General features: G+C 39.0%; 1 non-coding gene across 1 annotated transcript; it reads left to right on the top strand.

Annotated features, from left to right (window-relative positions):
- The first annotated feature begins 47,657 nt into the window (after positions 1 to 47,657).
- Positions 47,658 to 47,764, top strand: LOC118009065. The gene has a single exon (XR_004678800.1). It is a non-coding gene; the product is annotated as a U6 spliceosomal RNA (small nuclear RNA).
- Positions 47,765 to 72,089: the final 24,325 nt, after the last annotated feature.

Raw genomic sequence — 72,089 nt, 5'->3', positions numbered from 1 at the left:
CTTTGATCATAAGGGTTTTATAGGTGAACTTAAAAGAATAATTAAGGGACAGATAATTCCTTTGTTCCTCTCACTATTCCAAATCATAGGGGGGGAAAAAACCCATAAAATTTGTCTACCTATTTTTAAGGCAGCATAACTAATATAAAAACTGAAAAATCATAGCACAAAAAGAAAACAATGAATATACATGAATATAGATGCCTACATCCTGAATAAAGTCCAGAAGACATCTGTCTCCTTGTCTCCACAGGATGACTCCATTTGGTCCTGCATCATTGAGTACAGAATTCACCCCCTTCTCTGGTTTACTCAGAAAACCCAATCACATTATATGTGTCAGGATACACAGGTTTTGCTGTGGTAACAAATAACTCAAATTCATAGTGGTTTAAAAAAATGAAAGCTTGGGGCGCCTGGGTGGCTCAGTCGTTAAGCGTCTGCCTTCAGCTCAGGTCATGATCCCAGGGTCCTGGGATTGAGCCCCGCATCGGGCTCCCTGCTTGGCAAGAAGCCTGCTTCTCCCTCTCCCACTCCCCTCTGCTTGTGTTCCCTCTTTTGCTATGTCTCTCTCTGTTGAATAAATAAATAAAATCTTTATAAATAAATAAATAAATAAATAAATAAATAAATAATAAAATGAAAGCTTATTTCTTTTCTTTTCTTTTTTTTTTATTCATGAGAGACAGAGCGAGAGAGAAAGGCAGAGGGAGAAGCAGGCTCCCAAGGAGCAGGGAGCCTGATGTGGGACTCGATCCCAGGACCCTGAGATCATGACCTGAGCCGAAGGCAGACGCTTAACCATCTGAGCCACCCAGGCGCCCTGAAAGCTTATTTCTTGCTTCCTCTACTGAGGGTTAGCTGGGGACTTCTTCACACAAGCATACAGGCTTTCAGAGTGTCGACCATTTGGAAATTATTTAGTGACTGCTAGCAGAGGGAGGAAACATGGGGAATCATATTCTGGCTCTTAATGCATTGTAAGAGATTTTTTATATATATTTTTATTTTAAAAAATATATTTTATATATAAGAGATTGTATATATATAATTTCTACTTAGATATCATTGACTAAGGCAAGTCACATGTCTGCATCTAACTTTTACAAGCCGAGTAAGAACAATCCTACCTTCGTCTTGGAAGTAGAAGGAGATGCAATATTTGCAAATAGTCCTAACGATTACTAGAGAACTCCTTTCTGGTCACCAATTATTTGGTTTACTCTCCTTTCTACATTCAAAGTCCATTTTTTTCCTATCCAAAGGAGACTACTCAAAATTTCAGTAGTCTGAAAAACCGGTGTCAAAGTTCAGGATCTCTGGGTAATGTATGATAATCTCTTCATCAAGAAGAGATAGTGCCTAATAAGACTGTCAAGCCTGGATGTAGCTTCCGGAGACTTCTGAACCAAAATGTTACCTGCCCCTCATACATTCAATATATACAGGGATTGGGTAACAGGAAAGTGGATGTAGGGGTTTTTCCTTGGGCTAGCCCTGAGTTGGCTCGCTCGACCATCCATTCTTTGTCATTGTTCCTAGCTTCCACCTCTAAGGGATTCTTCTTCTCTTATTCCCTTTCGTTATATCTGAAGTGTACATCAAGGACTATGTCCTTGATTGGGGCAAGCAGCTTTATTGGCCCACTTTCTGTTCCATAGAAGACTGAGATCTATGGTTGTCTTAAGTTTAGAACAGTCGTAACTGCTTTTAGTCTAGGTTGGTGGTACTTTTGCAGTACAAATCCCTCAGAAACATTGATGACTTCTTACGTATTTGATTTCAGCCAGCTTCATGTACCAGTATAACCACAATTCTTTTCTGGACATAATTCTCATATTTGCTATATGTCTTTGTTTTCTTTACTTTGCATCAAGTGATTTCTCACTGTATAAAATAGATTTTCATGTTTTCATGCTATAACAGTGTTTTCTTCACCATCTATCTCCCATTCCTTAATCGAGTGCCAAATATTTTAGTGTTGTTGTTGGTTTTTTAAAAATATTTTATTTATTTATTTGACAGAGAGACAGCGAGAGAGGGAACACAAGCAGGGGGAGCGGGAGAGGGAGAAGCCAGCTCCCCGCTGAGCAGGGAGCCTGACGCGGGGCTCGATCCCAGCACCGTGGGATCATGACCTGAGCCGAAGGCAGACGCTTAACAACTGAGCCACCTAGGTGCCCCAGTTGTTGTTGTTTTTAATACAGCAACACTCCACTCCATACTATCAGTTTCCATTGGTTAGGATAGACTGGGTTATGTTGCAGTAACAATGTAAAAATTTTAGTGGTCTAAGACAACAGAGATCTGTTTCCCATTCACACCATGTCTACCACAGGTAGACTGTGGGTTATGCTGAATATAGTCCTCATTCAAGGTCATACATGCCAGACATTCCATTTTCTGGAACATGACCAATAGCCATGGCAGAGAAAAGGGAATGTGGAAAACCATGTATAGGCACTAAAAGCTTCTGTCTAGAAATGACCCATGTTACTTCCACTCACATTTATTGGTCAATGCAAGTCACAAGTAATTTTAAGAGGTCGAGGAAATTAAATCCTACCACATGTCTGGAAGGGCAGAGAAATAGAGTATCTGTGAAGTCATCCAATAATAAAACACACATACACCTCACAACATTAATGATCTTTATGGCCTTTACTGAAAATTTGTGGAGACCAAAGCAGGAATTATATCGCATGGTATATAGAATCTTACAGAAAAATTTCTACCTGAAATTTCTCTTCTTCCCAGTTCCTTTTCTATAGTGTCACTAGTTTTATTTTTCTTTCCTTCTTCCCTCATGCAGTATTCAGCCTGCAGGCTCCACTCTGTCCCTCTCAGTTTTTCTGTTTGGGAATCAAAATTCCATACCCTTTCATTATGGAGAGCAAATTCTATTATCCTTGTTATTTGCACATTCCCTCAAGGTCTTATGTGCCACCCCAAGAGACTTATGAAGCATTTCTTCTGAACAAATATAGTGCTTTCCCTAGGAATCCTGGTGAATGCAGTTTTCTCCATATTATTACATTAATAATATATTAGCAAGTCAAATCTAGCATTACCAAGTAGATTTTGTTCCAGAAATAAGGGATGGTTTAGTATTACTATACCTATTATTTCAGTATCTTAATTAAAAGAGAATATCTATATGATCATCTGGCTTTGCTCTGTCCAACATGGTGTGCATTAGCCACATATAACTACTCCAATTGAAATTTGAATAACTGAAATTATATTATTTTAAATATTTGGTTCCTCATTCCCACTAGCCACATTTTAAGTGCTCAGTAGCCACATATGGCTAGGGGCTGTGGAATTATCACAGAAGGGAACATTTCCATCATTGTGGAAAGCTCTGTTGAACAGTACTGATCCAAATAAATGCTGAAGAGTCATTTGATAAAAATAATAGTCATTTCTGATTTTAAAATCTTCATAAATTAGAGTTAGAAGGAAACTTTGTAAAATTGAGAAACAATATACGTAAGAACCCAATGGTAAGTACCATACTAAGTAGTGAAACACAAATAGTATTTCTATTATTTTTTAAAAGATTTTATTTATTTAAGAGAGAGACAGAGAGACAGAAGGAGAGAGAGAGTGTGTCCGAGCAGGGGAGGGGGCAGTTAAGGATGGCAAAGTGGGTCTACTCCATGGCCTCTTCGGGTCCCCGGATTTATTCTATCTAGGGTATGGTCTTCATTCTCATATTTTAAGAATACAACTCAAGTTCCAGATAGCATATTTGTATTTAAGGCAGAGGATGGAGAAAAGGACAATGAGTAAAGAAGAAAGGAGACAAATGTGGTATTTGCTGTTTTTAAAGAATACTCATGGGTGTTGCCACATGATAATTCTGCTGACATTGACACTTTGTTGCAAGGAATGCTGGAAACCGTAGCCTTTATTCTGAGTAGTCATGTGTTCATGTAAAAATTAGGGTTTCCTGTGGATGACGAAGAGAATAGATACTGGGGGCAACTAATACTTTCTGCCTTACCGTACACCTTATTTAATATTGTTCTGGAGGTCGTAATCAAAGTAATGCAACAGGAAAACGAAAGAAGTGGAAAGAAATGGGCACAATTATTTTTCTCTTCAGAAGATAACTGTCTCAAAATCCAACTGAGTTAACTGAAAATCTTTTAGAAACGAGTAAGAGAGTTCAGTAAGATGGGAGAAATATGCATGAATCAGGAACTTTCTGACTGATGTTTTACTTGAAAGAGACAGGGAATATCATGAAAAACTATGGAAAAAATATAATGCCTGTGAATAAATTTAGCAATAAGTATATGAAACTTATATGAAGAAAACCATAACATTTTATTGCAGGGCATAAAAAGAAGATCCAGGTAAATGAGGAGTCTTGGCATGTTCCTGGATGGAATCATACAGTTCTAAAGCTATCAGTTCTCCCTCAAATTTGTAAATTTCTTACAGTTCCGTTCAAAGTATATTTTTTAACTTCTCAAGGTAATGATGAAATTTATGTTAAAGATTGACTGAGAACAGCAAGAAAACAGAAAAGGAATAATGAAGGGTATATTCCCTAGAAGATGTCACAATGTACTGTAAAGCTACAGTAAATATAAGTGTGTTACCAGCTGAGGGATTGATAATGGGACAGAACAGAGTTCAGGACAAGGTGTATGCAGCAGAAGAGAGCACTATAGTGTGTGACCTTGGGCAAATTCTTAAACCTTCCATATTTCATATTTCATATCCACCAAACGGGGATAAACTAGTCCATACTACATAGAGTTGCTATAAGGGCAATATGTGTAAAGTACTTAGAATAATGCCTGGCCTGTCATAAGCACTGTGAAAGTGTAAACGATTATTAATGCCAGCATTTAGTATATGGTAAAGTTGCCATTAAAATCAATGGGGAAAGAGTGTATTATTATTTTTAAAGATTTATTTATTTATTTTAGAGAGGTGGGAGGAGAGGCCGAGGGAGAGAAACTTAAGCAGACTCTGTGCTGAGCACAGAGCCTCAGGCCGGGCTCCATCTCACAACTGTGAGATCATGACCTGAGCTGAAACCAAGAGCTGGCTGCTTAACCAACTGTTGCCACCCAGGCTCCCTGAGAATGTATTATTTAATACAAAGTGTTAGAGTAATTGGCTTATATTTGGAAAGAAAGAAGAAAGGAAAGAAGGAAAGGATGTAAGGAGGGAAAGAAGGAAGGAAATTAGAACTCTAGTTCACATTCATTCTAAGTTAAATGGTATGGATTAAAAAAATTCCCATGAGGGTGCCTGGGTGGCTCAGTCGGTTAAGCGACTGCCTTCGGCTCAGGTCATGATCCTGGAGTCCCGGGATCGAGTCCCACATCGGGCTCCTTGCTCGGCGGGGAGTCTGCTTCTCCCTCTGCCCTTACCCCCCTCATGCTCTCTCTCTCTCTAATAAATAAATAAATAAATCTTAAAAAAAAATTCCCATGAAAGTATTAGAAAAATGAGGAAGAATTGTAAAAGCATTCTTGGAGTGTGGATTCTTATTTTTAGCACCATAGTGACGCAATAAGCCATTTTACTGCCAATCTAAAAGGAAGTTGAGATAAGGTGCTGGGTGGGGTGATGGTGGGATGAGTCACTGGCTGGTCAGGGGAGAGATGGTGGATCTGAAAAAGCTTATTTAAATACAATAAAAACTTTTATGTCCAATTTCTTCTGTAAACTGTGCTATTTCTATGGTTTGGTTTTCTGTTTTGAAGTGCTGCACTTTGGTAGCAGAAAATGTCAATGAACATAATAGCTTTCACTTTTTAACTTTCAGGAATATCTACCTGAAGCAAGTTCATTTTAAATGGTTGCTTCTACTTTGAACCGGGTATTCAATAGATGCTTATAGTTTCAAAAATCAGATGATAATGATGGCTAAAACGTAACTATTTTATTTTATTTATTTTATTTTATTTTTTTAAAGATTTTTTTTTTATTTATTTGACACAGAGAGAGCGACAGTGAGAGAGGGAACACAAGCAGGGGGAGGGGGAGAGGGAGAAGCAGGCTTCCCGCTGAGCAGGGAGCCCGATGCGGGGCTGGATCCCAGGACCCTGGGATCATGACCTGAGCCGAAGGCAGACGCTTAACGACTGAGCCACCCAGGCATCCCAGCATAACTATTTTAAATCAAATGTGTAAGATAGGAATATTAGAACAGTTTGGCTGCTCCAGATTCTAAATTGGATGTGGGTTGTTTTGGTGAAAGGAAGACAGCAATATTTTTAATATTATAATTATTTTTATAATGCACATTTAACCTGATGGAAATAACCACTGCAACAGTCCTTTTTTAGCTTTATAGAAAATGATATACTTAGAAAACTACATAAATGTAAAAAATTGAAGCAAAAAGGGCAGAGCTTGACACTGTATCAAACATACATTATTCATTATGAGGAAGAGAGCTATAAAAACGGAGAAGTCCAGAGGGTATAGTTTTTATGCAAGAATTGATGTAGCAGATTGAAAATTTAGTGGCAAATAGCTACTGACTTTTTAACTTAGAAACATTAAGATTTATCGTGTCACTCTGGCCGCTCCCTGGATTGTGCAGTGTTCAAAGCTCTAAGTCAAAACTCTGTAAGATTTAAGTGTGATAACATGCAATACAAAATGAACTTTACAGAAAAAATCTGATTACTTGGATCCCCCCTTCCCAAGCCCAAGAGTTTGAACTCCATGTGAAACATTAATGGACTTCTAATTTCACTTAAAAATTCTCACTGAGAATTATTAGAACATCAAAGTGACTGTAGCTACTAATAGGTATTTTCTTTAGCTGTACACATGAAAGAAACTAATTTTTTAAAATAAAAGTTATAACCAAGACAGTCAAGTATATATGATATCCTTTGGTTTATGAAAGGATACAAACAAGTTCAGGGTTTCTTCCCCCAGGATGATAGCAGAGCTCAAGAACAATTCATTCCCTGTGAGTTCTAAAGGGAAAGGATTGGGTGCCCTGTGTCTCTGATTAGAACTGTTAATTTATTAATGCCTTAAAAGCATTGTTTTCCCCACTGCCCCCCACTCCCCAACAAATTAGACACTCACTGGTGATGTGGTAATCTTATTTACTCTTCTCCCTCCTTCCTCTTCCACATAAATAGAAGTTTCATGGAATGAGTCACATCATGGTAAACATTATGGCCACTGCTACCTACTGTTTTGTGTTAAGAGAAGCTTCAATTTCTTCAACATTTCAGATCTGCTTTCCACACTGGACATCCTTAAACAGGCATGTAGGTAATCATTTGGAGACATGTGTGTGTTATAGTCATCTCCACTTCTTCAAGGAAATGGGGAAGGGGTGGATGTGATTTTCTTCTAACCTTCATCTTTAGTCTTTCTCAAACAATAAACAGAGTGGCAGTTCATCTCCTACCTTCTTGCCCTACCAGAAGTCCCTTCTCTGGATCTCTCTTCCAATGCCTTGCCTACAGAGGTCTCACAGGAGACTGCTTAAAACTGCCTCCCATTGTCCAGAGCCCATGGGTTCCAAGGCAGCATTGGACTATTCCCAGTATTGCCTTTACCCCTGGCACACCCTGTCTTTTTTACCTTTAAGCAAAACCCTTCCATTTTGGACACTGCCTTCTGTCCATGCTACCATCTAGCTTGTTCTGGCTGTCATCCAGTTGAGGTCATTCCAAATTTGTTGAGGGTTTGGCAACTGGATCACAGTCTTTCCAGTCATGCCATGATCCTGGGTGATTTTAGTATCTACATGGATGATAAATTCAATACTTAGACTTAAATCTTCCTGAATGTCCTATATTCCAGTTACCTTCATGGCTACCTGCTGGACCCTGAAATCTTTAACATCATCTTTGCCCATAAACTTCAGTCACCCAAACCTGGCCCACTGCTTTGTATTGCTCTTTCCCATACTTTCCTATTCCCTTAATTCAGTTCTTCCTTGCAGTCTTAATATGCCCAAATATTTTCTATATAGAAAACAACTTCATCCCTGGTCACAAGTCAACCTCTAGCTGTCTCTTAATATCTCCTATTCCCTTCTGAGTCAAATGCCTCATGAGAATTATCTTTAAAATTTTTTTTTTAATTTGAGTATGTATAGTTGACACGCAATGTCACATCAGTTTCAGGTGTACAACATAGTGATTCAACATCTCTATACATTGTGCTATGGTCACGGCAAGTGTAGCTACCATCTGTCACTACACAATGCAGTTACAGTATCATCATCTGTATTCCTTATAGCTGTGCCCTTTATTTCTGTGTCTTATTCATTCCATAACTGGAGGATTGTCCTTATTTTCTGCTTTGACTCATCCTTTGGGAGTCAGGCAACTGATTCCACCAAGTCAGTGAAATTGCCATTTCTGGCCATCATCTAATTATCCAATCCAATGGACTGTTTTCAGACTTCATTATAGTTCATCTTTCTGCAGCTTTTGACTCTCTGCAGTTGGTTTTCCTTCTCTGAATTTTCTGGCACAGTTCTCTCAGAGTCATCTCATGATTTCTTTCCAGTCTCCTTTGCCAATTTCTCCTTTTGTTTCCACCCTAAAATGTGACTAATCCATTTTTCTCTTCTTTTTGTGTGCTCTCTGGACGTCTCATTCTCTTCTGTGACTTCCATCTATGAGAATTCGTGAACTCTAAAGGGAAATGAATGAATAAATACTTTCTAAAAAATATATCTTGTCTCAGGAATGATTTAAAACTGCTAATAAAGATATAAGAAAATCCAACTGAGTCGCACAAAAATCAGTATAAGACAGAAGGAACAAATAAAAATAAGGGAGAAAAAATATCACCCAGGAGGAAGGAGGTTAAATATGCTTTACGTCCCAAATTTAGTCGTAAGCTTTTGAGAAACCAATGAGAAGAGGCTGAAATCTCATCATGGTTATGCAATCCAAAATGCCTAGAAGGTACCAATTGTTTAGAAATCCTGCCATTGCTGCATATCATGGTAAACACTGTGGAGTTTCTCTTGGTGGAACTGGGTGGAACAAGAGTTTGTCTCAGAGGTGGGTGAGGAGGCCTGCAAAAGACATGAATCAGATCCTCAATGTCATCATTCCAGAAGATAAACTCATGAGTTCCCAAGGTCTGTCTTATAAACACCTTCCATTTAGACAATGGCATCAGATTAAGATTCAATTTAGTGAAAGCAGTTCTGTGACAGGCCAATATAATATGGTTTATGTTCCTAAGGAAATGTTTTAGTATATCTTGAAATGAAGATAATTTTGTCTTGCAAGCCTTTCTTCCTAATATTCTCATTAAATAGCTTTTGATACCCACTGAGGACATTGAGCATGAAATTCTACTTTGTGGCAAGTATTTAATCCAACAAACTTATATTTCTAGCTTTAGTCTAAATACTTAGTTATCTGCACCTTGATATGCCACAGGTATCTTAGTGTCCAAAACTGCACCCATTATTTCCCTCCAAATTGATTTTTCCTAGCTCTCTCACAGGGAATGAGAACATCATGCACCCAATCTCATCCAGAAATCTTGAAGGCATCCTAGACTTTTCTTTCTTTTCCCCCTCGTTCTTCACACACATACAAAATACCCACATCCTCTCAGGAAACAAACTGAGGGTTGCTGGAGTGGAGGGGGGTGGGAGGGATGGGGTGGCTGGGTGATGGACACTGGGGAGGGTATGTGCTATGGTGAGCGCTGCGAATTGTGTAAGACTGATGAATCACAGACCTGTACCTCTGAAACAAATAATACATTATATGTTAATAAAAAAAAGAAAAGAAAAAAAAGTGCCCGCAATCCTTCTGATACACCCTCCTTGTATCTTGTGTCTCTCTCCTGCTTCCTAACTCCACTGCCACTGTTCGGGTTCTTTCGGGAACTTACCATTATTTGCCTGAACTCCTACCCCATCGCGCTATTGTCTTAACTGGCTTCCTTGGTCCTAGTCTGGCCCTCCCTCCTCTGATCCAGTTTCCATCTGATTCCCTTTTGTCTCTCTGGCCTTACCACAGTGATTAGCACATGGCAGGCAAGTAAGGTATTTGTATTAGATGGATTCACATATGGACGAACGATTGTACACACATGTGGGTCTTTATGAGAGGCACTATTGTAATGCTCCTTTCTAATAACAGAAGAATTATATCTATATTCATTTATGTGCTGTCAGGATTAAGGCAAGCATTTGTGTAGAGTAGTAACTAATGAAATGTTGTTTCTCAGATTCTGAGACTTTTTTTTTTTTTCAATCTTTCCTATGGGCAGACACTTGAGGAGGAGACCAAAGAACTCACTTCTCACATTATTGTTAGAAGAAACTCCAAGAGAGGTCTAAAGAGGTGAGAAGGAGAAGGAGGTGGAGATGAGCAGCTTTACAGCCGCTGTGAATCTACCAACAGCCTGGAGGTGGGGGGTAAGGGATTGACTCAGAAAAGCAGTCAAGATTTAATTAAACACCCAGGCTCATGTGAGGAGAACAAAGACAACTCACCTGTAACTGGCTGGTGTTTGTTGGGAGAGGATGAAGGGAAGAGATTTATATGAATGTTAGGAATATGTAGCAACATGGGAGGGAGCCCTTAGGGAAAAGTGTGAGAAGTGCATGAAGCGTGATTGGTTGAGGGTTGAGGCAAAGTTAGGAGAGGCTCTTGATGGGAGTAATTGCACTAAGGCAGTCGATAGCTACAGCTTCTAGAAGTAGGGCGGCTGTTTTATCCAAGTAGAACAGTGCTATAAGTTAGCTAATCGAAGGGTGTTAGAAATCCACGCAAACTTCATCTTGGGCTTGCCACTACTCTCCGTGGGTGAGAGAAGGGAATGAGCAATAAGCAACACTTTATTTATGACGGTGGCCCTGGAACTCATAGGAAGCAGTATGACTCCTTCAATAGCGGTCTGACCGAAGGACTAAACTAGACAGGATGATAGGTTTTGTACTGGATACTAACTCTGGTTAAAGAGCCAGATTATGACTTTCAGAACAGGCTCTGTCCTACAGGACCTGTGTACAGATCAACAGAGAAGACCTCCTGGAGGAAGAGCATTGACTTAAGTCTATTTAAGTCATGGAGCCACCTACTTCTTTCTACTTAAAGGCATATTGCATTTCTTACTTCCTTTTGGCCAAGGGGCAAGAGGAAAGAAAAAGAAAAGGAAGGTAATGTTACTATCTTATTAAATCTTTAATGACATTAATAATTGCATTAAGAGCTAACATGTATTAAACACTGTGTTTAGGGCACTGGTCTCAGAGCTTTAGTCATATTGTTATTTTTTATTTATTTAATCCTTGCAACAACTTTGGGATAGGTATAATTTTGTGACCAGGGCACACCTTACAGTGGAAGATCATAAATATGGGAAGATGGGATTCCAGCTGATCACACTGCTTCTGTGGCCCGTCAGGTGCTCTAGGGAAGACTGTGTTGCTTAAAGCCTTGGTGTGATCAACCTGTAATTTGCAGATATAATAGCTATTATAAAGAATTATATTGATGATGAGAGATAATATTATATAACATGGTGGTTAGCATGGATAAAGTGGGCAATAAAAGGGAATTATTGTCAGGTCCTCTTTGATTAAACTCTTTTTGTTCTTGTATTTTAAAGTCAGGATAAAATTAATTAACACTATTTTCTTTTTCAAGCCCTACTTTAAATTTTTTTTTTAATTTTTTAAATTCTCAAAGGGAGTCCTAAAGCAGGAGATCAACAGACCAGCTCATAATGAGAAGGAGGACATGTTCTTGACTCTGGCTAATGATTTTTAGCCAGTTCTGTTCAGTAGTGGACATACTTAGAGCCCAAAGAGTTAATGTTATAACCAGGTACTCCCAGTTTTTCCCAAGTTTATGACCGAATGTCCAGTAGAGGCCAAATCAGAAAGAAAAGTTCCAGGAATGCAGGACTGAGCCAGGACAGACTATTTTAATTTATTATTTGGCCTTCCAAAGGGCAGAGCAAAGCAGCAGTAACAGAGAGATTAAACCATAGGCGGTTCTGATAATATATTTCCCCAAACTAGGCTCAGGCAATCTTAGTAAAATAAAGTGGTGTAAATTAGTTTTTGATCATTTCAGATGGTCAAAGCATATTTGAGTGTTTTCAGGACAACAAAAGATAGAAGTGGGGATAGTGACCTATTGTGGGAATGGTTCATGAGAAAACTAATAACTACCAATTTCTATCATTAATGTCCTGGGGAAGCTACAGAAATTCAGGGGCTTGGTCTTAATTATCTTCTAATGAAGATTTGATTTCATTTGCTCTTTGTAATCTCTCATTCTTATTTCTCTTTCCATACTCTTCCCTTGTTTTTAATTTCATAGTGTTAAAATGTTCCATGCTTAATATTCTCAGTACAGCAGCAGAGCTCTTTAGAGAAAAGACTATGTCAATCTCACAAATAATATAACAAGTTATGTGAGGGCCTACCTTTACTACTGCTAGTCATATTTTTATGTGATGCGTCCACTCAGCCAGAGGAATGAGGAAGGATTCAGGGAGAATCAATGTGATTTCCACTTCTGTAAATCTTTTCACCTACCGCTCTCCCAGTTTGCTTTAACTTTATTAAAAAATACTTTTAGGCTTTTCCATGTTTTTTAAAATAAAAATTTCCTTATATCGAAGTACTACATTGAGATTGTGTGGAGAGTCAAATAGTTCTATAAGGCTCATTATGAAAAGCACCAATAACTTTAATGGATTGCTACTTCTTAATTTTTCAGTTTTAGATGTTATCCATCCCTTTTCCGACTATGGAAGGTGAAGATTTAGCTCTCTTTCCCTCCCCTCCTTGCCCACCCCAGTCACTCACACACACACACACACACACACACACAGACACACACACATCCCATCCATCCATTCTCCCATCCTCTCAGTAAAGTTTTATAATATTAAAAATTTTCATTGGATCTATATTATGCATTTAAATAACTCTATGCAAATGCTGGTTACACTTGAGTAACGTAGTATACTGTAATTATTTTTCATAGACAGCATTGGGTTTTTCCTGGAATTGATAATTATCTTCTTTGTTGATGATCAGTCTTTTAATGTGTTCATCACAAATTTAAGCCCAAATTCTCACCCAATTGTCTAAATCTCCTATTAACACATCAGATATTCTGTCAGTTTCATCTTTTGGAAATAACTTCCCCAGGAACTTCTAACCCACTTAAAATTAGGAAGTGGCTTTCAAGACTTGCTTTCAAGCCCTGCTGCCTGGCTGTCCTAGGATCTTATCCTGTGATTTCCTTCATCTCTCTCTTCCTGTGTGGGAGCCTCTGGTTCTTCAGTTCTGAGTTGTTTTCTTCATCTGCTCCCCCATTTTATTGGATAACATCCTTCAATAGCTTCCTGAGAAAGAAAGGATGGGCGGCAAAGTTTTTGAGACTTGCGTATTCTAAAATGTATTTATTCCACCTTCAGACTTAATTATATAGTTTGGAGTGATAGTTTGTTGGATACAAAATGTTAGGAGGCAAGCCATTTTCCTGCGCAATTTTAAAGGCATTGCTCTGTTGTTTAGTAACTTCTGCTGTTGTTAATGAGAAGCCGAAATGCCATCATTATTTTTGATGGTTTGTGTGTAAGACCTGTTGTCTCTGAAAGATTTTTTATATTTGCTCTTCTTCCTAGTGGCCTGAAATTTTACAAGAATGCACCTTAATGTGGGTCTATTTTCATCCATTGTGTTGGGCATTCAGTCTGGAAACTCACGTCCTTCAGTTCGGTTAACATTTTTTGAAGTTGATTTTTATTTCCTCTTTCTGCATTTTCTTCTGGAACACACCTATTAAAATAAAGTTGGATCTCGTGAATTGATTCTCCGATTTTCCTATCATTTTTCTACTATAGACCACTTCTGTTATTTTTCTACTTTCTGAGGGATTTCCTTATTATTTATTCAGGATTTCTGTTGTGTTTTTAGTTTCTACAATCATTTTTAAATTTTTAAACATCAACTTTATGGTGATATAATTTATAGACAACAAAGCACACCCATTCAAATATACAGTTTAGTCAATTTTGACAATGTATATTTAATCAATATATCAACCATTTCAAGTATACCAAAGTATTTTCTTGTGTTCTTGGCAGGGTTTCATCATCCATCTTTTTCATCCTTTTACTTATAACCTGTTTTTACATTTAAAGTGGCTTCTTGTACATAGCAGATGTTTGGGTCTTTTTTCCCCCAATACAGGTTGATAATCTTTGCCTTTTAATTGGAGAGTTTAGACCATTTTCATTGAATGTACTTATCTTTCTGGTTGGATTTAATTGACCATTATACCACTTGCTTTCTGTTTATCCCATTTAATCATTGGTTATTTTTCATATTTTTCTGCCTTCTTTTGAATTAATTGAATTTTTTTTTAGTATTTCATTTTATTTCCACTGTTGGCTTATTCACTCTAACTCTACTATCATCTTGAAATTTTTTTTCAAGGACTCTGTTATTTCCAAATAGCCTTTTTAAAAAATCACCCTATTGGTTCATGGATGTATTTTTTTTTTTTTTTAATCTCTGTGACTATAGTGATACGTTTGAGGTTTTCTTCTCCCTGTATACTTTTTTCCAATTTGCTTTCCTCCATCTGTTTGTTTTATCTCTTTCACATCAGAGGCTTTCCTCAAGTGTTTTGTAACATACCATAAGGGGGTTCCATTTTGGATCATGACCTACCAACCAGATTGGATCCTCCCTTTTTTGGGAATTTTTAAAATGAGACACAGCAAGAACAGTAGCACTGGTGGAGGGAGAACACAATTGAACAGGTGCTGAAACAAAGGGAAGCTGAGTCACAAGAATGAGTAACAGCTTATGACTGCATTTCAGGGGATGCCTGTTGTCTGAGTGGGGATGAATGACTTACCAGGTTCATGAGGGCAAACCAAATGGCTACTGAAAAGACCTTTCTGGGTCTTTCAGTCCCTTGTGCATCTTTACAATGAACTCCCACTCCCAGGTTCAACTGGGAGTGCTTATATATTGTAGCTTTAAAGGGCCTTAGCAGATACACACAATAGAAGGTTTAATTAGCAGAAGCAATTAATATAAAGTGTAAAATCTGCAGGTTATACATGTGAAGCTTTTAGCCTAACAAATGGGGCTATTGGCCCGATTGTATAGGCCAGCAAGGCATATAGAGACCAGGAGTGTGTGCTCTGTGGTCAGAGCACCTGGATTTGAACCCTGGTTATGTGACCTTGGGCATATCACTGAACTTCTCCATCTTAATTTCTCATCTGTGGGGATAATAATTAGAGATAGTTTCGGAATTTCTTTTTAGAAGTGGCTTGTGCTGGCAAGCTGATTGAAAAGGGACTATACAGTGAGTTTGCCTAGTACATTTCAAAAAAGTGAACTTTCCTATCAAACATGGAGATTGGCTGATAGAGAGAGAGAATGAGTTAAAGATACCCGTTGGCACCATCATTCCTAATGACACTAGTTGGTTTATTACGAGGGTTAAATGAAATGATTTCTTTTAGAAGCTTAACATAATGTCTGGTAATAAATATTCTATACATTATTAATGATAGTATTATTATAATATTTTTATTGTCAGGCATACGAATGAAGGAGATATGACAGAGAGGAACAAGAGTTTCTTGAAGTGACAGGCAGGTCCTGGTGTCTCTACATTGAATCTTACCAACAGGCTTAATAAACCTCTACTCTAAACCTGGAATTAAATGAGTGTTGGTCTATCTGTTGTGTCCAGTTCTATCTCTTTAGTACTCTCGAGAACTTCTCTCCTATGGTTACTGCCTGTGGTTGAAACTGTCTGCCCGCTCCATCTTTGCTTTATCAATGCGTTATGCCCTCTTACAGTTGCACTGCCAGGGAACTCTCTTTATATTGTATGCAATGACTTGCTCCCCAAAGATGCTGCTTCTGATTTTTAAATTTGTGTCTTATCAGCAAAGTTCAGTTTCAACTCCCAGTGGCCAGGCATCCTTTTTTTCCCCCCTTGGTTGTTCCCTGCTTCAAGTCTTTATTTACTTTGCATATTTCATCATGCCTAGAAGATGGGCTGAGATAGTACATGGGAAAACACAACCAGTAAATATTTTGTGATTTTCACAGACGGTTGTGGCGGAGGGTACAGTGAAATCAGACTGTCAATCAAATCTTATAAAATGTATTTCTCTCTTATTCATGCTTATTCAAAGCTTTCCATGAATTCTTATGTAAGTTGAGGCAAATTTTTTTTTTTTTTTAAGATTTTATTTATTTATTTGACAGAGAGAGAGCACAAGCAGGGGGAGCAGCAGAGGGGAGAGGGAGAATGTGATGTGATGCTCTTGCTCTGGTTTGGCTTTTCTGGATAGGTTTTAGCCTTGTTTGACTCATTATCACTATGAAACCTTTACATGAACCTCCTTTGTATAAGGGTGTCCACAGGTCTGACTTGTGGCCCTTAGAAAGGACCCCACTCTCTGAGCCTTCAGTGAGCCATCTGTTCTCCCCTTGTTCTGGATTGAGAGTGGGTGAATTGAACATTCTACAAGTATTAAGGACTTTGGCTATCACGGAGATCACCAGTTGTCAACACGTATTTCCATCAACACTTACAAAAGATAACTTTCATATCAATAACACATTCCCATGAGCGTAGCTGGATTTTGTGGAATTCCTACCACACTAGTAATATCATTATTTTTTTCTCTCGCTCAAGAACGCAGGTGGAAGTGTTCGTGAGAGTGACATTATTAATGGGATACTTTAAAATCCACTGTAATTTATGGAGAATTTATAAACCACATTACTTTATGATACATAACAAATTACTTAAGTTACACTTCATTATTGATTGAGACACTTAAGTGAATTCTAAGTCTTTTTCCTTTTTTTAAAAAAAATTTTTCTTAACAGTGAAATTCTTTTTAGTAGGGCCCTGTTTTTGAGAGGCCCAACATGTAAAAGAAATTCAGAGGGAATCTCACTGATTGGATTAAGGTTGGGACTCAGAACTCAATCCCTTCAGTGTTCTTTGGACCCTATAGCACCTCCACGAAGTCCTTAGGGCTTTGCAGCACAATTTGGTGAAAACCCAATGCCTTTGATTATACCCTAAGCTCCAAGCAGTGATTCCATGAAATTGAACCACAGTGAGAATTCATCCAGGAGAAAGCATCTAGGAAAGTGTTTTTAGGAGGACGCTACTGCACTGTGACATCAGAGTACCATTTGGAGTGTTGCAACCAGACTCTTTGGCATTGCATTGTCCTATTCCATCATTACTATGTCCCTCCAGGCCATGTGGTAACTTTCTGACTCTTCTCCTTGTGAGTCAGGATTATTAGCCAGAAGGCAAGGATGCCTGGCCTGCCATCTCTCCCAGACTCTCACCGCCATATCATCTCTATCGAGGCCAGCCTCACCCTGCCTGGCTCTTATCTTACTGATTGCCCATCTATCCACTGTGGCGTCTGGAACACCGCTTCTCCTGTCAACATACTCCATCCCGTGCCATGTTTTTCTCTTTCCTCTCTGTTCCTTTATCTTGGTTAATGACTCCACTGTTCTCCTCCTCCTGCTTTCTGAGTCATCATCTCTGACTACTCCCTCTCACATACCCTCCACTTCATATTCAGTCACTAATTCCTATTGATTCTAGGTTTAAAAATATCTCTCAGGGGGCACCTGGGTGGCTCAGTCAGTTAAGCGCCAGACTCTTGATTTTGGCTCAGGTCATGATCTCAGGGCATGAGATGGAGCCCTACACTGGGCTCTATGCTGGGTGTGGAGCCTGCTTAAAATTCTTTCTCTCCCTCTGCCCCTCCCTCCCGCCCCCTGTCACGCTCTCACTCTCTCTCTCTCAAAAAAAAAAAAAAAAAACAAAACACCCAAAACAAAAACAACAAAAACAAAACAAAACAAAACAAAACAAAAAACCCCACAAAAATTGTCTCTCTGGTGTGAGGGCAGTCTGGCTGTGATGTCTGTCACTCCATCGATCACCAGGGTTGATTTGGCCCATCTGACTGGCTAAGTGGTTGTCCCCTTCCTCCGTCATTGCTCTGTGTGCATCCTTCCCAAAGCTGCACAATTGGTCAAAGAAGACAACCTTCCCCGAAAGAGGACTGTTCTCCAGTGGAGGGTATAGGAGTAGCTGTGCCTCCTTGCTAGAACCTCTGAAAAAGCTCTCAAGGTCCATTTGTAGGGGAACGTACGGTAGTAAAGCTTCCAAGACTCCAGACACATCCAGATGAGGTGCTGAATGTGGCAGTCTGCCTTTATTTAAAAAAAAAAAAGTCTCTCAAATCTGACATCATCATAATCTCTAGGCTCTTAAAATAACTTTTTGCACAGAGCTTTGAATATAGTCTATACTCAAAAAAGTTTGCTGAGTGCAGTATGTATTAGCTTTAATCTTTTCCAAATGTGTATGGCCTCTTTCTTGCCTTCTGCCCTGCTTGTCTATATTCTTCCTAGCCTCAATCTCCTATTTCGATGAAGATACTTAAGATTTTTTTCTATTCAATATTTATGATGGGCAGTCTTTTGAAAAACTAATAGTTGTAACCTGAAGGTAGGATTTTCATAGGGCATATAGCAAACATGAGTAATTTTAGTCTATTTTCCTATCTAGAGCAGCAGTTTCCAACCTTGATGTTATTTTGATCAGGGATTTCAGAGGGACCTAGAGTCTGAGGGGGGAAACATGAATAAGTAAGACCAGCAGTGTGATAGAGAGAGACCCTGGGGGGAATATGTGTCAGGTAATCAGTTCTACCTGAGGTTAGGGAGGTGGGGAGGTTGTAGAGGGCTTCAAAGAGGGAATAGTTCCCACATTTGGAAGTTGAATGGTGAGAAGGTGTTTAGATAAGGGAGAAGGGATGAGAGAGTTTAAGATAGGTTAAACTAAAGAAGGTAAGCTATGTTCATTGTATTTTACAGAAAGGATAACATTTTAATAGTTATAAGTGGAAAGTGGGCATATCAGGTGGAAAGAACAGTAATAATTAAGGCATGTGGTTTAGGATGTGTTCGGGACTTACCAACAACTCCTTGATCTCATGACAAGATGTATTGAGAGAAAAGAGTAGATAGGCAGGTGGGTTTTAATTATGGAAGGCCATGAGAACCATAGTAAGTAGTTCAACTTTAGGAAATGGGGAGTGCCAGAATGTTCTTCAGCATGGAAAGACAGCACCAAAGCTAAACTGTAAGGTAAGAGTTCTGGTGACCTGTGTGAGGACTGGACTGTACTGGGGAGAGACTGGTGGGCTGTGTTGACCAGATTTGTGACTGAGAAGTCTCTAATAGTTATTGAAGATTTTGGTGGGCAGTTCTCAGATGTCATAACCTTATTTTCCATTTGAGAATGAAAGTATTATGGGGAAAGAGGAAAACGAGGCAGATAAATGTTGTGCAGGGCACTCTACAGTTTGATTTTTTGAGGATACTGCTGTTGCTAATGAACCTTGCTTGTAGTGAGGAGGTGGAGTGGCGGGAGAGGAGAAATTGGTGTGGGGAGGATTGCTACCTGTTGCAGTGACTATCTGATCATCTAAAAGATTTACATATTTCTTCATCTCACCAGCTCCCTTGCCAGCACCCATTATCTGCAACAAAAGGGGAGATCTTATGGAAGAACATTTAAGAAAAACATGAGGTAGGCATTTGCTCATGCTAGCAGCACTTGACATTGTACAGGTTCTAACTCATTTAATCCTCGTAAGAATGCTCCATGGTAGATTTTTTTTATTCCTATTTTGCAGTTGAGGTAGTCAGGTCTCTGAGGGTAAGTGACCTATACAAGGTCACATAATGAGTAAGTGGCAGATCCAAGATCTGAACCCAGGAATATCCAGATTCAAACCCCATTCGTCTTCATACAAATGCTGTTTTGCATTTTTGTATTATTTGAGGAAATGTTTTTCTCCTCTTATGGAGCATGGTTATTAATATATGTCTCCCAAGTTGACATCAAATATTCCAAATCTGGGTAATAAGTTAAGGAGCAAATTAAAGAAACCCACACCAACAGACACATCCTTTTCCACTTTCATTCATGCAGTTTAATTTTTACATACTGAAAGCCTGTTATCACGAAATTAGCCAGCCACAAATATAAGTGACATTTTTCCCCCTTATCTTGTCTGATTGCCAAGAGGATCTCACCTAAGATTAGAAAATATTTTGGTACATCACCTCTCACAGGAACATAAAAATTAAATTGATAAATTTATGCACTGCTGTGAATTCTTTATGACTGAGTTGTCAATTGCTTCCTTCAGGCAATGAGCCAATGTTTATTAAGTAGCTTCAGTGGGCATAGTGTTTGGTGAGGCTTTGTGAAAAGTGTCAAAAGAAATAGCTGTAGATGTGATTTCCATCACAAGAGGGTTATGATCTAATGAAGAAGATGAATCAAATATATAAGAATAGAGGAGAACAAGAGTATATATATATAACTATCACTAGAGATCACGTATGCATCACTGTAAAACAATGATTATAACAATGATAGATACACATCTAGAGACTAAAAATAGCCAGCATTAAGTGGAAGTGTTCTCCATAGACAATATGATAAAGTAGAACAGTTTTCAAGAAATTTTATAAAATTGTAAATCAAATAAGTCTGTCATATTCAAATGCTCATTAGACATTTTTATGACTTGCAAACATTATGGCTTTTAGTTTTTCCAAGTTGCATAGTCTGTGATTAATAGGTGATATAAAATTGAAAAACTTCAATTCAAACCAATTTAGCACAGAATCTTTGACATTTTTTTGAAGCATATAAAATTCATTCCTTTTCAGAGTTGCTCAAATTTAAATACAAAGATAACTAGAAGCCTACTAAGTACAAATGAAACAGTACACAGAATGATCAGAAAAAATATTTATGATATTATGATAAAAGTTGCTCATATTAACTCCTCATTTAGAACATTCATTATTTTGAATTTAACAGTAAAATAAGGCATCATATTGACGTTACACAACAGTGAAAAGTACATTGAAGCGGCAACTATTCTCTGGGTCTTTTGCAATTTGAAAATAACTGTGAGCAATTACTGATTAAGAATTAATAGTTACATTCAAAAGAGCTGAATCAGTAGTAGTGATGGTATATGGTTCATATTAGTTATGGAATGCAGCAGCTTTGGAGTTTGGGTTTTGAATTCTGAATGTCTTTAGTTTTTATACTTCCATATCATGAAAAACCCCAATACTTTATACTCCTTTAAGAAAAGTATGATAGAGGTGCCTTGGTGGCTCAGTCAGTTAAGTGTCAGGCTCTTGATTTCGGCTCTGGTCATGATCTCAGGGTCATGAGATCGAGTCCCATGTTGGATTCTTGCTGGGCATGGGGCCCGCTTAAGATTCTCTCTCTCCTCCTTCTGCCCCTCCCCCCCTAAAAAAAAAAAAGAAAGAAAGAAAAGTATAATACAGTGGCTCAAGTGCTGGGTGAAAACAGAGGGAATTATGGTTCTATTTCTGGCTTAGAGGGTTATTAACTCCTACTTTGAGCAAATATTGTATATGTTTGAGCCTCAATTTCTTCATTTGTACTTTGATTCATTCAACAATTTTTATGAAGGCCTACAGTGTGATAGGCATGGTTATAAAGTGATCAAATCAGAAACATTCTTTGCCTTATTATAATGTATATAATAGGAGAGAAAATAGTAAACACAAGTAAGAATATAGTTTCAGATTGTGAAAGGTTTTAAGGAAAAATAATAGGATGCTGTGAGGGAGAACCGAGGGGCTGATGGCAAACCATTTTTAAGTTTGCTGGTGACAAAAGACACTCTGGGAAAGTGACATTTGAGCAGAGACTTGAAGGACCAAAACTCAAAGACCAGTTTTGAGAGAAGAAAGGGGAAAGGCTGTGCCAGGACAAGGAAACAACACTGGTAAGAGCCTGGTGAGGAAGAACGCGGTTTGTTTGAGGAACCTAGAGGAAGCTGATGTGGTTGTAGCTGAAGAAATAAGAGGAGAGTGGTCGGTCATACATTGGGCTGAGTTTGAGAAGCTGAGATCAGCCTCAAACCTCAGTCATGTTCAGGGCATTGGATTTTATTGTAAGTGACGTGGGAAGCCTTTGAGCAGTTTTGGATGAGTGACATGAGCTTTCAGGCCTCATGTGGAGAATGGACTGAAAGGAGATAAGAGGAAGGAAGATCAGTTAAGAGACCTTGTCCCCTTGACAATGATGGCGTTAGACTTTCCTTTGGGTTTGATGATGCAAATGGGCAGAAGGGGAAAGAACCAGCATGTATTACAGACAGAATGGACAAATGTCATTATTAAATGGACTGTGGGGATGAAGGAAAAAGAAGTGTCCAGAATGACTCCCAGGTTTCTGGTTTGAGTAACTGGTAGACCGAGGGAACCTTATTGAGGTGGGGAAGGCTGGGAATAATGATAATGCTTGTACCTCTGTGCTGCTTTGAAACTGGCTCTGGAAAGGTCTATATATTTCCTGGGGTTGACTGATATATAAACAAAAGCTAATTATAGAAATTATATTCTGGTTCAGCAAAATAAAATATATTTCAAGGGCAACCTTGAAAAAAATTCAGATAATGGATTCCTTTCTTTTTTTTACTAGGAAGCAATATCTTGGGAAAATATGAATATTAAACAATACATGCTGCTGCATTGTGAGAAAAATGGCAAATTTAAGGAAAAAAAACTTGAAGTGGTATGTAGCAAACATTGAAAGAATATGATACATAAGTTGCAATTTTAGACCCAGGAAATCAGATCCAGACTTGAGATATAAATAGATTGGCCTATAAAGCTCCCTGAGGGACCATCTTCCTCTTTCCTTGAAGAAAACTATTATTGTTTTCCTATCTTCAGCAGCTCAGTAGCTGGGGTGGGCAAAGAGGATTTAGTGGTTGAGTCAGATTTGGTATTTTTATGGAATGAGTGTAGGGAAAGAACCAGGATGCTCTTTGTAGATGTGGATGGGGGAGTGATCAGGTTTTTCTTGTGGCTGAGGACAAAAGAAAAATAAAGTAAAATTTAGGGATTAGCATAGGAAACAAACTGAGGGTTGCTGGAAGGGAGATGGGGTAACTGGGTGATGGACATTAAGGAAGGACGTGATGTAATGAGCACTGAGTGTTATATAAGACTGATGAATCACTGAACTCTACCTTTGAAACTAATAATACACTATATGTTAATTAAATTTAAGTAAATTAAAAAAATTTAGGGATTGTAGCAACAAGAGGTCAGTTACTTCTTTCTTGTGAAAAAACCCTAAAGACAAAATGCACCATGCAAATTGCTAAATTCATTCTAAATAGCTGTTGTTTTGTAGTGTTAGGACATTCCTGTATGACAGAGGCTGATCTGATATAGTGCTAGGAAAAGCCCTGGGCTGGGCGCAAGTGCCAGACCTGCTGTATACTCAATGTGGGGCTTTGGGCAAGTTCTTTAACATTACTCTGTCTGTTTCTTCATTGTAAAATAGGAACTGTAGTACCTACCACAAGAGTATCCCTGGAAGTCAAATAATATTTTCTTTTCTGAAATGCCTGCTATTGTGCCTAGAACTCAGTAGGCTGTCAATAAATATTTATTGAAGCAGAATCATGTAATTGCTCCTTTAAAAATAACAGATATTATAAATTTCTGGTAATGAAATCATATTACTTTTAGATTTAGATTTTTCATTTTTAAATTGGTATTTTAAGGGCACCTGCATGGCTCAGTAGTTTAAGTGTCCAACTCTGGGTTTTGACTCAGGTCATGATCTCAGGGTCCTGGGATCAAGTCCTGCATCAGGCTCTCCACTCAGGGGGAGTCTGCTTGTCCCCCCCTCTCTCTGTCCCTTCCCCCACTCATGTGGGAGCATGCTCGCACTCTCCCTCTCTCTAAAATAAATAGATAGGGACACCTGGGTGGCTCAGTCGGTTACGTTCATCTGCCTTTGGCTCAGGTCATGATCCCCGGGTCCTGGGATCAAGTTCCACATCGGGCTCCTTGCTCAGTGGGGAGCCTGCTTCTCCCTCTGCCTGCCACTCCCCTTGCTTGTTCTCTCTCTCTATCTGACGAATAAATGAATAAAATCTTAAAAAAAAATAAATCTTTTAAAAAATTGGTATTTATAATACCTTATGAAAGTTCTTAAATGTTCCTTCTTTTTTTGTAAAACTTTTATTCTGAAATAATTATAGATTCACATGTAATTGTAAGAAGTAATAGAGATCCAAAAAAAAAAAAAAGAAGTAATAGAGATCCTATATGCCTTTGACCCTGTTGCTCCTAATGGTAACACCTTATGTAACTAAAATGCAGTATTGCAAGCGGGAGATTGCTACTGATAATATACATCAATCTTATTCATATTTTGCTGTCAGCTTTACATGCACTCCTTTGTGTATGTGTGTACTTAGTTTTATGCAATTTTATCCTTGTGTAGATTCATCTGAAACCAGCACAGCCAAGAGACAAAGCAGTTTCATCTCAGAGATTCCTTGTGCTACCATTTTATAGCTACATCCACTTAAATTCCTTCCTAAACTACTAATCCATTCTCCATCTCTAGAATTTTCTCATTTCAAGAGATTTATATAATTATTGGAATCATATCATATATAATCTTTTTTGAGATTGACTTTTCACTCAGCACAGTTCTCTTGAGAGTCATCCAAGTTGTTGCATGTATCAATAGTTCATTCCTTTTTATTGCTGAGTCGTGTTTAATGATTTGGATGTACCATAGTGTGTTTACTTTTTCAGTCACTGAAAGAGAATTTGGTTGTTTTCAGTTTTTGGCTATTAGAAATAAAGCTTCTGTGAATATTTGTGTACATACCTGTGTGTGCGTGTGTGCGCGTGCGCGAATCCAAGTTTTCATTTATACGTTTTTTGTTTTGTTTTGTTAATTCATTAAATTCATTAACTCAGTATTTTTAACTAATAGATAAGGAAAATACACAAATTAGCAGTGAATAGAGATTGTCTTTGTTGGAGGTATTCCTCTTGGTCAAAATAGGGATCATTCTGACATTTATGTCAATGGACTATAATTAAGTAATATAGCCTGACACATAGGAGCTCACAAGTTGGCTACATATATTTCTAATGTATTAGCATCATATGACTATGCCAGCTGCTGGTGAAAATGCATGTCTATACTTACAGAGTAAAGATGTTTATACGCCAGTAAAACACATTTGCTTGTAAACTGTCTCCCAAGCAAAACACTCTTTTAATTGTGACATGTACTAGAGTTTAATGCCTTACTACAAATAAGTACAAACATTTGCACAATTTCCTCTATGTGTCTCACTTCCCTTTGTGCAGAATGCACAGAAGTGTTAAAATAAGTAAAATCCTTGGCACATTCCCAGACCACATCAATTCTTACTCATCTAATGTCACTAAATGAGAAGCCTTTTGCCTGGGTGATTGGTAAAGTTACAGCAGCTAAGCAATTGCTTAATAATATTAACAGGGGTAATTGGGCAGTGGACATTAAGGAGGACACTTGAAGTAATGAGCAGTTGGTGTTGTATGCAACTGATGAATCACTAAATTCTACCTCAGAAACTAATACTACAGTCTGTGTTAATTAAATTGAATTTATTTATTTATTTTAAAGATTTTATTTATTTATTTGACACAGAGAGAGACAGCGAAGAGGGAACACAAGCAGGGGGAGGGGGAGAGGGAGAAGCAGGCCTCCCGTGGAGCAGGAGCCCGATGCGGGGCTTGATCCCAGAACCCTGGGATCATGACCTGAGCCGAAGGCAGACGCTTAACGACTGAGCCACCCAGGCACCCCTTAAATTGAATTTAAATAAATAAAAGATAATATTAACAAATCTATATATAGTGCTTACTATATGCCAATCATCATTTTTGCCAGTGCTGGTTATTAATGTGAACTAATTTCCACTAAAATCCTGTGGAGTATGCACTATCAATATCTTCATCTTATAGCTAGGAACACTTAGGCACGGACAGTGATTAAGTAACTTTTCCAAGGTCTCACTGCCAGTAATTGACAGAGTGGGGATGAACTCAGAGAGTCTTGTTCCAAAGCCCATCCCTTAACTACTATACTCTTCACAAGATTAGAATCAGTAAATTCAAATAAGCCAACACACCCAAATAAGATGTTTTAATTAAAATTGGGGTTCTGGGTTTTTCACTTGTCAAAATGAAAAAAGAACTCATGTAACTTTCCTTCAACTAAACTAAATTCTTAAAGAAATGTGATATCACAGGCATTTCCAGCTAAAACCTGAGTGCTATTTACCTTAGAATTAAACACATTAGGGCAGGTTCACTCAGGGTCTGTTTGAAAGAAGTTCTAAAAAAAAAAATTTTTTTTAGAATGAGCTTATTCTGGGGCACCTGGGTGGCTCAGTTGTTAAGTGTCTGCCTTCGGCTCAGGTCATGATCCCAGGGTCCTGGGATCGAGCCCCGCATCTGGCTTCCTGCTCGGCAGGAAACCTGCTTCTCCCACTCCCCCCGCTGGTGTTCCCTCTCTCACTGTGTCTCTCTCTGTCAAATAAATAAATAAAATCTTAAAAAAAAAAAAAAAGAATGGGCTTATTCTAAGAGGAAAGAGAATTAACAAGCAAGCTTGGTAATCAGAAATGAGGATCAATTTTGAGTACACCATGCTCTCTGCTTTTGAAATTTGCTTTTCAGTGTGATGCTTATCAATTTATCTCTAGGAAACTGAGGGCCAAAGATAAAAATGGAAAAATCCATTTTCACAAAAAAACTTGGTGATTTCTATGTCAAGAGAGTAAGCAGCGTTGCATTGGTGCCCGTTAAAAAAGAGCATGGTACAAAAAATGGGGGGATGAATAAGGTGGGTACAGAGAATATGAAACTTTAATACATTTAGGGCACTGATACATTGGTAACACTTGAAGTTTCAGCCACACCCTGCCCCTAACACCATGGGAACACTCACAGCCTTTCATGACAGCATCTGGCAAAATCCAAGTGTGAGTCTCTCGCTTTGTATCTTGGCTCAATGAATTCATCAGTGGCATGAGGCGGTGCTTTGTGTCATTAGGAGGCAGTGCTCCTGACACAGAAATCAGCACCATGGACAGCAGGTGCTGGCTGTGTGCTGGGGCACCACCCCCAAAAGGGTGCTAATGCGTGGGGAAATCTGGTGGGCACCGGGTGAAAGTAGAAAAAAAAACATGTTTATGCTCATTTGATTGAAAGCTTTAAGGCATTCTCAGAAAAGTTGGGGATAAGGAAGGGAAGGTTTTACGAATAGTTCTGTAAAACAAGGTAGAGCTACGGTTAAAGAAATACTGTTCATCACTATCAATGTTATATCATTATTATTTATGTGACTGGCACATTGATATAACAAGGCAAAATCCAGGTTACAAATTTAGTTGCTTTCTCTAAGAATAGTTTTTGTCTTGTATATTTTTAATATAGTCTTGACTAAAGATAGAAAGTTGTCTTTTAAATTTCAATCTCAATGATATAATGAACGATAATGTGTTCAGATTCAAGAACAGTAGTCTACTTTCTCTATATTTTGCCTAACGTATGAGAGAGCTGCAAAGTACATACAATCAGCCTTTTCTTGTGATTTAGGGAATTCTATAGAAATTGGTTAAATAACAGGAAGAGTTCTGGTTGTCTATTGCTGCATAAAAAATAATTAAATCTTAGTGGTGTAAAAAGGCAACCATTTTATTAAGCTATGTTTCCTATGGGTAAAGAATTCAGACAGGGCATAGCCAGATGGTTTATGTATCAGAACTCCACTAGAGAAACAGCACGAGCAGGATATATGTGTATTAAGAAACTTATTGCAAAGAATTGGCTTTCATCATTGTGGGGGCTAATTAGGCTAGTCTGAAATCTGCAGGGCAGGCTCTCAAGAAGGGCAAGCTTGAAAATCTTGGACAGGGGCTGCTACTGCAGTCCACAGGTGGGATTTCTTTTTCCTCAGGGAATCAGTTCTGTTTTTAAAGCCTTTCAACTGATTGGATCAGGCTAACCCAGATTACCCCGGATAATGTTTTTTACATAAAGCCAACTGATTGTAGATGTTAATCATGACTACAAAATTACCTTCATAGCAACACCTCAATTTGTGTTTGACTGAATAACTGGGTACTATAGCCTAGCCAAGTTTGACATATAAAACTGACCATCACAGTTTGTCTCTGCTCCACAATGTCTGGGAATTCATCTGGGAAGACTCACATGGCTGGGGTGGTCCAAAATGCTGGGTAACCATGAGAAGATTCTTCACTCGTGGTTCTGGTGCTGGACTTAAAGGCTAAGCTCAGCTGACCCTGTCATTTGGAGCTCCTCGTCATGGCCTCTTCATTTGTCTTTGGCTTCTCACAACATGGTAGCTGGGTTCTGGGAAGGAGCAAGCTGAAAGGAAGTGCTGTGAAGGAAAACTGCAAAGAGAACAGGCAGAAGCTGCATGGTCTTTACTGATCTAGCCTCAAAAATCCCGAAGTCTCACTTCTGCATTTTATTGATTACAAACATGCCACAAAGTCTGACCCAAGAGGGGGGAACTAGACTCTGCCTTTGATGGAGGAGTGGCGAGGTCACATTGCATGAGAGCACATAGGATGGAAGATATTGTTGCAGCCATCTTTGGAAAATATTGTCTGCCACAGGACATGAAAATGTACAAGTCTTTGCCAATTGGAATAAAAGAAATGTTTAGAAGTTCACTAACTGTTCATCAGCTCGCCTCAGACACTCAAAAACGGCAGAATTTAATAGCATTAAAATTGATCTCTCTAAATATGTTGCTCTTTTCTCACATTTAAAAACCTATCAAGTTGGGGCTTATTACTAAAAATATGATAATTTGGGACTGCTCTGGGACTAACCCACTTAATTTCAGTGACCTTTTGGGAGTGAAGTAGATATTGGAAAGTGTATTAATGATCTATTGCCATGTAACAGATTACTACAAACTTAGTGGCTTCAAAAAACATACATTTATTGTCTCATGGTTTCTTTGACTCAGGAGTCTAGGCATGGCTTAGCTGGGTTTTTTGGTTCAGGTTCTCTCACAAGACTGCAATCAAGATTGTTGTTCAGGGATGGGGTCTCAGCTGAAGCTGGACTGAGGAAGGAGCCTCTTCCAAGTTCACATGATTGTTGGTTGCCAGGATTAAGTTCCTTGTGGGCTGTTGGACCAAAAGTTCCAATTTCTAGTTGACTATTTGCTGGAGGCTACCCTTTGTTCCTAGCTATGTGGGTCTCTCCTTATGGAAGCTTGCTTCATCAAAGCTAGCAAGGGAGAGAGTCAATGGAGAGAGTCTGCTAGCAAGATGGAAGTTACAATCTTAGGTAATAAAATCATAGACATGACAGAGCATCCCCTTTGTTGAATACTGCTGGTTGAAAGCAAGTCACAGTTTCCACTCACACTGAAGGGAGGGACTTACACAAAGTTATGAATACCAGAAGACAGGGCTAATTTGGGGCCATCTTAATGTCTGTCCATCACAGAAACATTAGATGCAATTACCAGAGCTTAGGCTAAGTCTTCTCTTCCTGATCATAGTCTCTGTGACAGAAAGCATTTGATATATAAGTGGGAGTGGGGGTCCAATCCAGGATGACAAGCAATTCTGAACTGATAGATGAAACACAATAGTGGAAAATGTACAACTCATTTGAATTCTAGGTGGTCAGGCAGATAGGTAGCCAGAAAGCAGTTCATTTCAAGGAAATGTTTCAGTAACACCTGAAAAAAGATAAGGTCTAGATGTTGGTTCTGGGAGTTTCTGGAGGGACACTGACAAGAGTAAGCCAGATAAACCACAATTTTATAGGAACCATGGATCTGAGTAGGTTACTGAAGTAGAGACTTATGTCTGGGGGACAAAGCAAGGGCCCATTTGCCAGAATTATAGAGTAAAGGACTTTAAAAATATCTAAGTTCTCACCTAGGCTTAAATATCTGCGAAGTCTGGGAGAATATATCTATGGATTTATCAGTAAGTATGTTGATTTTGATTGTAGGAACTGAGAGAGTGGGAAGCTTGCTCCTTTCTGGGAGGGGAAGCACCTATGGGCTCTCTGCTTGTTGCCATTGGCTGAGGCCACCCTGCCATGGCTGCCCAAGGAACCCGTGCGGTACCTGGGTGTGAGGAAGCATGGTGGTCAGAAATGAGAGCAACTGTCAGCTGCACTGTCGAACTCCGGGTGGAGGCAACAGGTAGCCAGAAAGTGGGTGCCTAATTCTACATCTTCTCAACTCCTATCCCTTCTGCTATTCCTGCTGGACCACCAGCTGAAAGTGGCTCATTTGCACACGAGTTTTTACCATCTAAATGCACTGATCTAACATTGATAATTGATCTGGTTCCTATTTTTTTAATAATTTTTTAAAGATTATTTATTTATTTATTTGAGAGAGAGAATGAGAGAGAGAGAGAGCACATGAGAGGGGGGAGGGTCAGAGGGAGAAGCAGGCTCCCCGCCGAGCAGGGAGCCCGATATGGGACTCCATCCAGGGACTCCAGGATCATGACCTGAGCCGAAGGCAGTCGCTTAACCAACTGAGCCACCCAGGCGCCCCTGGTTCCTATTTTTTTAAAAAACAAAAGTCTTTCAGTATAACTCTTTCCTGACCTCCAAGACTTGGAAGCTGTTGAAATATTTTCTGGCACTTTGAAAAGCACAGAATTCTCTGTGCAGTCCCTCTCTGGATCAGAACATGAAGGTGAAAAATCTGGAATGTCTTCTAAGTACTCATACACAGTGAAGTATTTTGTAAAGAGACAGAGTTAGCTATTACAAAATCCAGGAAAAGCCTTCTAGCAGCCTCAGTCCAAACCATTCACCAGACACTAAAACAAATGAAATTGAATTGCAACTCCCAGGTGATGTCAGTTGGAAAAAAATTGAGAACTATTTTTGATTTTGGCTTTCTTTGAAAAATGAAGCATATTTTATGGAAAGAGAAGTATTCTTATTGTGTCTGAATAAAATTTCTGCATGAGTTCTTTGTGGCAGTAAATAATATGTATGTCTTGGATACTTACCTGTGGTTGATAGTTCTCCAGTAATTTATTGGTAATAGGCTTTAACGGTGAGATACACAATTTCTCAAAATTGCTTCTCTAAAACATAGCTTTATATTTCTATCCCCTTTTCAATTGTACATAATACTATTTTCAATTTAGATACATATGTCCTATTTTCCTTTTTTTAAAAGGCATTTTGTTTTATTGAAGTATAACATATACACCGAACTTTGCATGAGTTACAAATGTACACCTGGACAAATGATTATACAGTGAATACCCCCAGGTAAGTACTAATCAGATCAAGTATTAGAATATTACCAGGATCCAATCTTTCTCCACAAAGAAAACCACTATCTGGATTTCTAACATCATGCATTTGTTTTATCTATTTTTGTACTTCATATAGATGAACTCTTATAGTATGTCCTCTTGTATGTGACATTTTCATACAAAGTATGTTTAGAAAATGTATTCATGTTGCTGTGTATAACAAAAATTGTTCATTAATTTTCAGTGCTGTATAGCATTCCATTGTATAAGTATAATGTAAATCATTCATTCTAATATTTGATGGAAATACCAGTTTCTAGTTTGGAGCTATCATGGAAAATGTTGCTATGCACATTCTTCTACATGGCTTTTGCTCCACATTTCTGTGAGGCAGGTACCTAAGGGTAGAATTGCTTGGCTATAGGGTATGAGCAGTTCAGCTTTAGTAGATACTCCCAAATGGTTTTCTAAAGTGGCTGTACTAACTTATATTCCTGCCAGAAAATGCTTTGAGGGGAAAATTGAGCTTGCCTTTCCATACTTCCCTTCTTTCTTGGATATTTGTCCCTTAAACTCTCACTGTTTTGGAATCTCTCATATGCCATCAATCAAATATTTAAAACTATTTTGTCTACCTTTCTTAGTTCTCCTCTGTCCCAGCAGGAGGTTGCTCTGTAGAAGTTGAATTGACTATTACTCAGAACAGAAAACCAGTCTGCATGTCCTTTGAGCCTCAGAAACAGTAAACGCTAACTTTTATTTTTGTTCTCCTAAAGAAAGAAATGAATAAGAATTAAAAGGCAAGTGAATATAAACAGAAAAACAGGAGGGAATAGCATACATAAAGACAAGGGCATAATGTATGCAGGGAATCATAAGTAGTTTAGTGTTGTTGGATCATAAATTGTGAGATGGTAGTAGAAAAATTATAGAAGCCATGTTATAAAAGACCGTAATGCAATACTAAAGAGCTTGGATTTTTATCTGAAAGCTGAGGGGAATCATTGGTCATTTAGTCTAGGAAGTAATAGGATCAGATTTTAATTTTCTAAAATTTATATTGAAAGCTGTATGGAATGTACCTGAGGGGCCAAGACTGGGATCTAGAAGATTAGTATTGTGAAATGGTATAAAAGAAAGATAGAGCCTAAATTAGAGAAAAGGGAACAGACTCAAAATATGTTTGGATGGTTAAGTCTGTAAGGAAAATGAAGAAAAAGTGAGAAATGACTGCCCAGGGTCTTGCTTGGGTGAGCAGGTGGACGATGGTGTCAATAGCTGACACATGGATAACAGCAGGTGGGAGTCTCTTGCACTGGTAAAAGGGGGAGGCAATGAGGAATCCACTCTGGACAATGTCAATTTAAAGGTGCCTTTGGGAAACACAGGTACATACATGAGTATGGAACCTGAAGAAACTGTGAGGGGCTGGAGATGAATAAGATTTGGGAGTTAGCGGTCTATAATAGGTAGTTGTAAAAACCTTAAGATCAATTAGATAACTCAGATGAGACAACTCATGTAGAGCCAGAAGGAAAATGGACCAAAGACAAAACATCACCATTAGAATGACAAGCAGAGGAAGATGGAAAAATAAAGCAGGTCAAATAAGCATTACCAGAGAAGCAGAAAGAGAATCAGGACAGAGAAATGTAATCAAACCAATGAGATACGTATTTTAAGGAGGGAGAGATTAGCAGTGTTGAAGTTGGAGAGGGGATTTCTGAGATAACAAATGTATTTATTACACCTGGACATTAGAACCTCATGGCTTTAGTTGACTAGAAGGGAAAGAAGCCAGATCATAGTGATCTGAGAAATGAATAAAACTTACTCTTGTGATGTTCAGATGAGAAAGAAGTGAGAGACAATTGTAAGGCTAAAAGATAAGGGTGAAAGGATATATATTTTTTTAATTATGGGGGATGTTTGCACATGAATTGGAGAGGGAAGGGCTATATATAACATGCAAGGAGCAACTGGGCTGATCTCGAGAGGTCAGGAGAGGGTTACAGATTGAGAAAATTTGGAACTATAGTTAGAGACTTTAGAAGTGTGACAATTCTGAGTAATTGCAGGATTCTTCGCTTTCTCTGTAATGCTTTTCTGAAATATTTGAATTTTTATGGTAACATGCATTATTGTTATAACCAGAAAAAGCAATAAAGATTAAAACAAAGATGCAGTGAAGCATTGGATTTCCATAAAGATCTAAGAAAATCAGTGAGGAAGGTCCTCAAAATATGAAATTAGATTATTGAATATTATTCTCCTTGTACCTTTGTTATTTAAATGAAAACACTTACTTGAAAACCAAGAACTTGACTATTTGTGGGGGCATCATTTGGATTTTTTCCTGAATCAATAAAGGAGCATTCCTCTGAAGGGAAAAATTGTTTCCTAAATATACACGTCATATAATTCATTAGCAAACATTATCCTAGGAAGACTGCTTAGAGGCATTTAATCATCTATTATTTTCTTTCTCTGAATAGTACTTGAGATATTATTTGTAGCATAATTTGCTTGATTCAGTACTATGTTTAACAATTCCAAAAATAACCTATTGATTCTGGCAAAAATTTGACAAGGGAAAGGATTTGGCAGAGAGAAACGTTATACTTCATGAATTAGCGCCTTGTACCACTCAGTCATTTTCCCCTTTTGCTAGATTGTCCCTTTTGGTCTAGCTCAGAAGCTAGCAAATGAAAAATGAAAAACTATCTATTATAACTGAGTGATGGGGAAAGCAAGATGCTTAAGTGAAAGTCACAGAATATTATAAATTCATGTAAAATTCTGAGGACTCCTCTCTCGTCCTTCCTGCACTGGATGGACGTGGGGCAGAATATCTATTGTATTGCTGAGCGTTGTACTAAGAAAACTGTATAACATCGGTAGTGGTTGGTGCAGTCTGATCCAGTCTGCTCTTCTGTGATGGACAACATGATTCCTCCATGTTTCCTGTATCCAGGAAATAGGGGGCTTCATTTTGAATGCAGCTCTGATCAGATGGTCCTGGCTGCTGGGAGCTCTGTAATGAATGGGCTGGAGGCTGAGAGTATTGGGAAAGCAGAAATATCTGCCATGGCAGGTGGAGTAATGATTACCTGGAAACTAAAAAAGTAAAGATGACGGAGCCTCTGCCTTTGAGGATGGCCCACAGTGGAGATCCTACTCATTGGTGTGGTGCTGGCACATCATGAGCACAGCCTGGGGGGGCAAGGGTTCCTGGAGGGAGGGTGTAAGAGCAGCTTAGTGGGTGAGAGAACATGTGGTAGCAAATTCCCTGGGTCTGGGCTCAAGCCTTGGTGTGATGTGACCTTTGGTTATTCATTTATTCTTTCATCAACAGGAAAGAATGAGAATAATAATAATTTTCCTGTTTTTTTTTTTTTTATAACAAGTGGTTAAAAGGACTGGTTTATTCTGTACAGATATAGATGAGACATGTTTGTAAAATCTCAAGCACTATTACAATTTTTTAAAATTGATTAGTAATGGGTGCGCCTGGGTGGCTCAGTGGGTAAAGGCTCCGACTCTTGATTTCGGCTCAGGTCATGATCTCAGGGTCGTGAGATTGAGCCCCATGTTGGGCTCCATGCTCAGCATGGAGCCTGCTTAAGGTTCTCTCTCTCAAATAAGTCAAACAGAGAAAGACATGTATCATATGATCTCACTGATATGAGGAATTCTTAATTGCAGGAAACAAACTGAGGGTTGCTGGAGTGGGGGGTGGGTGGGAGGGATGGGGTGACTGGGTGATAGACACTGGGGAGGGTATGTGCTCTCGTAAGCGCTGTGAATTGTGCAAGACTGTTGAATCTCAGATCTGTACCTCTGAAACAAATAATGCAATATATGTTAAGGAAAAAAAAAAGAAGAAGAAGAAGGTAGCGGGAGGGGAAGAATGAAGCGGGGGAAATCGGAGGGGTAGATGAACCATGAGAGACGATGGACTCTGAAAAACAAACTGAGGGTTCTAGAGGGGAGGGGGGTGGGAGGATGGGTTAGCCTGGTGGTGGGTATTGAGGAGGGCACATTCTGCATGGAGCACTGGGTGTTATGCACAAACAATGAATCATGGAACACTTCATCTAAAACTAATGATGTAATGTATGGGGATTAACATAAGAATAAAAAAAAATTAAAAAAAAAAAGGTTCTCTCTCTCGCCCTCTACCCCACTCTGCCCCCGCTCTCACACACACTCTCTCTCTAAAACAAAATTGATTAGTAATGACATAGTTATGACATGTTCACAAATAGCACATGTTGCATTTTGCATGAAATCATAGTGATACAAGAGTAACATATCAAGTGCTGAGAGAACAGACAAGAGGGAGATCATTTCCTGCTGGAGAGACAGAGGACGGCTTCATGAGGAAAGCAGTGTTTCAGCTGGGCCTCAAAGTTAGATAGGAATTTGGTAGTTGGAAATGAAAAGACTCTTCCAGGGGGAGAAAACTGGGTGAGCAAAGGCCTAAAATGAAGAAAACAAAAGACATGAAAATAATAAATAAATCCTAAAATTTTCATGGTGCTTTGTGATTTACAATGTGTTTTTTTGTTTTGTTTTGTTTTGTTTTGTTTTGTTTTTTTACTGGTTAGGAATACCATGCAATTTGGCTGTAGTGTGCTTTTGAGGCTGGAGAGAGAGAAGCTTGAGGATCCAGGCTGAGGTAATATTTTGGAGAAATTTGAATTCTTTCTTAAGGAATATGCATAGAAATGAACAACCCACATAGATAAAAAAAATGTTGTGAACAGGGATTCCAGTTCTCTGTTGTCACTGTGGAACATGCATACCACATGTGATTGGTATGTTAGTAGATTGTGTGTTTTATAGATGGGATTTATTTCTCTTTTCTAGATACTTTCCTACAGCTGTACATTTTGCGGGGCTTGAATGATGCCTTTTGTATCTAACTCTTCTCTGACCCTTCATACCTTTCCTGGGTACTTGTACTTCTTGCCTGGGCACGTGGCTTTTAGTCTCTTCACAGACCATGCAGTCAAGGGCTTCCAAATTCATGTCATTGCTCTTACTCTACCCCTCCCCTGTTCAGAATCCCACAGTGATTCTGCATTGAGTTCTGAATAAGCTTTGGACTGCTTTGCCTGGCATTCATCTTACCTGGCTGAAAATCACCTTTCCAGTTCTATCTCCTCTATTATTCTCTGACGGATGCCCTATATTTCAACCATTCTCTCTCTTTTTCTCTTTCCCTCCCTTTCTCTCTCTCTCTTCCTGTCTTTCTTCCCTAAACACAGTTTGGGCCACTTTGACCTTCCCCTGAGCTCCCTTCCCATGCATTCCAGTTGTACCTATCATTCAAGAGTGAACTCAAATGCCAGTTCTTATACAAAGTCTTCTCTGGCCCTTACATCTGGAAGGGATCATTCATGCTTTTAACTCATAATAGGTAACACTTTTAGATAGCTTACTATGTGCTAGGCACTCTCTTCAACCTTTTACATGAATTAACTCCTTTCATCCTTGTAACACCACCTGTAAAGCAGGTATAATTACTGTTCCTATTTTGCAGATGAGAAAACTGAGGCATATCCTTATCTTGCCCAACATTACATTGCAAATAACTGGCATAGTGGTGATTTGAACCAAGGTACTCTGACATCAAGAGTTGTGCTAACTGCTATGTTATTATATGGCCTCTTGCACCACCTTATAATAGTTGGCGTGTGCCTATGGCACTTAGTATTTTTAATTTGATTGCTTGTAGATTTACTCTGTCCACTTTGCCTGACCCTGGGCCTTTAACCCTTGGGAACCCACCTACTATGATTGGAAATGCATGCATTAAGAGAGAAATCTGGGTATCCTGTTTCTGACAATGGCCAAAGTCCTTCTAATTTTTATCCTAGTCTAGCCTTGGTCCTTAATTCTTACCCCATTACTACATTTACTTTACCTTTGTCTTTGTCTCATATACTGGCATTTGTACTCTATTCTTGTACCTGATGACCAATGTACATCTCATTTTTCTCTTTGTTTCCCTTGCATGTGTTTCTGTGCTCCTTGGGTTTCTGCTACATCTGGCTTTCAGGCCTGAGATCCAGGGCCAACATGGCTGGTATTCCTCCCCCAGCTTTTCTTGGGAGAAGGAATCAGAAACTGCTGGATTATAAATTCCTAAGGGCAGAGATTTTATCAGCCTGTATCTTACAGAGCAAATATGGTGTCTTCCACATAGGAACTCAATAATCTTTTATTGAATAAAAGGATGAGCAAATGGAAGTGGCCACCATCTACTTATTGTCCTTGACTGCTAGTAATGCCTTCTCCGATGATTTTTACTCTTACCTGTTTCTCACACTATCCTTTATGTTGAATCCTGATTCAACCTTGGTTCTCCAAATCTTGTGGGTCCTGCTGTGACTCAGTTGAGTTAAAACAGCAGGTGCTTATTGGGCACAGAGAGGATATAACGTAAGATGCAGACACTGATTTTAAAATAATTTCATTGTCATTGTCTCATAAAGTCTCGGACATATAAAAACTTGTTATATTAAAAATACAGTTTCAGATGAATGTAGTTATTACAAGTAGATACACGACTAAACAACAAGTAACAGGACAGACAATAATTTTGGGGAAGAGGACAGGGTCATTTCAGGCAGAGATAGCTAACAAAGGATTTCAGAAGAAGGTAGAATTTTATTTTTATTTTTATTTTTATTTTTTATTTTTATTTATTTATTGAGAGAGAGAGAATGATAGAGAGAGAGCATGAGAGGGTGGAGGGTCAGAGGGAGAAGCAGACTCCCTGCTGAGCAGGGAGCCTGATGCGGGACTCGATCCTGGGACTCCAGGATCATGACCTGAGCCGAAGGCAGTTGCTTAACCAACTGAGCCACCCAGGCGCCTGAAGAAGGTAGAATTTTAAAAATTTATTTCTTTTTCTTTTTTTAAAGTTTTTTCTTAAATTCCAGTTAGTTAATATACAGTGTAATATTAGTTCCAGGTGCAGAATTTAGTGATTCATCACTTATATATAACACCCCGTGTTCATCACAAGTGTCCTCTTAATCCCCATCACCCATTTAACCCATCTCCCCACCCACCTTCCCTCCAGCAACCCTCACTTTGTTCTTTATAGTTAAGATTCTGTTTTATGGTTTGCCTCTCTCTTTCCTCCCCCATGTTCATTTATTTTGTTGCTTAGATTCCACATATGAGTAAAGTCATATGGTATTTGTCTTTCTCTGACTTATTTTGCTTGGCATAATACTCTCTAGCTCCATCCATGTCATTGCAAATGACAAGATTTCATTCTTTTTTATGGCTGAGTAATATTCCATTATATGTATATGTGTGTGTGTATATGTATGTATGTGTATATATACACATACATATACACACCACATCTTTCCATTTTATATATATATATAATGGAATATATGTATTATATATAATGGAATATATATATATAATGGAAGGATGAATGAATAAAGATGTGGGAAATATATATATATATATATATATATATATATATATGAATGAATAAAGATGTGGGAGATATAGATATATATATGTATCTTTATTCATTCATCAGTCCCACATCTTTATTCATTCATCAGTCAATGGACACTTGGGCTGTTTCCCTAATTTGGCTATTTTAGATAATGCTGCTATAAACATCAGAGTACGTGTATCCCTTTGAATTAGTATTTTTGTATTCTTTTTTTTTACTTTTAAATTAATTATATTTATTTTTTAAATTAACATATAATGTATTATTGGTTTCAGAGGTAGAGGTCAGTGACTCCTCAGACTTATATAACACCCAGTGCTCATTACATCACGTACCCTCCTTAAAGTCCATCACCCAGTTACCCCATCTCCCCACCGTCCTCCCTTCCAGCAACCCTCAGTTTGTTTCCTATGGTTAAGAGGCTCTTATGGTTTGTCTCCCTCTCTGATTTTGTCATGTTTTATTTTTTCCTCTCTTCCCCTATGATCATCTGTTTGGTTTCTTAAATTCTGTATTTTTTTATTCTTTGGGTAAATACCTAGTAGTGCAATTGCTGGATCATAGAGTAGTTCTATTTTTAACTTTTTGAGGAACCTCCATACTGATTTCCAGAGTGGCTGTACCAGTCTGCATTCCCATGAACAGTTCAAGAGGGTTCCCCTTTCTCCACATCCTTGCCAGCACCTGTTTCTTGTGTTGTTGATTTTAGCCACTCTGACAGGTGTGAAGTGATCTCATTGTAGTTTTTTTTTTTAAGATTTTTTTTTTTTTAATTAGAGAGAGAGAGAGAGCATGAGAGGGGGGAAGGTCAGAGGGAGAAGCAGACTCCCCGCCGAGCAGGGAGCCCGATGTGGGACTCGATCCCGGGACTCCTGAGCCGAAGGCAGTCGCTTAACCAACTGAGCCACCCAGGCTCCCAGATCTCATTGTAGTTTTGATTTGCATTTCCCTGATGATCAGTGATGTTGGGCATCTTCTTAGGTGTCTGTTGACCATCTATGTGTCTTCTTTGGATAAATATTCATGTCTTCTGTCCATTTTTAATTGGATTATTCATTTTTGGGGTTTTATAAGTTCTTTAGTTATTTTGGATACTAACTAACCCTTTATCAGATATGTCATTTACAAATATCTTCTCCCATTCTGTAGGTTGCCTTTTAGCTTTGTTGATTGTTTCCTTTGCTGTGCAGAAGGTTTTTATTTTGATGAAGTCCCAATGTTTATTTTTGCTTTTCTTTCCTGTGCCTTGGAAACATATCTAGAAAGAAGTTGCTATGGCTAATGTCAAAGAGGTTACTGTCTGTGTTCTCTTCTAGGATTTTTATGGTTTCAGGTCTCACATTTAAGTCTTTAATCCATTTTGAATTTATTTTTGTGTTTGGTGTAAGAAAGTGGTCCAGTTTAATTCTTTTGCATGTAGCTATCCAGTTTTTCCAACACCATTTGCTGAAGAGACTGTCTTTTTCCCCATTGGATAGCCATTCCTGCTTTGTGGAAGATTCATTGACCATATAGTTGTGGGCTCATTTCTGGGTTTTCTATTCTGTTCTATTAATCTATGTGTCTATTTTTGTGCCAGTACCATACTCTTTTGATCACTACAGCTTTGTAATATAAGTTGAAGTCTGGAATTGTAAAAAATAACATATAATTTGCTATCTTAACCATTTTTAAGTGTATGATCAATACACTTAAAATATACTTAAGAGTGTTAAGTATATTCACATTACTGGGGCACCTGGGTGGCTCAGTCGTTGGGCATCTGCCTTCGGCTCAGGTCATGATCCCAGGGTCCTGGCATCGAGCCCTGCATTGGGCTCCCTGCTCAACCAGGAGCCTGCTTCTCCCTCTCCCACTCCCCCTGCTTGTGTTCCCTCTCTAGCTGTCTCTCTCTCTGTCAAATAAATAAATAAAATCTTAAAAAAAGAAAAAAAAGTATATTCACATTACTGTGTAACAGATCTCTAGGACTGTTTTGTCATGCGAAACAGAAACTCCTATACTTATTAAACAACTCCCCATTTCTCCCTTCCTCCTAGTTCCTGGTAACCACCATTTTACTTTCTGAATCTGTGAATTTGACTACTTCAGATCCCTCATATAAGTGGGGTTGTACAGTATTTGTCTTTTTAAGAAGAATGTAGATTTCAATCTATGTCTTTAAAGATGGGTGTGACTGAATAGGCAGAGATGAAAGGGGGTATGTAAGGTAAATGGATTAGTATAGTGTGGAAAGGTATATTTCCTTAGCATATACTGAGATAGCTAGAAGCTGAGGCATATTCCTTATTTATTTACCTTGGGGCATTCCTCTTAGGTTATGGATATTTTGGCTGGTAGTCACTGTATATACTTATACCTGACTTTACCTGTGGTTTTCAACTTGGGGAGGATCTTTGGACATTAGTTATATAGACTGATCAATGTAAATTGTGGTCCAGAAGATAAGAAGATTGGGGTTTCAAAGCATGGACACTTGGGTTCATTGTTTTTACTTTAAGTGTGATGAAATGGAGTATTTGGATTTGGCTTTGAAACAAAGATTTCTTGTTTATTTGTTTTTTAAAGAACCAACCCATTAAGTTAGGAAATCTATATACAGGTTTATGTAATAATGAGCACAGGCACGTGGATAACAAATTTCAACACCCGTTTTACTGTTGTGTTGCTCTTTTAATCAATACTTCTATATCATTAGGAACCAGTAAATATTTTTTTACCTATGGCTTGCAAGAGACAAGGCTCTGACACAGTTCTGAGGCTTTTAGGTGCAGTCTCCTTGAGTTTTGTGCTTAATCTTACTGGACGGGTCACATGACTCTCCTTCACATTTGGACAGGACCAGACCTCACATAAGGGACCACTACAAGTCCATGTGGTACCTTAGTGTGAATTAGGAAAAGGGCTTCAGTTTTCTTCAAGACACATAACTTCTATCTGATGGAATATTGTCTTGACAGATACCTGCTGCTATCTGCTAGAACATTGTAATAATTTGGTCAACTATATGAACAGTGGCCTGTAGGGTTGTGCAGTACACAGCCTGTGCAACTCTATGTAAGAGTCTTTCAGAAGCACAATGGTAGTCAACAGAAAATGGAGCAGTGCAGCTGGGTCACTCTCTGTGAAGGCATAGGAGTTAACAGCCATGGATTTTGCCCTGTAGATGTGTCAGAGGGCAAAACAAGATGGAAACCCAGAACTTGGGTCTCAATATTATGAGATAGGCAGAAAATGAAATCCCAAAATGGAGAAGTGGGAAGTTGGGTTTTATCTATTTCTTATAGCAGCTAATGTTACCTTAGTAATGTACTCTCTTTACATTATTTATATGTAGCCTCTAGTATGTAAGCATTTCTCTCTTAGTTGCTTATCTGTGACTGAAGTTATTTGGGGTAGCTGCCCACCTTTTTCTTTAAGACTGCTTTTATACCATTACTTCCATTTCCTCTTTAATCCCTCCAGATTTTGAAGCACATGGAATTAGGCTATATACTTTGCCCTCCCCCCCTTTTAATTTATTTTTTATTTTTTAAAATTTATTTATTTTTATTAACATATAATATGTTATTTTTTTCAGGGGTACAGGTCTGTGATTCATCAGTCTTACACAATTCACAGCACTCACCATAGCACATACCCTCCCCAATGTCCATCACCCAGCCACCCCATCCCTCCCACCCCCCTCCACTCCAGCAACCCTCAGTTTGTTTCCCAAGATTAAGAGTCTCTTATGGTTTGTCTCCCTCTCTGGTTTTGTCTTGTTTCATTTTTTCCTCTTTTCCCCTATGATCCTCTGCCTTATTTCTCAAATTCCTCGTATCAGTGAGATCATATGATAATTGTCTTTCTCTGATTGACTTATTTTGCTTAGCCTAATACCCTCCAGCTCCATCCATGTCATTGCAAATGGCAAGATTTCATTTTCTGATGGCTGCATAATATTCCATTATATATATATATATACACCACATCTTCTTTATCCATTCATCTGTTGATGGACATCTAGGCTCTTTCCGTAGTTCGGCTATTGTGGACATTGCTGCTATAAACATTGGGGTGCACGTGCTCCTTTGGATTACTACATTTGTATCTTTGGGGTAAATACCCAGCAGTGCAATTGCTGGGTCGTAGGGTAGCTCTGTTTTCAACTTTTTGAGGAACCTCCATACTGTTTTCTAGTATGCGCCAGCTTGCATTCCCACCAACAGTGTAGGAGGGTTCCCCTTTCTCCACATCCTCTTTACCTGGTTAAAATTTCCCAGTCTATTGTTAAATAATTTCCATGTATACATATTCAGCTCCTTTGCCCCACTCCTGTTTTTGTCTGGGAGAATTCCAAACTTGAGTAAATTCAACTTTGTTCCTATTCTATCACTGTGTCAGTACAACTGAATGTAGCTGGAAGAAAATGTGACAGTGCTTACTAGGCTAACTTTAAATTTATGATCACAAACCTCAACTGGATTTGGTGTCTGGCCCTCCTCTACTTTCCACGTATGCTTTTCCCAGTAATTCCATCCAGGTCTGTGGCTTTAAATATATCATATGTGATTACCTCCCAAATGTGTATACCCAGCCTTAACTCTTCCTGCATAATCCACACCTGGATACCCTACTCTCTATGTGCCCACACAGCAGGCATTTCAAATAGCTCAGCAGCCATTTGTAGTCCTTGTCCAATTTCCTAGCCATTCCTGCAATATTGGTAAAGGAATAAATAACAACAACAACTAATTCAACTATTCAGTGCTTACTTTGTGCTGGGTACTTCGCACATAAAAATGATCTAATCCTCACAGAAAATCTAATAGGTAACACCATTATTATCATCTCTGCTTCAGAGAAGAGGAAACTGAGGTTCAGAGCCCAGATGGCAGAGTTGGTATTTAAATCAACTAAGTAGGGGTTAGCCGACTTTTCTTGTAAAGGGCCAGACAGTAAATATTTTCAGCTTTGTGGGCCATACTGTGTCTGTTACAACAAACCAGCTCTGCTCTTTTAGTGTGAAAGCAGTCACAGACAATGTATAATAAATAAACACGCATAGCTGTGTTCCAATAAAACTTTATTTGCAAAAATAGGTGATAGGCTACATTTGACTTGGTGGTAGACTGGCAACCCCTGCTTTAAACCGTTATTGCTGTATTGCCTGGGTTTAATGAATGACCGAACAAATAAATGGACCAATGAATGAATGAATGACACCTTCTTTGGCACCAGTCTTCCCCTGTTTTGTTCCCCTCGGGTCTCTCATGAGTGTTCATGAGACTGCTAGAGAGTCATGTCACTGCCAAGGGGAAGAACATCACAATTACTCTTTAGGGCTGAGTGAGGAGCACAAAGGGAAAAATCTTACAAGAATAGTGTTTTGTTCCTAAGATGGGTCAGGTGAACAATGGTTCTAGCTCCCTGAGGCTCTCTTTGGATGGCTGAGATCTAAATCATAACTTTTTATCCAGAGAATATGTTCCCTCTAAGATGGAGTCCTAACATTTCTCACCAGAACCTTCATGCTCTATTCTAACTGTCCAGTGTCATTATGTTCTATTCTTACCCCCTCCAGCAGCACAGGAGACCTTGCAGGATTTGGAACATGCAGGTTCCCTCTCACTTTTAGGTCTGTGTGTATCCTGTCCTTTCTGCCTGGGTGAACTAACTGCCTCACTTCAATGGCCAAGCTCACCAATTAGAAAATAAGGTTGTGTGGCTGGCTCTAATCCTTGAAGTATATAAAGTCAGTGGCTATGCATGTAGTGGAAAAAGCTTGACCTTGGAGTCAGGCTAATTTAGGTTCACATATCATCTTTTCCACTTTTAAACTTCCCTGAAGTTCAGTTTCCTGATCTATAAAATAGGGATAAAAATATATGTCCTGCAAGGTTTCAGCAATTATGGGAAAGGGATTAAAGGGAATATGTCCAGTACAATGTCATCTGGTAGGTTTTAATGACTGAGCCACCCAGGTGCCACCTTTTTTTTTTTTTTAAAGATTGTATTTATTTATTTGACAGAGAGGGAATCTGGTAGGTTTTAATCACACATGGTAGCTGCAGCCATGAAGTGCTATCATAACTCTTTGATAACCACATTAGAGAACCGCAGGGTCCAGGATTGCTTGCAAAACCTAAACAGGCTGTCTTGAGTTTAATGATGACACCCACTTGCATCATAATGGCAACTGCAGATGGGAATTGTCTGCACTGTTGGATCTCCCATTCCTAGTAGGATTAAGGTAAATATACAAGGCTCTGAAGTTCCTATAAGGACACTTTAGTGTGTAGCTCTTGGCCCCTTGAAACAAAGCGTGTCAACCTCTGCATGTGTGAGCACGCATGCGAACACACACATCACAGAATTTCTCTTTTTGTTATTAATTAACTTGCCATTGATTAGGAGTACATGAGACATGAGAAACATTACTAAGTTACATAATGTTTTCTTCAACAAAATAACACCAGGGTAAGTGCTCTCATTACTTCCAGGTTCTACTTCACACTGAAATTTAGCCAAAAGGTAATTGGTCGACAGAAGAGCTAACCACTGCAGAGGAGAGCGTTTGAGCAAGGGTATTCCTTTGCTGGTGGTTAGCTGGGAAGCTGGGGAGGAAAGCATTACAGGTGTTTTCCACGGCTGCCAATTTCCTTGATGTCTTGGGTGCTGCAAACTGATTTTCCTCTGCCAGCGCATTTAGTTTACAAGATGATCTTCACATAAAACACAGTGGTTACATTCATGAGAACATATGCAAAATTAAACCACTGACCTAGTAATGAAATAAAATTTCCATAAATTATTGAGCTTGTTCTTTACCTTTCTTAAAGCAAACAAGCCGTTTGACCCTGAATTTTCCAAATACATGCTCTTGCAACAAATAGGAGCTCTATGGGTCCAGAAGAGGGTGCAAGCAACAGAACTGTGGCCTCCCAGTGAGATCAAAGACTTCCCTCTGCTTCCTGGACATGGGTTAGGGCTCTCGTGCCTGGCTTTACTAACACAGGCTGGACATGTAAGCCAGCATCTTGGGACATTACTTGGTAAATCAGAACCCTGGATAAATTGGACATAAGGTCTCACAACGACTTGGACTTCACCCAGGCAGGCCTCACGTAGAACCTGCTCCATATGGTGACTTATGTTAGGCCGATAAAATGCCTTATTTGGCATCAACAGGAGCCTCTGCTTTTCTTCGTGGGCAGCACAAATCAAGAACACATGATAGCGTATCCTCTATTATATACAGTACTGTGGAGGAAGAAAGAATGGGAATGTAAAACCCATAGAATGTATTTAATAGGTTATCCTGCCCACTAACCATATATAACTTCTAACACATGGCAAAATCTTGGGATTTTACCATTCTGGTCATCTTTGGAGAGTTTCTGTGTTTGTTGTTTATCATCCTCGTTATTATCAATCATCCAATGAACTACCTGTGAGGCACTGTGGCAGGAGTTAATGAGGATGCCAAGGAAGAAGTAGGAGACATAGTCCTTGCTGGAGATGACATGCCCACCCAGTAGTGGTGATAGGTGCCTGGGAATGGCCTTCAGGTGAGAGAGGGAGCTCATTGGCCTCTTGAACTCAGATTAATTTGGGAATTCTAAATAAACCTCCAGGAATTCTATTTGTACAGAACATGCAAATCTCTTTGGAGAACTGTCTAGGGAAAAGGGAGGGCTTTGGCCCTGGCGAGTCGGGGTTCCAAGCCCTTGCTTATTTCTAAGGTTGGTGAGTGAAAGCCAAGGTGAAGAAGTATCTATGGTGTAAGGCAGTCTATCAGGTTTTATAGGTTTGTCCATGTGTGGCACCCAGCAGGAAAGTACCTTCCGGTATTTGCTCTTAGGCAAATCCTGTTGGTTGAGGACTGGCCTATTGCAAACTATGCTGTGATGCTGTGAGTCCTTCCCAGGTTGTCCCAGGGCCTTCTTTTCCTACATTTGATTTTCCTTAACATTTCCTATAGCACTCACAGGGAGATGGAGTCATTCAGATGCCTTTTACGGCAGGGAATGGTGTGCTTAGGTACAATGGGAGAATTTCTTCTAGCTTTCCTTCCCTAGACATGACTCCACACTGACAGCTTCCCCCTTTGTGTTCTCCTTCTTCTATCTCAGCACTTACAATATTTTTTTGCAGTTAGGAGTTTCAACTTATGTGGACTAGATTATAAGCTTCTTGAGGACAGGAACCACATCTCCTTTCACTTCTGTATATGAAGTGCCTAGTACAGCACCTGGTGCAGGGCAAACCCCCATTCAATATTCACAATTCTGTGAATGGGAATTGAGGAAGCCTTCCCAGATTATGGAAAAGGACACACCTGAGCCCCACCCACCCTGATTTTTCTTGATCAGTGATTATGTCTACATTATCCCATACAATTAAATGTCAGCATAAGCCGAGGGAACAAAGAATGCAGTGACTCTAAAATCATTATTCTATGGTCTCAGGGCCCATTGGCAATAGCACTGCCTTACTTTCCTGGTAGGCTTGATTAATATTAATTAACGTCTCTCTCATGAATGCATTTCAATTAATGCAAGGGAAAGCAACTCTCAGGTGTGTTGGATGAGGGACTGACTGGACTGTTGTTAACATTTCAATTGAAGAGTTCACACATGGTTAAAAATCTATACTGCTATATATGCTTTGGTAGAATAAATGTTTATCATTTTCAATATTTATTGACTGCCTACTATGCGCCAAATACTCTCTTGGCAGGATGTTTCCCGAATGAGCGCGTAATTTACTTCAGGAATTTGGCTATGGATGTAATTTAACATGATTGGAGAGAAAAATGGCTCCATTAATCAAACTGATGGATTTGTAAATTAAAATATATGTATCAGGATTTATGCTCCTATAGTACATTTATTATAATAAGTATTAAAGTCTAGTGCTTGCTTCAGCAGCACATATACTAAAATTGAAACGATACATTAAAGATGAGCATGGCCCTTGCACAAGGATGACACACAAATTTGTGAAGCATTCCTTGTTTTTAAAAAAATACGTTAGAAGTCTACATCTAGACTACGTTAAATTAATATTTTAATGAAGAAAAGGTCATTTAAAAATTCACTTGCAAATTATTTAGCTTATAGGCTTTGTCCTAAGTCTACTGATAATTTGAGAACATATTTAATGTGTAGGCTGTGTTTTCTTTGGAATTTGACTATTGTGTAAAATGATTATTTAGTAGTTGAAACAGGGCGGAACTTCCTTCACTTTGAAGTGCATGTATGTTTGGGCATATTTCTCCTGAGGTAGTTCGGAGTGATTATTTTCTTTGCTCTTCTTGTATTAATACTGCCGAATCTTTTTTTAATAAGAGAAGCTGGTTGCAATTTTAGCTGTAAAATAGGCAAAGAACTTTCTCGGTAAAAACCAAAATTCTCCTCTCTGTAATTGACCAGAAGGAGGCTCCCTTCCACCTCATTGTATAAAGTTAGGCTAAAAGCTTCCAAACTTAATTCTTCCCAGGCGGTCTAATACTCCCCAAGCTGTCTCTAGCATTGGTGGTGGTAGGGGCAGCACTATGAAATTTTCCTTTAGGGAACAGAATTTAAGCTTGCATCATGAATAAGAAGATTTCAGAGAGTATAAAGTGCTCTTTCCTTACACCAGTTCATTTATATATTTTTCTCCTACCTGAATGACAATTAACAAAGATGTTGGGATAAAATTTTCCTCAGTTGGGATATCTCAATATTCCTTAGCTTAATGCTTAAGCTTTGTTTTCCTTATGGCTTTGTTTTGTCAAGGTTCTCCAATACAATACATTTTTTAATAGCATTTTTAATTTTTTTTTAAGATTTTATTTATTTATTTGACAGAGAGAGACCCAGCGAGAGAGGGAACACAAGCAGGGGAAGTGGGAGAGGGAGAAGCAGGCTCCCCGCTGAGCAGGGAGCCCTATGTGGGGCTCGATCCCAGGACCCTAGGATCATGACCTGAGCCGAAGGCAGATGCTTAACGACTGAGCCACCCAGGCGCCCCTTAATAGCATTTTGTTTTATTTTATTTTTTTGAGTATAGGCTCTGTGCCCAATGTGGGGCTTGAATTCATAACCCTGAGATCGAGAGTTGCATGCTCTATGGACTGAGCCAGCCAGGCACTCCAAGTCCAATACAGTATTTTAAAAATTAATATTTTGAGATGAATCAGTAAGGCATTTGGATTTTTTAAAAAGTATAGTTGTTGTCTCTACCTACCTATTCATCTTAGTCTCTATGCATCTATAAGTAAGAGACACATGTTTTAAAACATAGGATAATCACCATTCACCGTAGAGGCTCTAATTACATTGCGTTTGGCAATGAAAAAGCCACTGGTAGATTTGGAACAGAAAAAAAAAGTGCAAAATCGTTGGAGAGCAAAGAGGGATGTGAGAGGTATCCACCACTGTGAGTACACAGTCCCTTATATGATGTCACGAGGTCATTTTGAATCAATTTATTTTCAGGTCGTTCTTCATTGTCAAGGAAGGCAGGGTTATTGTAAAAACAGCATTGCTGCTCTTTTCAGAAGCCTTGCCCTTTAATGATGGAGCAGAGTTGGTTATGAAATACCCAACTGTGACTAATTTTGGAGGAGTAACATCTCAAATAAATTGTCTCCTGGAAATGCTGTTGGAGCTAGTGAACAGCAGAATGATGATGCGTTTATCTGTGCTAATTGCTCCTTTGAGGGTTTATTCCTAGACGGGGCACAGAGTAGACTGATGCTATACTTCTAACCTCTCCTTGTCACAGAGATTTAGGTTTTGGAGAACGATGATAGGCAGAATAATGACCCCCAGAAAGGTCTGTGCCCTAATCCCTGCAACCTGTGAATATGTTACCTTGCATGGCAAAGCTAAGGAGCTTTGCAGAGGTAATTAAGGTTATAGCTATTAAGATAGGATGATTGTCATAAGTGGGCCCAATCTAATCACATGATCCTTTAAGAGCAGAGAACTTTCTGCAGCTGGAGTAACATGTAGTGAAGAAAAAGTCAGAATTCCAAGTGTGCTGTTGGTGGTTCTGAGATCTAAGGGGTCACATGTTGGGCCTGGCAAGAAGCCTTTAGAGAAGGACAGCCCCTTGACAACCTGCAAGGAAATGGAGGCCTCAGTCTTACAACCCCAAAGAACTTATTTCAGCCAACAACATGAATGAGCTTGGAATTAGATTCTTCTGCAGAGCTTCTGGTAAGAAGTGCAGCCCTGCCCATATTTTGATTTTCCCTTGCTAATACCCATGTCAGGCTTATACCCTACAGAAGCTGTGAGATCATAAATTTGTGTTGTTTTAAGTCACTGAGTTTGCATTAATTTGTTATAGCAGCAACAGAAACCTAAATCACAGAAAATATTTTGAAGGAACTGGTACTTGGGTTGGATTGTCACCGTGGTGGTATACTGTTACAATGAACCGTGTCTCCAAGAATTTCATCCAGTGACTCTGGGCTTTAGCCATTGAGCGTTAACAAATGGGTTCATAGCAGAAGCTTGACAAATATATTCATTTCCTATTGCTATTTTAAATTGCACCAACTTTCTGGCTTAAAATAAAACAAAGTTATTATCTTATAGTTCTGTAGGTCAGAAGTCATACTGAGTTAAGATTCAAGTGTCAGCAGGACTGTGTTCCTTCCGGAGGCCCTAGAGAAGAATCTGTTCCTTTGCCTTGCCCAGCTTCTAGAGTTGCCTGTATTCCTTGGCTTGTGGCCCCTTCCTTCATTTTCAAAGCCATCTGCATAACATCTTCAAATCTGTCTTACTCCTGCCTCCCTCTCACAAGGACTCTTGTGATTATATTATCCCTCCTGGATAATCCAGGCTAATCTTTCCATCTCACCTTAATTACATCTGCAGTCTCTTTTGCCATGAAAATAACATATTCACAGGCTTCAGGGATTAGAGCATGGCTATCTTTGTGGGGGCATTATTTTACCTACCACAATAAGTGTTTGCATGCCAGATTTATACTCTTAGAATGCTCACTCTTAGAATGTTTCTTCTAGGAACACAGTTCCTATGCTATAAGGAAATCCAAGCAACCATGTAGAGAGGCCTCCATAGGGAAGAACCAAAGCCTCTGGCAAACATTCCCAACTGAGCTCCCAGCTAGCTGCCACCACCTACTCCTTGCCATGGGAGTGAGGCCACTATAATAAACCTTACAGCTATTCTAGTGCCCAAGCCATCATCGCAGAGCAGAGCTTTCTGGTCAACCCACAGAATCATGAAGGATGATAAACGGTGATTGTTATTTTCAACTCTTAAAGTTTTGGGGTGGTGTGTTATGCAGCAATGGGTACTTGAAATGATACTAATCTATTTTATAAGCACCTAACTACTTGAAATTGAGGGATTCTGACCAGAGGAAGATGGGTTCTTCTATCAAGTATTCAGTATGAAACGGATGACATAGGTCAAAATACATAAAGTCCCTAGTTCAGCACCTGGCACATAGTAGGTACTGTAAAAGTATGAATTATCTTTTCCCAAGTAGTCTTTTTGCTGCAGACATTGACACCTACCTCCCTATTAAAAAAAGAAGATTTCTCTCTGTTAGAGAAATTTATTTAATATGGTATGTAACAAAACATAATGCATTATCATCTGATAATTTTGCTTGGTGGTCCGTAACTTAAAGTTATAAAGCCTTAACCTGAACAATGTCTATATTCCAAAAAGATCTTTTCTCAAAAAAATACATCTTAACTAAATTTTAAAATATGAAGTGGAGTCCTACAGTTCATATTGTTTAATTGCACTGTCACACAAGAATCTTGGAACTTTTCTTAGTTTGTTCAATTGCTGTAAATGACTTCTGAAAGTAATATAATTACAACTTGTTATGGTTTATGCATTCATAGAATTCATAGAGCAAGCTGAGTATGTAACTGTTCATTTGGAGCCGAGATGATTACCATTTGAAAACAGTTAATGGAGGAGCTGATTAGAATACATTGCAAAGAGTCATGATTTAATTTCACATCACCTAGAAAAATTTGATGTCATGCGTGTTAATGGCAGTTTTGAGGGGCATAAGGATTGACATATTTTCCTGAGCTAAGCGATATGGCCATGCTGACTCAGTGAAAAACTCACATTTCAAAATACATGAAGTAAGTAATATAATGCAACCTTATGTGATTAAATTCACCACCTGAGTATTAAAAATATGAGTGAAGTTGGTAAGTAAAGTTTAAGCTCATTTAAAGCAGTGCACTGTGAGATTTGGATGGAAATCCAGCTCACTGGGGGTTTTCAAGTTTTCATAGCAAAACTACTTGAATGGATTATGTTTACTTTGTGTTCAACTTGCTTTTTCCCCTCCCCACCTTGGAATCTCCACATTGAAGCTAGAGAGATTTTTTAAAAACTTACAAATCTATCCTGTAATTCCCCCGTTTAAAGCTCTTTAGTGGTTCTCGGCTGCTGCCACATAAAGTCCAAATTTCTTAGCTCAGCAGACAGGGTTCTGTGTGATTTGCCATTGCTGATTCTGCAGTCTTATCTCTTGACAGTTTCCTTCAGTGGCTCCAGACATGGAGAAGAACTTGTAATTCTTTTTCTTCTCTAGGCTACTTTCAGCCATGTGGCGTGGTTATTCCTTACACATCCGTAACGTCTTGCTTAAATGTCGCTTTGTCTTAGGAAGCTTTTCTTGACCCCTTTCCTCAGTAGCCCAAAATCAACTTCATGTGCACCTCTAGTACCTCAGTTTTACTCATTTGATGGCACTGATTGAGGCAAATCACAATTGCTTGTTCAATTGTCAACTGCCCTCCATCGAGCATAAGCACACTGTAGGGAGTACTGTGTCAGGTTCATTTTTTAATCGAATGCTGAGTACAGTGCCTGGCACATAGAGGAACTTGATACAAATTCACTACATGAAGAAAGATGTATTTGTTTAAAGTGAGCAGAATATAAAAGAACCGATATCAGTGCCTCGCATTTAGGAGGCACTGGGTATACGTTCATTCATTCATCCCTTATCATGGATCTGCACCAGGGGTTCATCATTAGTAATATGCCATTTCCCACTGGCTTACCATGTGTTATTTACAAAGGAGTAAGCTGTTGAACTGTATGGTAACATCATATAGAGTAATTTTCTTGGCATGAAATAGGTTGGATTCTATAAAAGCTGAAACTGTAGCTTCTCATTTTTTTTTTTAAGTAGGCTCCATGCCCAGCATGGAGCTCAGTGCGGGGCTTGAACTCATGACCCTGAGATCAAGAGTCAGACACTTAACCGACTGAAGCACACAGGCACCCCAAGACTTTGTGTCTTATGACCTTTTACATACTCCCTTTCAGGTCTGTATGGCTCCTTCTAAATTAGGTCTCAGACCAGATGGTTTCTCCTCAAAGAGCTTTTCTTGACCACTAAATCCACATCCTCCCCATATCCTATCTCTAGTTGGTGATCTCCAGTAACTATCACATCAAGGAGCTTCAGTATCTTCCATTATACCTATCACTCCATAAAACTGTCTCACTTATGGATTTCTTTTACTTATTGACTATAAGCACCTTCCAGAGTGAAAGTCTCTGAGAACAGAGCCTTGTCTGTTGCTCCAGTGTTTTGAACACTGCCGGTCGTGTGGTGGGAGAATGCTTGAATGAAATAACCTTGTAAGAGAGCTTCCTCCAACATGACGACATGGACCAGTGTCCCTCAGGATCACCTCAGCTGCCGTTAACCAAGTTTCTCATTAGACAAATATTCAAAAGCACATGAGAGGTGATATAATTGATAAAATTTGTATATCCTGTGATGACTTTCTATCAAGTCAATAGAACAGATGGCTGATTTTATCATCCTGTTAGTGACTTTCACTGGAGAAGAGAGAAACTGGCCAAATGATCTTGTGTAATCTATTAATTTTGGAAAGTATTATGGCAAAACGATAGGGTTTCTTTTTTTAAAAAAGAACATGAGTAATATGAAAGCATTGTAATGCATTTCCATAAAATTAGTTTCTGGGGGATTACTTAGTCATCTCTTATTTTATTTTCTTGAGAGGGACTGCACCCTAAATCCTGAAAGGAAGACAGTGTTGAAAGGAAAATGTGCTGATTTTCTCTGTACCCCTTACTGGTTTCTCTCCATGTGAAGGAAAATGACATGTTGAGTGGGACAGGAAGTCATTCATTGGCTCATGGTATTCAGTGGGTGAAGTAACTGTGCACATCCTCTCTCTGGCATTCCACAGGGGGTGTTACAGTCCATGGTGCTCCATGCAAATGTTTGGGTAAGAGAGTTTTATAGATTTGGCCTTCTCCATGATAGACCCCAAGATCTAAATTTTGGGAAAGAGAGGGACCCCTATCAGGGATCTTTACTATTGCTCTAATGCAGCCAATACCAGAGAGTTCCACATGCATTTCACAGTTTATTTTGATCCCCATTTAGTCTGCTTTATCTGTTTTTCAAATTTATTGGAACCCACAGGAGAAAGGGCAAGAGAGAAGGCTTTCTAGAAACACTAACACCAGTAATTCTACTTCCTTCATGAATCGGAATGTTTCTTTGGTTTTTTTAGGCAAAGAAAAATTTAGAGAATATGAGAATTGTATGTCACTGCCATCAAAGAACAACAATGTAATATTATTTTTTCTAAGTAAATGAAATGTGTGGAATCTAGAAATGCCTTTAATTCAGAACTTGAAGTTGTGATATTGAAATGATATCTATAGCGGTATGGTCTTCCTGCCTCTGGAGCCAGGCTCAGTAGAAGGCTGTATTTGATGAGAATCAGCAAAAGCTTAAGAAGCAAACATTTCTGGCTGTCAACTATTAAGCAATATACTGTTTCTTTTTATCTTTTACTAGTTCTGTACACTTCTGCAATGTAATGGTAGCAAGTGCTAGTGTGAACTGATAGGTTTTCTGTATTTATTTTAGAAACGGACACTTCATAAACATCAAAGCACGGTTGCATAGGTGCTATGTTTCCCTATGTCTAGAACCTTAATCATCACTGTCATCATTTGATATTCTTTATAGAGAGATGGGAAATAAAATAGGATTAGCTCTTTATCTGCACTTTAATTTGATCCCACTCTAAACTGCCAGGACTCTTATAATCTCATCTGACTTTAACCCAAATTTAAACTATGGACGAATACACTTTGATATCTAAGAATATAACATAAGATCCTGTTGTAAGTTGATATTAAACTCTTCTTGTTTATGAAAATGTTCAAGAAAAAGTACCACTTAACCAATGAAGGGGCACTCCCAGTAAGAGATGACAAAGGAACACAAAATGGCAAATACTACCTTATATTTGCAAAAAGCTACTGATCTTTTACATTTCAAGAATGGCATGTACAGAAAATTGTCCAAAATTTTGAAAAGTGAAAGATGTCAACACAAACTGTAGTCTTGATTATTTTAGTTCAGCCTGTGACATTTCTTATATAACCTTTAATTATTACCATCTTCTGAGTACGATATGCAAAAGGACTGATAAATAAGGGTGCAGATCTTTGTTTTTCATTTGCCCGGGCTTATAGGATCATAAGTTAAACTTGTCCATTTTGTGATCTAATCAATTTTCTTTGGTTTAACACTAAGACTAATGCATCCCTTTCTTAGGCTCTTCCAGCTTATCTCAACTTAGAGTTTTAGTCATTCGTGTAGAGTCTTTCATGTCAGTTTTATATTTGAAAATGGGTCCCAGCTGCTCTGGCTTTCTTAATCCCTCCAGAAAGGCATATGTGACAGCGTCTGCCCCAGGGAGATTGCAGCTCCAAAGCTTTTTCTCCTAGGTAGGGGAAGTACTGGGCCAGACTCTATTCATGCTTACTTCCCCAGCTGGCTAATTAGATCAATATATGTTTTATATTTTTTATGAATAGGCATAAGAATATGAGGAATATAAGAATAGTGTTTTATAGATATATAGTTATATATATATAATAATTTTGGAAAATGCCATTTGCGTAGTATTTTTGAAACTTCTGTTGGTGCTAGTTGTAGTAAGGGTTCAATAAATATTGAAAAAATGAATGAATGAATGTGTGAAGAAATAAAAGCATTAAGAAGCCAACACAAGGAATTCTCTCAGTTTCAATGTTTCACCCCATTTTATTTTTTAAAATAAGTTTGAAAGCTGTTAAATATTTCACTTAAATTTTTTATCCAATCAAAGAACCAAACATTTGTGGGCTTTGCTGTCTTCTTAAAATTATATAAACTTACTTCTGAACTTACTCCCTAAGAAGTTTTAAGTGATCTCTTATCTACATTTGATATTATTAAATCATCCAATTTCACATTTGGAAATTTCTTAACCAAAGAATTCATAGGACAAGTTTTCAATTTCAACACATATAGCTTATACTTGCCATATGGTAATTGTTCCAGAATAAAATTATGATAATGGACTCCATTCCTAGATTCTAGATTACATCAGTGATATATAATAATATATGCTTTATTTATACTCTGGGTGGATACTTATATTCTTCTAGTAAGTGTGGAAAAGATTAAAATTATCAATTTGGAATAATGGAATTCAAATTCTATTTTTGAAGATTAAAGACAATACTGGAACTTTGGCCAAATGTAGTAGAAGATATGATTGTGAATAGAATTTATGAAAATGTAGATAAAGTAAGCATCCTGAAGCTATCTATTTCTGAAAAAATGACAGGCAGACTTTTGGCCAATGCTAATTTCTTATTATATTGATTCAGGTTTTATTAAAATTCTGTTGTGTCTTCAAGGGTGAGCATAAGTGGTATATAGAATAATGAATCCTTACTCAGGATACTGTTTTCTCATGAATCACACCGCATACTAGCTGCACTGCTTTGATAATGGAGAACCTAAAGCATCTTTTCCAAATACCTTAGCAAAAGGTATCTTTCCCTACATATGGAAGCAGAGACTTGTTTTGTATAATTGTTCCTTTGTATAATCACATCTGAAAACTTCTAAATGTACTCTACTCTTTTAAATATGGTCCTTTATAGCTGAAAAAGACTTCCCAATCAACATAATCTTAAAACTTAAGTCGTTTTTTCTTTGACACTTTGAAAGAATAAAAGATCATTCTCCCCATTACCACTTATGGCTACCTGTCTATCTCTAATTGCATACCCTCTTTAAACACATTGTTGAGTGAGGATAAAAAGGAATGCATTATATTTGTGCAGTAAAGGTATCAGAATATTATATGTTCAAGAGACAAAAATTTTTGAAGACAAATGGAGTGATGACGTTTTTCATCCTTATAGGCTAACCATAACAGTTATGGTGTTTCTATGACCGTCTGAGCAACTGATTTACATTTCTTCTTTACTACATCTCTTGCCTTGGTTTAATAACATAAAGGATATTTGCCAAATTCAATGCTCTCAGGAGAGTCAGCTTCCTATTTTCTCCACAGTTGGAGACACCAAATCTTGCTTTTTTACATTAATATCATCTAGTAGATATCAATACAAAGCTTTTAAATACAGTGCTTTGCAGAAGAGTATTTCAGATACGTGGTTTCTAGAGTTTAGAAGAGGGTAGCTCTATGTAACCCTGTATAAAATTTACATTTGTTGCTTAATAAGCTATTGACCATGGCTCCATTTTATTTTAGTAAACCTTTGATGAGCTGAAATTCTGATGCCTAATCTCTTTGTTTGTCTTTCAAATGGATTAAATGAGGGAGGTCTGTTGGTTAGTGCAACAGTCAATAGAACAGCAGGATGCCACAAGAGCTGAAAAATGCATTCTTACAGCTTCTTGATGGGGTCGAAGGCAGGTAATACTCTTTCACTGAAAAAGAAAATAAGAGATCATAAATGAAATTCATGCTATCCAGTTAGAAGTATCTATTATTATCTAGTAACTTTTTGTAAAAAAAAGATTTTATTTATTTATTTGACAGAGAGAGAGAGAGAGAGCACAAGTTGGTGGGGGGAGCGGGAGACGGAGAAGCAGGCTTCCTGCTGAGCAGGGAGCCTGATGATGATGCTGGTGGTGGTGGTGGTGGTGGTGATACATGGCTCAATCCCAGGACCCTAGAATTATGACCTGAGCTGAAAGCAGATGCTTACCCACTGAGCCACCCAGGCGCCTCTGTTATCTTAAAATATAAATAATTGTTTGTTTTGAAAGGGTCACCAAACAAGTGAAAAAATTTTTAAACCTATAACCCTTTTCTTCAGTATTAAGATGAAAGATGGGTCAGTGTTCTTCTTGCTGGTTAGGTCATTACACTAGAGAGCACCATTGTTTGCCCAATTTCTTAGGTTTTTCACCTTACTAATGGAAGGTGCTCTCTTCTGGCAAATAGGGAAAACTGTAGGTTTATCTTTCTTTTTTTAATTTATTTATTTTTGATGTTTCTTCCATGATTCATTGTTTGCGTATAACACCCAGTAGTACTCCATTCAATACATGCCCTCTAATACCCATCACCAGGCTAACCCATCCCCTCACCCCCCTCCCCTCTAGAACCCTCAGTTTGTTTCTCAGAGTCCACAGTCTCTCATGGTTCTTCTCCCCCTCCGATTCTCCCCCCTTCATTTTCCCTTCCTACTATCTTTTTTTTTTTTTTAACATATAATGTATTATTTGTTTCAGAGGTACAGGTCTGTGATTCATCAGTCTTACACAATTCACAGTGCTCACCATAGCACATACCCTCCCTAATGTCTATCAGCCAGCCACCCCATCCCTCCCACCCCCACCACTCCAGCAACCCTCAGTTTGTTTCCTAAGATTAAGAATTCCTCATATCAGTGAGATCATATGATACTTGTCTTTCTCTGATTGACTTATTTCGCTTAGCATAATACCCTCTAGTTCCATCCACGTTGTTGCAAATGGCAAGGTTTCAGTTTTTTTGATGGCTGCTTAATATTCCATTATTTATATATATATCACATCTTATTTATCCATTCATCTGTCGATGGACATCTTGGCTCTTTCCATAGTTTGGCTATTGTGGACATTGCTACTATAAACACCGGGGTGCACGTACCCCTTCAAATCACTACATTTGTATCTTTGGGCTAAATACCCAGTAGTACAATTGCTGGGTCATAAGGTAGCTCTATTTTCAACTTTTTGAGGAACCTCCATACTGTTTTCCAGAGTGGCTGCACCAGCTTGCATTCCCACCAAGAGTGTAGGAGGGTTCCCGTTTCTCCATATCCCTGCCAACATCTGTCATTTCCTGACTTGTTAATTTTAGCCATTCTGACTGGTGTGAGGTGGTATCTCATTGAGGTTTCGATTTGGATTTCCCTGATGCCAAGCAATGTTGAGCACTTTTTCATGTGTCTGTTGGCCATTTGGATGTCTTCTTTGGAAAAATGTCTGTTCATGTCTTCTGCCCATTTCTTGATTGGATTCTTTGTTCTTTGGGTGTTGAGTTTGGTAAGTTCTTTATAGATTTTGGATACTAGCCCTTTATCTGACATGTCATTTGCAAATATCTTCTCCCATTCTGTCGGTTGTCTTTTGGTTTTGTTGACTGTTTCCTTTGCTGTGCAGGAAAAAGTGCTCAACATCGCTTGGCATGTGGCTGAGGTCGAAGAGGTTGCTGCCTGTGTTCCCCTCAAGGATTTTGATGGATTCCTGTCTCACATTTAGGTCTTTCAACCATTTTGAGTCTATTTTTGTGTGTGGTGTAAGGAAATGGTCCAGTTTCATTCTTCTGCATGTGGCTGTCCAATTTTCCCAACACCATTTGTTGAAGAGACTGTCTTTTTTCCATTGGATATGCTTTCCTGCTTTGTCGACAGATTAGTTGACCATAGAGTTGAGGGTCCATTTCTGGGCTCTCTATTCTGTTCCATTGATCTATGTGTCTGTTTTTATGCCAGTACATTACGTCTTGATGATTACAGCTTGTAATAGAGCTTGAAGTCCGGAATTGTGATGCCACCAGCTTTGCTTCTTTTTCAACATTCCTCTGGCTATTTGGGGTCTTTTCTGGATCCATAAATATTTTAGGATTATTTGTTCCATTTCTTTGAAAAAAGTTGATGGTATTTTGATAGGGATTGCATTAAATGTGTAGATTGCTCTAGGTAGCATTGACATCTTCACAATATTTGTTCTACCAATCCATGAGCATGGAACATTTTTCCATTTCTTTGTGTCTTCCTCAATTTCTTTCATGAGTATTTTATAGTTTTCTGAGTACAGATTCTTTGCCTCTTTGGTTAGATTTATTCCTAGATATCTTATGGTTTTGGGTGCAATTTTAAATGGGATTGATTCCTTATTTTTTCTTTCTTCTGTCTAATTATTAGTGTATAGAAATACAACTGATTTCTGTGCATTGATTTTGTATCCTGCCACTTTGCTGAATTCCTGTATGAGTTCTAGCAGTTTTGGGGTGGAGTCTTTTGGGTTTTCCACATAAAGTATCATATCATCTGCAAAGAGTGAGAGTTTGACTTCTTTGCCGATTCGGATGCCTTTTATTTCTTTTTGTTGTCTGATTGCTGTGGCTAGGATTTCTAGTACTCTGTTGGATAGCAGTGGTGATAGTGGACATCCCTGCTGTGTTCCTGACCTTAGGGGTAAAGCTCTCAGTTTTTCCCCATTGAGAATGATATTCGCTGTGGGTTTTTCATAGATGGCTTTTATGATATTGAGGTTTGTACCCTCTATCCCTATACTCTGAAGAGTTTTAATCAAGAAAGGATGTTGTACTTTGTCAAATGCTTTTTCTGCATCTATTGAGAGAATCATATGGTTCTTGTTCTTTCTTTTATTAATATGGTGTATCACATTGATTGATTTGTGGATGTTGAACCAACCTTGCAGCCCAGGGATAAATCCCACTTGGTCGTGGTGAATAATCCTTTTAATGTACTGTTGGATCCTATTGGCTAGTATTTTGGTGAGAATTTTTGCATCCATGTTCATTAGGGATATTGGTCTGTAATTCTCCTTTTTGATGGGGTCTTTGTCTGGTTTGGGGATCAAGGTAATGCTGGCCTCATAAAATGAGTCTGGAAGTGTTCCTTCCATTTCTATTTTTTGGAACAGTTTCAGAAGAATAGGTATTAATTCTTCTTTAAATGTTTGCTAGAATTCCCGTGGGAAGCCATCTGGCCCTGGGCTCTTGTTTATTTGGAGACTTTTGATTACTGCTTCAATTTCCTTAGTGGTTATGGGTCTGTTCAGGTTTTCTATTTCTTCCTGCTTCAGTTTTGGTAGTTGATACATCTCTAGGAATGCATCCATTTCTTCCAGATTATCTAATTTGCTGGCATATAGTTGCTCATAATATGTTCTTATAATTGTTTATATTTCTTTGGTGCTGGTTGTGATCTCTTCTCTTTCAGTCATGATGTTATTTATTTGGGTCATTTCTCTTTTCTTTATGATAAATCTGGTCAGGGGTTTATCAGTCTTATTAATTCTTTCAAAGAACCAGCTCCTAGTTTTGTTGATCTGTTCTACTGTTCTTTTGGTTTCTATTTCATTGATTTCTGTTCTGATGTCTATTATTTCTCTTCTCCTGATGTGTTTAGGCTTTATTTGCTGTTCTTTCTCCAGCTCCTTTAGGTGTAGGGTTAGGTTGTGTATTTGAGACCATTCTTGTTTCTTGAGAAAGGCTTGTATTGCTATATACTTTCCTCTTAGGACCAGCTTTGCTGCATCCCAAAGATTTTGAACAGTTGTATTTTCATTTTCATTTGTTTCCATGAATTTTTTTAATTCTTCTTTAATTTCCTGGTTGACCCATTCATTCTTTGGTAGGATGCTCTTTAGCATCCATGTATTTGAGTTCTTTCTGACTTTCCTCTTGTGATTGAGTTCTAGTTTCAAAGCACTGTGGTCCGAAAATATGCAGGGAATGATCCCAGTCTTTTGGTACCGGTTGAGATCTGATTTGTGACCTAGGATGTGATCTATTCTGGAGAATGTTCCATGGGCACTAGAGAAGAATGTGTATTCTGTTGCTTTGGGATGGAATGTTCTGAATATATCTGTGAAGTCCATCTGGTCCAGTGTGTCATTTAAAGTCTTTGTTTCCTTGTTGATCTTTTGCTTAGATGATCTGTCCATTTCAGTGAGGGGGGTGTTAAAGTCCCCTACTATTACTGTATTGTTGTCGATGTGTTTCTTTGCTTTTGTTATTAATTGGCTTATATAATTGGCTGCTCCCATGTTAGGGGCTTAGATATTTACAATTGTTAGATCTTCTTGTTGGATAGACCCTTTAAGTAGGATATAGTGTCCTTCCTCATTTCTTATTATAGTCTTTGGTTTAAAATCTAATTTGTCTGATATAAGGATTGCCACCCCAGCTTTCTTTTGATGTCCATTAGCATGGTAAATGGTTTTCCACCCCCTCACTTTCAATCTGGGGGTGTCTTTGCATCTAAAATGAGTCTCTTGCAGACAGCATATTGATGGGTCTTGTTTTTTTATCCAATCTGATACCCTGTGTCTTTTGATTGGGGCATTTAGCCCATTTACATTCAGGGTAACTATTGAAAGATATGGATTTAGTGCCATTTTATTGCCTGTAAGGTGACTCTTACTGTATATTGTCTCTGTTCTTTTCTGGTCTATGTTACTTTTAGGCTCTCTCTTTGCTTAGAGGACCCCTTTCAAGATTTCTTGTAGGGTTGGTTTTGTGTTTGCAAATTCCTTTAGTTTTGTTTGTCCTGGAAGCTTTTTATCTCTCCTTCTATTTTCAATGACAGCCTAACTGGTTATAGTATTCTTGGCTGCATATTTTTCTCGTTTAGTGCTCTGAATATATCCTGCCAGTCCTTTCTGGCCTGACAGGTCTCTGTGGATAGGTCTGTTGCCAATCTAATGTTTCTACCATTGTAGGTTACAGACTTCTTGTCCTGAGCTGCTTTCAGGATTTTCTCTTTTTCTCTGAGACTTGTAAGTTTTACTATTAGATGTCGGGGTGTTGATCTATTTTTATTGATTTTGAGGGGGATTCTCTGTGCCTCCTGGATTTTGATGCCTGTTTCCTTCCCCAAATTAGGGAAGTTCTCTGCTATAATTTGCTCTAATATACCTTCTGCCCCTCTCTCTCTTTCTTCTTCTTCTGGGATCCCGATTATTCTAATATTGTTTCATCTTATGGTATCACTTATCTCTTGAATTCTGTCCTTGTGACCCAGTAGTTGTTTCTCTCTTTTTCTCAGCTTCTTTATCCTCCATCATTGGGTCTTCTATATCACTAATTCTCTCTTCTGCCTTATTTATCCTAGCAGTTAGAGCCTCCATTTTTGATTGCACCTCATTAATAGCCTTTTTGATTTCAACTTGGTTAGATTTTAGTTCTTTTATTTCTCCAGAAAGGGTTTCTCTAGTATTTTCCATGCTTTTTTCAAGCCCAGCTAGTATCTTTATAATCGTCATTCTGAACCCTAGTTCCGATATCTTACTAATGTCCATATTGATTAGGCCTCTGGCAGTCAGTACTGCCTCTTGTTCTTTTTTTTTGAGGTGAGTTTTTCTGTCTTGTCATTTTGTCCAGAGGAGAATAGATGAATGAGAGAATAAAATGCTAACAGGGTAACAACGACCCCAGAAAAATATACACTAAACAAATCAGAAGAGACCCAAAACCGGGGGAAAAGAAAGGGAAAGAAAGAAAAAAGAAAAAGAAAAAGAAAAAGAAAGAAAGGATAAGATCAAATATGATAAGGCTGGTGAATAGATCAGTGCCACACACTAGATTTGGGGTGTATTTTGGTCTGTTAGATGAAACTGCCTCCCAAAATTTTAAAGAAAGAAAAACATATATGTACAAAAATAAGGGTAAATATGATGAAGGGATGGAATATGACTGTAAAGATGAAAATTACAAAAGATTTTATGAAAGGAATTGATAAGATAAGAAGGTTGAAAAAAGAAAGAAGAGGATTTAAAAAAAAAGGTGGGGGGAGAGAATGTGATCAGGCAGGAGACTAGAACAAAGCCATACACTAGAGATTTAGGGTATATTTTGGTCTGTCAGAAGAAACTGTATCCCAAAATTTTAAGGAGAGAACAACTTATATATATACCAAAAATAAGGTTAACTACAATGAAGGGATAGAATATGACTCTCAAAATGAAAAATAAAAAAGATTTTTAAAAAAGCGATTGATAAGATGTTGGTTGAAAAATAAAAAAAGAAAAATTCAAAAACAATAGAAAAAGAAAAAAAAGAAAATTAAAAAAATTAACTTTGAAAGACTAAAGAATTATGGGGAAAAAGCCATGAATTTTATGTGCTATATTCCCCTAGTGCTGGCATTCTGCTCTTCTCATTGATTGGTAAACTTGGTCTTGGCTGGCTGTTCTTGGTGATCTTCTGGGGGAAGGGCCTGTTGCCATGGTTCCCAAATGTCTTTGCCAGAGGCGGAATTGCCCCGCCCTTGCCGTCCGGGCTAAGTCATCTACTTGGGTTTGCTCTCTAGAGCTTTTGTTCCCTGCAAGCTTTCTGTACAGCTTTGGAGGGTGAGAGTGAAAACGGTGGCCCCCCAGTCTCTTCCCCGGAGGAGCTGAGAACTTGGGGCCCCACTCCTCAGTGAGCCTCCAGAGAAAAGCAGTCAGGCACTCCTATCTCCCCGGTATCCAGCCACACCCCATGCTTACCTGGCCTGTGACCGAACGTTTCTATCTCTGGCACCCGACTCGGTGTGGAGTCTCCAAACCCAGCAGATCCCTGCGGTGCACTCCCGCGCTGCTCCTCCCCGGGGGAAGAAGGGGAGTCTCCCCGATCTGCTGCTTGTTGGGTCTCTGCTGGAGGAGCAGTGGCCCGACTGTGCTGCGGATCACGGTTTATGGCAACCCCGAGCTGAAAGCCCGCTCCTCGGCTCCGTCTCTGCAGCCGGCTTCCCCACTCTGATACCTGGGAGCTCTGCCACACTCAGGCACCCCTGGTCTTTCTGTGACCCTGAGGGTCCTGAGACCACACTGTCCCACGAGGGTTCCACCCCTCGCTTAGCCACTGGAGCGACGTCCCTCAGCAGAGTCGACTTCTAAAAATTCCAATTTTGTGCTCCGCTGCTCTATCACTTGCTGGTAGCAGCTGACAGAGGCCCCCTCTCCCGCTGTCTATCTTCCCGAATATCACCTTGGATTCACTTCTCTGCATGTCCTACCTTCCAGAAAGTGGTTGCTTTTTCTGTAGGTGTATCTTTAACCAATCCACAGGGAGGCTGAATAGAACAACTTTGACTATTCCTTTTTCACCAGGCAGTACATATCAACTAAAACGTGGGTCTGCCAGTATGATGTATAAATACTGAGGAGGGGTGGACAGGAAAGGAAAAACAATCTGAAATTTCACAAATTTGCTGTATCATTATAAATGACAGACTTTAGGATCACATAATGTTAACACCAGGTCACTTGGCTCACCCACTGATTGTACAGAAGTAAGCCCTAATCCCAAAGAGATTAAGAGGCACTCATTCAAAATGCCAGTGAAGCTTGGGATGCCTGGGTGGCTCAGTTGGTTAAGCATCTGCCTTCGGCTCAGGGCATGATCCCAGAGTCCTGGGATTGAGTCCCACATTGGGCTCCTTGCTCAGTGGGGAGCCAGCTTCTCCCTCTGCCTGCCACTCCCTCTGCTTGTGTGCTTGCTCTCTCTCTTTCTGACTAATAAATAAATAAAAATCTTTAAAAAAAAAATGCCAGTGAAGCTGGCTATTGGAGCCTGGAAGATGGAGGGCAGTGCCCTCTTTTCAGTTCCAGCTTGTAGTTGGTAGGTAGGAAAATGTGCTATAACATCTTCAAGTGAAGCTAGAAGTTCAGGTTTTAGTGTGAAATCTCCTAATTTTTAAATGTTGGCAACTACAGAATTAAAAATTTTTGAAACATTATGCCACCCAAATACATATCTGTGGGTTTCCAGTTTGTAGCCTTTGGGTTAACACATATAATATAGCCCACAAAATTGATCTTTAACCAACAATTGTAAAAATGAAATGTGTTTTTGAATAATTATAATTCAGTGAACACTTGTTAGTACCTCTTGAGGGCTTTGCATTTTATTTGATGCTATGGTAGATATGGAATAAATAATTCTAGGGGATTATAATTTAGTTAGGGAGAAGTGACTAAGTATCCATGAAACAACCAGAAGATATCATAAATAAGTATATACTTTGTGACTTTGAGATGAGGAGTTGTATTGCCTACACTATCAGAAAAGGCCAGAATAATTCATCAAAGTGCTCAATGATTTTAGGTATGCTATCTTCCATGGTGCAAACTGTGAAGGTCTTGTTCACTGCACTTCCCACAATATGTATACTCATTATTTCCAGTCTCCCAGTATAGATTCCCAGAGTAGATCCAGTCTTGCTTATGTACTTGAAAGCCACATATTGAGAGGTCTAGACTCAAAAATCCAGCTCTTACACAAAATGGGACTTGTATTTTTTTAGTCTCCTAAACCTGTTTCCTTCTTCTGTTATTTAGGATGCATTCTTATTCAAGTAATAAAAAATTCATCTCAAGCTGACTTAAACTATAATGGGATATATTATCTAATATCCAGTTTGGGGATGAGGGGGAACCAGGATTTTTTTGATTCAGCAGCTCAGTGATATTGTCAGGTTTCCTTTTCCCCCTTATTTTGTTCTTTCATCCTCCTTGGATGTCCTCCGATTGGCCTCTATCGTGTCTGCTGCAAACATTCCAGGCATCACATCCAAACAATGTTTGGAGGAAAAGGAACTGTTTCTTTCCATTTCTCTGTCTTATGACTAGGGAAGAATATTTGTCCTACTTGTCAGGGCAGAGTCATACATCTATTTGTGACCTAATCATTGGTGAGTAGAATGGGATTATTATAATAGTCCTAGGCCAGGATTTCTCAACAAGGGTTTATTGGTGCTTCAGGGAAGACATTTCAAACCTTTGTTTTGTGAGACTGTCCCATGCATTTCAGGATGTTCACCATTATAAGACCCTGAATGAAAAATACCTTTCAGTCACCAGGAAAACCCAAAAGTTCCCCACCTGACATTTCCTGAGAGCCCACAGTGGGGAGGAGCATGACCCATTTAGGACAACTGGCTTAGATTAATCAATTTGAAGGAGTGAATGGGGGGATTAATCACAAAGACTGTGACACTCTTCCCTTCATGTTTCCCCATTTCATCATCATTTCCCTTATTCAAGCCAGAAACTCAAGTGACATTCTTCAAACATGCTTCTTCCCCACCTACAATATCTAATAGTGACCAAGTCTGCGAAAATATACCTTAACTATATCTATTGTTCTTGGTCATCTCTGTCAATATCATGGCCCAGGACACCATCTCTCTTAGACAATTGTTACAGCTTTCTAACTGGTCCGCTTACATTCTTGCTCCTTGTTCTTCCAATAGCAGCAAATATGACCTTAAAATATATTCAGTATATGTAACTCTGTTTTATGAATTCCCACTAAATTATTGGTTTATTTATTTTTTTCCTCTCACTTGAACTTACGAGCATAAGTCATACCTTTATGGTAGGTTGGATTATTTTTCCTAATTCTTCTCTTCCTCCTTGCAAAGAAATTACATATCCATGTCTTTTGCCATGTGAGCTTTTAGTTCCTCCCTCTAGAGTAGGCAGATTTTATTTCCTTATTCCACTGATATTGTGGTTGGCTATATGCCTTTCTTCAGCCAACAGGAAGTGGTCTTGAGAGACATGGTATGTTTCCACTTGCCCCTCTTCCAGTCTTCTGTGTGAAGATTGTACTATGAGTAGCTTCTGGTCTCAGAAGGAAATCTCTTGTGAACCAGAACTCAACACAACCTAGATTCAAACCCAGCTGAACCCTTGGTAATATGTAGAACTGTAAGCAAGAAAAATACATATTTGCTGTTGTAACTGAGATTTTGAGCTTATTTTTCTAATGCAGAATTATTGTACCAATAGTCTAATTATAATTAGCAATAATTAGCAATAGTTGAATAATCTTATTCAAGGTTTCAGGCTAGTACTTTGGCACACAGCAGGTATTAAATAAATATCTATTCAATAAATAAAGATGCTAACAGTTAAATTGGTTTTATGATAGGTAACTACATTTGAATTTATTCTAATTGTTTCTTCCTTAGTTGCTCTTGTCAGATTTCTCTAAAAATGTTATCTTATTGATCATAGACACCCATAGGTCATACAGCAGGATTCAAAGACAGTTTTCAATTAAGGTTCCTTCACATTTTCAGGTCTGTAGTCCCAGTGTCAACCAAATAAGGGGTGTAGTTTCATTAGGGCTGTGTGGAAGTCAGTGAATTGGGTTGTTATTCCACATTGGAGTTCCACCATTCAGCATGTCAGTTTCTTTTTTTTTTTTTTTTTTAAGATTTTATTTATTCATTTGAGACACAGAGATACAGAGAGAGAAAGCATGAGCAGGGAGAGAGGCAGAGGCAGAGGGAGAAGCAGGCTCCTCGCTGAGCCAGGAGCCCGATGCGGGGCTCGATCCCAGGACTCTGCCATCATGACCTGAGCTGAAGGCAGACGCTTAACCATCTGAGCCACCCAGGCGCCCCAGCATGTCAGTTTCTTAGCACAAACTGTATACCCCAGTGCAGGCTTTGGTAGACATTTCTGTCCTTTGGCTTTTAAAGATGATGGAATAAAGACCAATCATATATTCAATCCACAGACATCTTGTTAAGAATATACCAAGTGCAAACTGTGTGTCCATGTCTGAGCAAGGTAGGAAAGTGATAGGAAATTGGGAAGTTGGAAGGAAAGGAAAGTGATAGGAAAGTGGGAAGTAATAAGAAATCGTGGCTCTGGCCTCAAAGAGCTTATAATTTCATGGACCCTGAGACCAGTGCCTAGCAAACCACTGTGAACAATTCCAGACAGTTTACTTATAAAATAGAACAACCTCTTTTTTTTTCACTTGGGTGCAGCTTTTTAATTTGTGTAATCCTCATCACTCCAACGCTGATGATTTTAAGAGGGCCCACTGTGTTGATGGCTGTCTTGTAGACAGTATCAAAGGGATTTCCCTATTTAATGTTTACACTGATGGTTACAGATGGGGTTCCCTGCTTCAATGAGGCTGTTGGGAATTTTATTCAAATGGCTCCATTCAGGCATACTTATTACCTAATTGAAGGATCAAGGGAAACTTAGCCCAGAGGAAAGAAGACAGAGGGAGCATGAGAGCTGCTATCAAGTATTTTAAAGCCTGTCATCTGGAAAAAGGCTTGAATGTGAGGTAGGGAAACCAGATTGAGTATAAGTTGCATTCATCTTAGGATTCAGGGTTGCCCTGAATGGCTTAGAGGACTTTACTAGGCATGGTCGGGGGGCGGGGGGGGCGGCGGGGTGGAGGGGAAGAGTACTCTCCAGTGTCCACTTATAAGAGTATAGTCATGGTTTTCACCCCTCTCTGCCCTTGGTTTGGAGTACACCAGTGTCGTGAGTCTGGCCCTAAGGTCCTGGGCTTTCTTACCATCTGACAGGTGAAGCAGTAGCTCTGATGTGTGCCTCCCTTCTTCCATTAGGTGTCCAAGAGTGTAGCTGTGGACCAGCATATTCTCCAGGGCCAAAAGATGATTATGGGGCATGCTGGAAGCAGTGACCAGAGAATCACTGTGAGAGGCAGTTGCTTTTTCTAAACTAGAATGCAGGGATGGGTCCTTTAGGCTGGCCTCACTGCTGGGGTCACTGCAGCAGCATCTTGTTCATGGTAGTCCTTCCCATTGTTCATGGCCTGGACATCTCTCCTACCCTAGAGGGATCCCAGAACTGGGCTCAGGTCGTCTTCTGCCTCTCAGACCCAGAGCACCACCCTCTTTGCTTTTTCCTGTCTTCCTCCCTGGCTACCACCATGCCACTCCTGATCAAGCCTTACTCATAATCAGTGCTCATCCTATTTCTTTTCTCTAACAATTGATCTACTTATCAGAAAAAGTATAGATATTAGAAACCACACACAGACTTATTTATTCTCTCCTTATTGGGAGGATATCTTATGTGTTTCTCTATAGTTATAAGGAATTTCTAAAGCTTCGTTACCAAGCAGGGGGAAAAAGTACAAGTTAAGCCTTCATCTGGAACCCCTGGCTTCCACTGCATGAGTTTAGATGCTTTGGGGAAAGAACTCATTCCCAGAGAAGTTAATTGAGTTCTTGATAATATCTTAAGGGCAGGAGGATATGGCTGGGGAGAGTTACATGGAAGGCTTAGCAAAAAACTTCTAAGGTCTGTAATTTAATGAATTAACTCAGATTCTGCCCCACAGATTATTCTGTGTCTCAACTTTTACAGACTCATACTTTTCAGAAATCCAGTGAGTATCTCTATGATCATGACTTTAAATTCTCTATCAGGCATATTACTTATATCCTTTTCACTTAGGTCTCTTGCTGTTTTCATTTGGGACATATTTCTCTGTCTTCTCATTTAGTCTCTCTGTGTCTGTTTCTCTGTGTTAGGAAAGTCAGCTACTTCTCTTGCTCTTAATGAAAGTAGCCTTATGAAGAAGAGGTCCTGTAGTGCCCTGCAGTGCAATATCCCCTGTTCCCCAGGGCCTGGCATTCTGGATGTATCTCCTACGTGTATTGCATGTGCTTTGCTGTTGAGTCCTGGCCTCTTTTTCCTTCAGTCCAATTGTCCTCAGAGACAGTGTTTGGTCCCCAGAAGGGGTGGGGTGTATTTTAACAAAGTGTGCAGTTGTCTGCTTATGAAGTGAGACTTGCCCCTGCTGCCATGGTAACTGAGGTCCCACAAAATGAGTGGGTTGGGAGATGTGGTGTTGGCAGGGTTTGTGCCAGTCTTCTGGAGGAGGGGGCCCACAGATGGGACTAAGGTGAGTGTGACTGGGAAGGGCGGATCCATTTAAGGGGGGTATGGAGGGGGATGCTTTATGTAAGCAAGTTAAGTAGCAGGTGTCAGTGCTGGTTTCTGCAGGTGGCCGTTGTTTATACTGGGGGCTGGTGAGGGAAATGGAGCCTGCTAACTCCTTTGTTCCTGGAGGGGTCTCCCCATGATCCCTGTCTCTCCTGGCTATGCTCTGAGGTAAGCAAATCACTCTCCCTACCATCTGCCCCCCTCCCACCCATGTTTTGAAACTGCTGGTTCTACGCTATATCTACAAGGGCTGTTTATCATGCTGTCTCTTTAGGGATGGAAATTCTGGGGGCGCCTATGTGGCTCAGTCATTGGGCGTCTGCCTTCGGCTCAGGTCATGATCCCGGGGTCCTGGGATCGAGCCCCACATCAGGCTCCCTGCTCGGCGGGAAGCCTGCTTCTCCCTCTCCCTCTCCCACTCCCCCTGCTTGTGTTCCCTCTCTCACTGTGTCTCTCTCTGTCAAATAAATAAATAAAATCTTTAAAAAAAAAAAAAAAGGATGGAAATTCTGCTTCTTAATGCCCTCCAGGCTCTACCAGAGCTGAACCCACTGATTTTTAAAATTCCAGGCTTTGTCTTGCTGGTTGTAAGAACTCATGAAATTCAGCCCCTCTTGCTTTCAAAGGCAAATATCATGGGGATTTATTCTCCTTGGTTCGTGGGCTCCTTGGTATGAAAGTCTGTTTCTCACCCTTCTCTGCACCACTGGCTCCCTCCCCACCACAGACACCCACAGTTGTTTTCCCTCTAAAACAGCATATTCCCCTTTCCTACCTTCTTCAGTGTGGCCTCTTCTCTACCTTTAGTTGTGGAGTTTGTTCTGCCCATCTTTGGATCATTTTCTGTGTTGTTTATGCTGATGTGAGTGTTATCTTGTTGTATCCATGGGCCAGGGCAAACTTAGTGTTCTCCTACTCTGCCATCTTCCCAGTGGGACAGTGTCTACTTAATACATTTTCTCATTAACCACCATACTTGAGAAATGATACTGAAAGAGCACTCATTCAATTCTAACAACACCTTTTTGAGGGGTATATTACCTTAATTTTATGAAGGAGAAAATCGGACTTAGAAAGAATTGCATACATGTTAGGATGAGCTAGAAAATGATGGAGTCTGGACTGACATTCTGATTTCCTTGAATCCCAGAACCCATTCTTTTTCCTCTGTACCGTAATCTGCAACCAAGAGAAGGCAAGGTCCTCTGGGAATGAGATACAAGTTGAGTGTTTGGGAGGTGTAAAGGCAGGAAAAAGATACTGAGATTGAGATTGAAATTGAAATTGTCAAATTCACAACGTTCAAGGGTCAGCCTTATGAGGGCCATGAACAGCTACACTCTACAGTGGAAGAACCTGGTTTACATTACATGGAAGTGGTAAATAGGAAATTAGTATGCTTTTCTGTTTCTCCTATGCAATAAGAGCTGCCTCTAACATTTCCTATATGTACCAGCTATGCAGTCCTTCATAGAATCTCTTTTAGTAAGGGACTGTGAGTTATTTACCTTTT

This window comes from Mirounga leonina, unplaced genomic scaffold, assembly GCF_011800145.1.
Source record: "Mirounga leonina isolate KUSES-001 unplaced genomic scaffold, KU_Mleo_1.0 Mir_126, whole genome shotgun sequence".
In the NCBI taxonomy this organism is placed as follows: Eukaryota; Metazoa; Chordata; class Mammalia; order Carnivora; family Phocidae; genus Mirounga; species Mirounga leonina.
The sequence above is the reverse complement of the archived record's forward strand: the minus strand, read 5'-3'. Positions and strand labels throughout refer to the sequence as shown.